The sequence below is a fragment of the Centroberyx gerrardi genome, chromosome 15, assembly GCF_048128805.1.
Source record: "Centroberyx gerrardi isolate f3 chromosome 15, fCenGer3.hap1.cur.20231027, whole genome shotgun sequence".
NCBI lineage: Eukaryota > Metazoa > Chordata > Actinopteri > Beryciformes > Berycidae > Centroberyx > Centroberyx gerrardi.
Genome location: NC_136011.1, coordinates 3,727,492 through 3,789,330, shown reverse-complemented (window position 1 = coordinate 3,789,330; position 61,839 = coordinate 3,727,492). Strand labels below are relative to the sequence as shown.

General features: G+C 40.8%; 3 protein-coding genes and 1 pseudogene across 4 annotated transcripts; all 4 read right to left on the bottom strand.

Moving 5' to 3' along the window:
• Window positions 1–2,515: 2,515 nt before the first annotated feature.
• Window positions 2,516–4,671, bottom strand: calhm2.1 (calcium homeostasis modulator family member 2, tandem duplicate 1). The gene is made up of 3 exons (XM_071926145.2): window positions 4,597–4,671; window positions 3,641–4,267; window positions 2,516–2,929 (listed from the first exon to the last, which is right to left on the bottom strand). Exons 2-3 carry the CDS (start codon window positions 4,190–4,192, stop codon window positions 2,516–2,518), a joined length of 966 nt encoding a protein of 321 aa, XP_071782246.1. The 5' UTR covers window positions 4,193–4,267; window positions 4,597–4,671.
• Window positions 4,672–9,026: 4,355 nt separating this feature from the next.
• Window positions 9,027–12,621, bottom strand: calhm3 (calcium homeostasis modulator 3). Its single transcript, XM_071926144.2, has 4 exons — window positions 12,127–12,621; window positions 11,083–11,210; window positions 10,761–10,888; window positions 9,027–9,621 (listed from the first exon to the last, which is right to left on the bottom strand). The coding sequence occupies exons 1-4, from the start codon at window positions 12,411–12,413 to the stop codon at window positions 9,169–9,171; spliced, it is 996 nt and encodes a 331-aa protein (XP_071782245.1). The 5' UTR covers window positions 12,414–12,621; the 3' UTR covers window positions 9,027–9,168.
• Window positions 12,622–15,457: 2,836 nt separating this feature from the next.
• hells (helicase, lymphoid specific) lies at window positions 15,458–30,557 on the bottom strand. The gene is made up of 23 exons (XM_071926137.2): window positions 30,261–30,557; window positions 29,504–29,601; window positions 29,012–29,130; window positions 28,760–28,882; window positions 28,470–28,511; window positions 28,318–28,345; window positions 28,049–28,110; window positions 27,918–27,959; window positions 27,258–27,485; window positions 26,990–27,172; window positions 26,731–26,874; window positions 25,760–25,956; window positions 24,565–24,661; window positions 23,977–24,138; window positions 22,679–22,821; window positions 22,086–22,230; window positions 21,403–21,486; window positions 20,879–20,998; window positions 19,804–19,920; window positions 18,628–18,787; window positions 17,931–18,027; window positions 17,690–17,766; window positions 15,458–16,600 (listed from the first exon to the last, which is right to left on the bottom strand). The coding sequence occupies exons 1-23, from the start codon at window positions 30,266–30,268 to the stop codon at window positions 16,512–16,514; spliced, it is 2,565 nt and encodes an 854-aa protein (XP_071782238.2). The 5' UTR covers window positions 30,269–30,557; the 3' UTR covers window positions 15,458–16,511.
• A 7,872-nt stretch (window positions 30,558–38,429) lies between these two features.
• Window positions 38,430–57,289, bottom strand: LOC139920331 (serine protease FAM111A-like; annotated as a pseudogene). The gene is made up of 4 exons (XR_013507203.1): window positions 57,197–57,289; window positions 41,859–41,916; window positions 40,750–40,803; window positions 38,430–40,655 (listed from the first exon to the last, which is right to left on the bottom strand). The product of XR_013507203.1 is annotated as a serine protease FAM111A-like (transcript).
• Window positions 57,290–61,839: the final 4,550 nt, after the last annotated feature.

Genomic DNA, 61,839 nt, shown 5'->3' with positions numbered 1-61,839 from the left:
GATGACTTTCCACAACGAAGTCGGAGCGCTTCCATGACCTCAAAATGTTCCTCCTTCCTGGTGTTGCTTAACGTTGTTTTTCTACAGGGGGGAACAGTCTGGTTTCCACTCCAGTTGAGCTGAAAACTATCTAATGCATCATCTCTCTCTGATGTTTTGAAGTTGCAGTGTTTGACAGTTTCTCTCTCTCTTTCTCTCTCTTTCTGATGTAAACACACAATTCTCACTGTTCTTGTTTCAATCCCCATTTAAACCAATGCTAACTCACAATTCATGTCTGTGTTGTTGGACTACTGTCATGTTTTTTGCACTTATTTTGCTTGTTCCTTATTTTATTTGTATTTATATATTTACCTTCTTTTATTTATTATGTGTTTGCGCTCATACACATATACTTTTTGTTATACTGCCATGATGTCGTGATGTGTCCTAATGGCATTAATTATTATCAATAGCCTATTATTGTCCTCTGTAGCTTCTAACCTCTCCTGCACAATAGCTATCTCTTTTTTTCAGTTTTATACCAAATTTTGTTTTATTATGTGCAAAAAAAGAAAAACAAGCTGGAAAATACATTCTGCTATATTCCTGTAAAGTGACTCATTTGTAAAAAAAAATCTTTGATATCCCCTGACTTCCCCAGAGAACCTCTAAAAATTCAATGATATTCCAGAAATTCCAGGATCAGTGGGAACTCTGAATATCAATCTGTTTTACATTATCTGGCAATTTATTAATAGGTTTTATATTACCTTTCTGATGCATTTAGAGGGACATTGTACTACGTTTTGATAAGGTATCACATTATCTGACAGTTATTACATTATCAACTGTTACAAAACTTTTGAGTAGACTGCTAGCTACAGCTTAACCAGCTAGCTTACAGCCAAAAGTACTCACTGGTTTCAATGAGAGATGCAAGGCATTTCTGATGAACTAATAAGTGGCAATGTAAAAACTTTTAGCCACTAGGCTGATGTGAGGACTAATATGAAAAATATTAAGGTTTCCCATTTATCTTGTGCAGGACTGTGCAGCCATTTGTCAACCAACTGAGTAATGAGGAAATTAAACTTCTGGGAGCAGTGGTGTGACCACAAATAATTGTCTTGGTGTAGTTTCTTTAGTGCTGACAGTCAAATATGCTTTCTGTTTTTATTCTAACAAATAGACTTTATTTCAATTATGCTTTTATAATTGACAAAAACTACGTGGCCTCAGCCAGGGTCCTTTCATTAGCAGCTGTCACAGTAGCACTAATTCTACAGAAAGATTGGTAAAGTACTAAGACAATCAATGCTGGAGTGTTAGAATAGACATTTAGAGCCTACATTTGCCAGCGTTTCTGATGCATTCATAACGCTTAGAGATGGAAAGATGGCTAACCACAAACAGGTGCAGTCTGTAAGAGACGAAAACAACAGAAATCTTCAAAAGTAGAACAACAGCACCAGGAAATGCATTCAAATACCTTATGAATGAGCAGATATGGTGTTGGAAGTGTGCTGGAAGGGGTTTTAACATTGGAGTCCATGTAGATTCATAATGCAACATCACTCTCTCCTCGAAGTTGGACCCTTGTTAACCGACATAGATTCAGCCTATAGAGGAACAGTAAGCATACAGTACTGTAAAATTATTATTTGAATCCATTAATGAAGGGAGTTGGCCGAAGGGAGTTTTCCCGTTTGGTGGCAACGTATCTTAAATTAAATTAAAATATCTGAGCACATGAGAGAATTGTTAAGAGGAATCTGACTTGGTATCAATAAAATCTATCTGAGAATCTACTATTATCATGGAGATAAATATAAAGAAGAATGATAAATGTGTGAGGACGATGACCAATTTCTTTAGTCCTCCTTAGATTCGGATAAGTGCTCTTAACTTTTATTTTTTTTAATTGTTTGAATTTGGGACCATCGGTGCTACAAAGTCCAAAAAGGTGATATACTGTAAAACTCTACTAAGAGTTGCTTAAACAACTATGTTGCGCTGCCTTCAAGTGGTGACAGAAATATTGTAATTATGAGTCAAGAGCACATGAATGACCCAAAGAAGTGGTAAAGTACGACCAAGAAATACTACTGGGAAAAAATGGGAATTTTCTGTGACACCAGAGCTTCTGAGATGTGACATTTAGGAGGCATGTCTTGAGGGAAAAATGGCGGAGAGCATGGAACCGTGTCAGCAATTGATGGTTAACTCTCTGCCTGATAAATGAATGAAAACATGATTCACATGCCTGATGTGCATCTTCTCCTCTTCATGCTGCTGCTGCAGCACAAAGTAGTTCTGTGCTGCCTGATTTCTAAAATGAAACAACAGATACCAAAAAGCTACTTTTGTTTAAGGGTCCACTTGGTACTTGAATGCATGACAAGTCGTATTTCTGACTTCCATACTCGGAAGTAAGATGTATCGAGGAACAGTTGAAGGCAGCATTGGCAGCAGACCGGAACACAAGCCTTCACCAACAGAAACAGAACTGCAGAACTCTTTGCTGTCCGGTGAGTCAGCTGAACACGTCCATCTCTTTCTCCATGGCGTCAATGTTATTCTCCAGGTTGTACTGGGCCCACTTGTTGAGCCTGCTGTACAGGGGCAGTCCATTCTTCTCTCGATAGAGGTAGACACCAGTTACCCGGTTCCAGTCGGTGCTGCAGATGGGACTGGAGCTCTTGTGCTCTGCGAGCTGCTCCTGCTCCTCCTTCTCCAACGCCACAAAGCCGAAGAAGTTCTTGACGTTCTCGGCGGCCAGGAGGCGGGCGTGGAGCGCGGCCGTGCGTTGAAAGAGGGCCTGTTCGTTGGAGCGGTACTGGGACCAGTAGTCCTCCTGCTGGTATCCGAGGGGAGAGCAGCAGCGCTTCACACACAGCATTAGGAACACCATCAGGGCCATTCCCGCCACCAGTAGCCAGCCGATCAGCTGAAAGGAATGGTACAGTCATCAAGCAATCAAGTTCTGCAGGTTCTATGGCTCTGCCATACCTTAGTCTAACTGAGTCCGAAATTAATCTTGTAGGTTTTTTTTTATCATTATATTGCACAACAAAGATCAAGCAAACATCACCAGAAATTTATTTGGAAGCCCTACATAAAAAAATCACATCAGGGAGCATTCAGGACCAATGATACCACTAAGCTGATAGTTAGGTGACCAATGTCTAATAATTTATCACATTGACCAATTACTAATATGTGACCAGTCAGTCACCAGTAATTTCTTCACTTATCCCCAGAAATATTATCTATTTATATAGGTGGGTTTTGAAGTTCTGGTGGCAAATAATATCAGATGTAAGGACTTTACCATAGCTTAGGGTTTAGTGAATTGGCACCCCCGGATACCAATCCCATAGTACAAAGCAGGATGACCACACCTGGTCCATTAGGGTGTTTTTGACTATAGTAGCACTGGACATGTTGGAAAAAAAGCATGAACGGTCAGTGTTCAGGCTTGGTGAAATATGACAAGAGCTATGTAGAACTAGTCTGAACCTCATAGGTTTTCCACTTGATATTTTACATGTATTACTTGTGTGCTGCTATAATAACTGCACTAACCCCGTGTCTATCAGACACTCAGGAGATAAAATCACAACAGCCCTGCAAACAAAAAAACATAACACTTTACTACCTGAGATTCATACTTCAGTCGTCGCTCAATTTCCGCCCAGAAGCCCTGCAGCTCCGTCGAAACGCTTCCTGGACAAGGGAACTTCGCCATGACCTCCGAACCCTGACCTGATGGGAAGCCCTCCAAGGTATTGGGGTCAATAAACTCACTGAGGGCACATGTGTAGGCCTCGCCTTGCAGCAGAGAGATGACCACCCACGTTACCGGTGCGACTGCGGCCCGACCGATGATGGTCCCCATCAGCGCAAAGGCCGCGACCCCCGACAGCTTCCGGCACTTTCTGAGGCGGCATTCGGACACCAGGTCCCAGGTGCTCTTGTTCATCATTATTCCTATGAGGAACAATGCCAACGCAGGAACGCCAATGGCGGCCAGGCCGTAGCGGTAGTTCCTCCCAGAGGAGCACGGGCAATCAAAGGCAAAAACATTGTACATGGTCTGGCTGGCCACAGTGCCCAGAGCGATCAGACCATTGAAGATCATCACATCTTTGCTCTTGAAGAAGAGGGAGACAAACTTAAAGTTCTCTGTGACGAGGGCATAAGCAGCCATCTTGGATCGTTACTGAGAATAACACTGAGGAGCTGTGAGGTTTTCTCGTAGAGTTTGTATAACAGCAAAGTCAGGCTACAGAGAGAGAGAGAGAGAGAGGGGGGGGGGGGAACATGAAGATTTAGATTGGATCAGTCAGGGTGTTTTAAGAAAGATACTGTTGGCTTTGTTTATTACAGTAGTCTGAATTGTGAATGCCTGCCTTATGAATGAATGGACTCAGTTTTCTTGCAGAAAATAAGTGTTACAGTTAAGGCATGCTTTCAGCAACAGCTAAAAAAGAAGAAAACATTTCGTAGAGAGAGTTGAAAACACATTCAACATTGAGTTTGACCCATAAAAACAAGGCATGCAACTGGAGAGAAAACAAGGAATCACTTGGTAATGAAGTCATGCAAACTTACGCTGCAGCATAGCTCTGAGGTGGGACATAATGTGGCTCAGCCTTTACAAAGAACCATTGAAGATCAAAATCTTTGAGTTTAGGAATACCATGAGCTTTCAGGAGAAATTTGAAAAAATAGACCGAATCCTAAAATGTAAACTCCACACTTTTAGGTTTGAAAAGAGATCCTTTGTTGCGTGTGTGTGTGTAGTCTGGGCACCGGTGATGAGTCACAGTCAGGAACTGCCCTCTAGTTTCCTCCCCAGTGGAAAAAACTTGGTCTTTAACTGGAAACATATGTTGGAGATCACAGAGCAATATGGCGACAAACCAGGGCAGCCCTGGAACTGGAGTAGCCTGTATCTGACTGAAAGACAATGAATGTGAATCATGCTCTTTTTATGTGCAAATGCTCATTTAAAGAAGACACAGAAATCACTTCATCATTGAGCTGATCTGTGTTCGAAGACATTGATTGATCCAGGACAGGACATTAACTGACAAAATTAACATTTTCAAGGAAAATTTTGTAGGATGTGTTGAGTCCTGCGGAATTCTGTGCATACTCGCTTTATCATGAAATGGATTCAGTTCTGCAGAAAATATGTTAGAGTTAAGGCTTACTTTCAGCAGTAAGTGAAGACCTTGAGAAACCTGGAATGAACCAATGTACATTCCATATCTTTTCAGTGGGATGTATGTGTATTCTTGACACAAAGATCCAAGATAAATCTCAAATCCCAAGCTTTTAGATTTGAAAAGAGAATTCCCTCTTTGCTTGTGTGAGAGCGCATGTGAATCATCATCTGGGATGAGTTTGTAGTGAGGAACTGCTCTCCAGTTTACTTTGGACCTCTTTTGCTAAAAATTTCACATGTACAGCAACTTATAAAGAGACTAAAAAGTGATGTGCTATACCATATAAAGCAACCATGTTTTTGATTGAATATTATTGTACAAAATTGTTAGTATGTTGCTGAATATATGAGAACAATTGTCAATGCTCAATCATTTTAGTGCAGCATGGTGCCCCCTGTTGAAATACTATCTCTCCACTATTGGCTTTGTTTACATTATGAATGGATGTACTGAAGACATTTTTTTCACTCTCAAATTGATTGACTAAGCTTTTAATACACAGACTGGCAGAATGTGACAGCTAAACATGAGTTACATACAGTATTTTGAGACAGTATAGTGAAAGTGTAGTTTTTAACCCGGTAATGTCTGTAAAAAATATTAGAACGTCTGTATTTTGAGTTCAAATGGGTTTTTCTATGTTCAAGTTAAACTCTTCAAGAAGATCTTGAAATTTACAGTAAATGGCCAAATACTGTATGTTGTGACTGAGAAAGAAGGAATGAGCAATAAGTGATGTTTTATGTTTTATCTCTGTTTGTACATCTCTGACAGATCTCTCTTCACCACTGAGCTTTACTATTACTGATGACATTGTCTAATCCAAGAAATATTTTTAAATCATACATTTAGAGAAAATAATTAAAGCCAAGACTTTTAGAGTGCTTCTTCAAAGTTTGCATGTCTTCATCAATCTGTGAGGGTGAGCTCCATGTAAAGTCAACAACCTGTATGCAAAACCAGCCAGCCAAAACAGCAAAACATATTCAAATTATCCTCACAACATGATTTGCCCTGACTACATACAATTATTTTGAACCGTCTGAAACAGAAGAAGAATCGAGTGAACCACCATTAGCACATAAACAGACTCAACGCTTAGATCCTTCACCTACACCGGATACTAATGTACATGTGCATACAGACATGAACATTGGACATTCACACACATACACACATACATACATGCACACATTTATGCATGTATGAACACACACACACATTTGTGCACATGAGGCGGTAAGAAATCTGTGGCGTGTTGTCAGAGAGGTCGCTCCATTTTGATTGCACTTTGGCATCCATTTATTTTCCCAAAGCTGACACAACTTGCTGATAACAGGAACTATATGAGGTCGTCATCTTGGGCCTTTCAGATTATATCCAGATGTATTTTTTTTCTCCTCCTGGCGAAAATGAATAGATGATGTATGTATATGATGTAGTAAATGATGTATATGAAGTATGTATATGACATAGTATAGGATGTATATAATGTGTATATGTTGTATGTATATATGACGTATAGTATGGTACATGACATGTATATGATGGTTATGTAAAAGCCCTTTGAGCCTTGACGATGATAAAGGACTATATGAATAAAGTAGACTAGACTAATAGGATTTTTGGATCCCGTTTGCCAATTGTTCTATTCTTAAAGTGGGAGAGATAATATAAGTAGAAACGACATATGAAGTTATTACATATTTTAATGCAAAACTGAATTTAAAAAATATATTTTGCTAACAACCACGGTGGGGATGTTGTGTTATCCTCGCTTCACAAAGCCACAAAATGCTGGAATGCTAAGCTAAGTATGGCTAGCATTTTTTTCTTTTCCATTGTAGCTTCAAAACCCATCACAATCCATCTCCACAAATAAAGAAATTGATAATAGAGGAACCCTAAAAAGAAAAAAAGAGTCAATATTAGCGTTGGACGTAGTTAAAGGCTAGCCTGGTAAGAGCATCCTGATCACGTGACCTCACATTCTGTTTCGCTCCACGGATCAGTCTGGACTTCCAGCCGCCCACATCGATTTCAGTGGGCGGGAGTACTTGCCTTGACAGACAAACTCCTTCAGCCAATCAGCGAATCCAAATTCAAATCCAGTCGGAAGAACGGCGAAAACGTCTTTTCTGCCGAGAAACTCCGCTAGTGCATACTCTTGTTCTTGTTTAATTGTTGTTATTGAGTCTATTTCTGCAATAACTGCACTTATGGCTGTGTTTACTCTACAAACGTTAACGCTCGTTGCTTCGGGAGACGCCATTACTGTTTTGCCAGCGGCGGCCTGTATTTCACGTCATCAACTACGACGCAGTCCCTGATTGGCCCGGTTACGTCATCAACTACGACGCAGTCCCTGATTGGCCTGGTTACGTCATCAACTACGACGCAGTCCCTGATTGGCCCGGTTACATTGTAATTTCAAGAAATCGATGTGGGCGGCTGGAAGTCCAGACTGATCTGTGGAGCGAAACAGAATGTGAGGTCACGTGATCAGGATGGTCTTACCAGGCTAGTTAAAGGCAATCATTTTACACCTCTATTCATTTTCATGTTAGGGAGCGGAATCCAGAATCCCTTATTTGGGCCGAAAAATTCACGTTTGAGAGAACACACTGGGACAGTGATGCTGCATTCCAGAGAAGTTGGAAATTCCAACTTCCTACTAGGAAAAATGCAATAGAACTGCCCTTCAAGTGGTAATTCCAAGTAGAAAACTCGGGCAAGATTTTTCAACCCTGAGGTTTCCGAGATGCTGTTTGCTGTCACATCAAGGTGGCAGCATACAGTGTAAATACAGCATTACTTTTAACATGTTTATCATCCTCAAAATACACTTAAGTTTGATTTTCAGCATTGCATGACTTTAAATTCATCACCATACCTGCGTGGTAAATGGTTAAACACATAAATTTGAAGTCTAAAGTTGCATGATTACGTTCTATTCTAACTAGCTAGCTAAATTTAGCAAATCTCATTGACATAATATAGGGAACATTATTTCACATTGAGCAAAGAAAATCTTGTGGGTGTCCATATTTCTCCCCTGGTTTTTCTGAGCTGGACCACACAGAGGTCGGAATTTTCTAACTTCCGACTTTGAATGGAATGCAGCGAAACACAGACTGAACAGATATTATAAAACTGAACAAACAGAAAGTCCAAAACCGTAACAAAACATGTACCAGGTTAGAACAGGAACTATGCGTGGACACTCACAGCCACACAAGACCAAGCACAATGTAAGATGGAAAAAGAGTAAATCAGTAAGCTAGCTGCTTGCAAGCTAACATGAAGTGGTGGCTAGCAAGGCTAAGGTTATCGAATGAAGATGCCAAGCAAGCTAAAATGCATTGTAACATTAAGACACTGCCACAGTCATCCCGTCTGTAACAAGGTAAATTATATATTAACTAATAGTGCAATGGTATAAAGTTATACATAAACAATATACAATGTTTTAGCAGTAGTCAGTGGTGAAACTTTTCTACCTACCACTGGAACAGTAACATAGACTGAGGAAAATTGTAGGGAATGACACCCCCCACACACACACTTCATGTTTGCAGAGAGCACACACACACACACACAGTTGTGTGGCTGTCATTTGGGTATCTTACCTGTGGAAGAGGATTAGGGCCACCTGAAAAAAAATGTCTGATTTAATTCTCAGAATTTTGTCTTTATTCTCACAATCTAGAATAAAGTCAGAATTCTGAGATTAAAGTCAGAATTTTGAGATATTATAATCTCACAACTCACACGTTGCCCTAGTCCTCTTCCGCATTTTACCCTAGTTTTTATCATTATAATGGAGAGCAAACATCAAGCAAAGATTGCCAGAAATGTATTTGGAAATTTAGTCAATAATTGGGTTGTAGAAGTTTTAGTGACAATTGATTAGTTTACACACATTCATCCTCCAGTCACACACCAGTGTGTTCTAGACATCAGAATAGAGGGTCTTCCCATCATGGTCCTCCCAGGTCACGCACGCCCTCGGTCTGTAGGCTATCCTGGTCACGTCTAGTTCAGGTTTACAGTAGTACCACTTGTTCAACAGCTGATCCACCTGCTCCTGCTTGGTTATCCCGTAAAGTCGCTCCTCTTCTTCCTCATCTTCCTCCTCCTCCCTGTGGCACCTGACGAAGGGCGGGTGGGGAAGGTGGAGTACGGCGTCCTCCCTTATGTCTTCGAAGAACTGCACCACGCATTTACGGGCGAAGTCGCGGGCGTGCAGGACGCAGGTCTCATCGAAGAGCTTCTGCTCCACGTCCAGGTAGTTGCTCCAGTAGCGCGTCTGCAGGAAGGTGGCGTGGTCGTCGAAGCAGGGCTTGATGAGGCGTCCCAGTGCTCCCAGGAGAATCAGGAAGAGTAGGATGGACCAGCCAACAGCCTAAGCCAAGGCGAGGACAGTTAGCTACACAAAGCCTACAAAAGGTAGCAGTCATTTGGCCCAATGACTATGAATAGGCTACAAAGGGTATCAGTCAACAGAGCCAATTGTCCCTGATACGCCCACATTTGGAGAATGGGTTTGGGTACACAAGCAACTAACAAAAGCCTGTCCAGCTGTATGACAACAATTTTTTACATTTGACTCCGGCACTAGAGTCTTAGTGTATCTTAAAATGCAAAATACACAACTTGTGACATTGTGAAAGCCAGAGTCTTTGGAGGGGTGTGTGTAAATGTGTGTATATTATTTTGGCCGGTCCTCACTTGTTCAAGGGGTTAGTTTAGGATTAGGACTTGGGTTTAGGGTTAAGATTAGGATTACGATCAGGTTAGAATTAGGATTAGGTTTAGTTTAGAGTAGGGTTAGGGGTTACTGTGCGTTCACACTGCAAGCAACTTGGTCGATGTGTCGCTCTATTCTGATAGATTGTGGGCGGGGCCAGAGGCTCGGATTGCATCTATGTAGCAGTCTGCAGCAACAAAGTTCTGAACAGGCAAATCATGTATTTTTTGCTTTGGTATTAGCTTTCATAACATGACATGGTTTTGATGAGTTAACATAGCTAGCTAGCAAGGGCTAATTAGGTAGCTAATCAAAACTAAAAAGAGAAAAAAACTCAATAAAATGACTTCAGATCTTACCAACGATGGATGCAACTGTTCTCTTTAAGCATTGTTTTTGAGACATTTATTCCTGAAGTCTTCCAAATAAAAGGTCTAGAGGACTGGGATGCTTTACATCCATCCATTTTGCATCTCATCCATTTTGCACTTGCAAGGCAGAACTATTGTTCACGAAACGATATCACATCAATAGGGAAACAAGGAAGTGCAAAATCTGGCTGTTGACAGCGGATGACCTTGGCCAATTTATCTCAGCTGAAAAGCTTGTTGACCATCCATATATTGGCTGAGCTTCCTTGGTCGCTCGGTTCTATACGAAATGAATGGACTTCCAGTGACTTGTTGCTCATAGTGTGGAAGCACGGCTAGGGAATGGAATATAGACGATGGAAGGTCCTCATAAGGTAAGAAGTACAAGGATGTGTGTGTGTATGTCGTGGGGTAATGGCTTACTTGCGAATAGCAGCGGACGTAACGAGAGACTGCTTTGCGGAAAGAGCTATTCCTGAAGATGACGTCTTCCTTACAGGGCACTTTAGCCATGAGTTTGATCACATCCAGCCCTGTATTGTTGGGCATACCTGAGGACAATTTGGGCCAATCCCATTAATTGAAAAGATAATTCATAAGCATGACATAAACAACAGATGTTGATTTAAATACCAAAAGCACCAAAAGTAATTACAGACATTGCACTAGAGACTACAACCTTGAATGTGGATTCCTGTCAAAGCCCATGACCGGGCAAAATGTTAATAAGTGTGGTTCCAGGTACCTGTGAAGGGTTTAGGGTCTACGCTCATACTGAAGGCACAGATGAAGATTTTTCCATCCAGCAAAGTGACCAGAATCCACACCATTGGTGCCAACAGGGCCCTCTGGAGCATGGCAGAGAACAGATACCTACAGGGAGAGAAACTACCAATTTTCATCCATCGAACCACCAACAGTGTGTCACTACTGCTAAGAAAATAACGTTGAAATATCTAGAATATATTTAACCGCATTTCGTCCAAAACAAATTGGAAACTGTCATTGGCAGTCTTCTGCTACAAAAAAGTACAGGGAAAGCACTGTAGTGTTAGAGTGCTAAATTTGGTGTTGACCAATCTACTTTGTATTATGCGTATCAGATTTATGAACATGAGGCAAAATAACAAACTGTCAGCTTTCCATCCGGGGTCCTTTTGGCTTCCATGTTAAACCAGTCAAAACAAGGACAACAGCTAAAAAGGCCAAATTCAGCTCACTGCAGCTAATACGGAACTCAAGATCAACATCGACTTTCAAGTTTAAGACATTTTTGTAAGTAAGAAGACACTGAGACTGATACTGAAATCAGATATAGGGCCGATAGGAGGCTCAAATAGGTTATGATTATCAAAGAAATTCTCCAACACCAAAGTCTCATACCAAGAGCCACATATTAAGGTTTAGTACTTGGAATTGGTAACAGAGGTATTAAAGGTACAGAGGTAACAGAGGTAAAAAATATTAGGGACATCTTCCTGATATTGAGTTTTGCACAATCCACATTTCAACTGTCGGAAAGCTTAAAAATCGTTCTCCAATTCATCTGCTTCTCCTTATCTACAGCTCGTTTGTGATTGGTATAGATTTAATAAGGGAAATCAATAAGGGATGATGGTAATATTAAGAACCTATTGGGTATAACTGTGATCCACAACATTTCAGGCGATGTAAAAAAGCAAAACAGTCAATGGTCAATTTAAGAAACACTGGACCTCTATTTGCCTCTGTAACATATTGATAAAAATCTTGAATAAATTACATCTGGGGAAGGAAGCTTTGGACTCACTTAACCACAGCAGGATTTTTAGACCTTTTCCCAATGGGTCTCATCCACTCGTCCATCATGACGCCTGTATGTCGATTCACCAGGACCCCCAGGAAGAACAGTATGATGGGCGGGACGATCATCACTCCCAGGGAATAGAGTTTGTTATATTGAGGAAGGCAGGGGCAGTTGAAGTCAAAACTGGTGTAGAGCTTGACACTGACCAAGGCCAGTATGATACAGATCCCGTTGGAGATGGACTCAGAGTTGGACTGAAAGTACTGCAGGACTAACTTTAGACGCTCCATCGTTTAATTCGAGGTAATGGTTAAGATGGAGGTCGCAATAGCTAGATGATCCAACTGGTGCTGGGTTCCAAAGCACTCTGAACTATCCCTGTTACAGCTTCTATAACAATACACTATGAAGAAGAAAAGTCTGTATTTGCAGGGAGAAAAAAAGTGGCTAGAAAACTGATCAGATACACAACTTTTAAATTGAAAAATAGGTACAATTCACCCTACCACAACATTAAATAATAATCCTTCTTGAAGAACGGCCTCAAGTCCACAATCTCAGTGAACAACGTGAGCTTTTCTGGGAAGAGTACAGGCATGAAGACGGTCGTGCAGTGATCTAGGGAGAGGCTGAGAATACATGTAGCCAGGCGACTCAGCTGTCTGACCACACCCCAATTCAGTGTTAAAGCAGCACTCAGCCATCTGACATCAAAGGCTTTTGGAGAGAAAGGAAGGTGTGGAAGTTCCTGGTATAGGGGGGTAACTTAAAAGTAGCTTAAACTAGTTACTACAAAAAGGTAAACCGAACATAGCAGTGACAAAAAACTCAGAACAACAATAGCTGCGGTGAAAGAGCGGCAAAGGCGGTTGAGGGAGTATGAGGATTTAGAAGTATGAAGGTGTTTGATTGGTCATAAAGGTGCAGAGATCTTCTAACAAGAAGAAGAGTTGACCATGAGATGCTAGCATGGACATGGAAGCAAAGGCAATGAACTGGAAAGGGAAATGGAGACACTTCACCACAAAGCAACACAGTCATGTGATATTTTAGACCAACAGTCACACAGTAGGCTGGTGTGGAAGAATTCGACTAGTTCAGCCAGCAAGTCTGTTCACACTGTGGAGTCCGAAGACAATACAGCCCCTAACTATGCAAATTTATTTATGGGTGAATTTTGTGTTCAACCACAGTAGAAATGTATATTTACCCAGATTGTTGAAATAGTATAGATTTATAGATTTACTGATGACATTTTTTGTGTTTTCCAAGGGACAACTAGCATTGACAAAGTTCATTTCTTGGATATGTGGGTGATGGTGAATAATGGAGGTCTGTCCACCACTCTGTATTGGAAGGAAACAGATAGAAACACTTTGTTATTGGCAACTAGCACACACCCCACTCCACTTAAAAGAGGTTTACCTAAAAGCCAGTTCTACAGATTGAGAAGACTCTGCCATACTACACAGGACTATATAGAGAAGGCCGCAGATATGAAATCTAAATTTGTCGCACAGGGTTACCCCACTGACTGGGTCGAAGATGCATACATTACAGCACTTAACAAACCCCGTCCCGACCTTTTAAAAAAGAGTCCGAGAAAAGAAAAGAGTTTTTCTGTTACATGTACCATGGCTTATTCTCCTCACTCACATTATATCAAATCTATTTTCATGAAACATTGGCATATTTTGCAATCAGACTCTGAACTATCCCACACTTTGAAAGACCCTCCATTGTTTGTCAATAACGTGGTAAGAATTTAAGAGACCAACTGGTTCATGTAAATTTCTCTCAGAAGAGTCATATACAGTCCACGCAGACGCTCCTCACCCCGCTCCCTAATGGAAATTATCGCTGTGGGAGTTGTGCTCAATGCCATAATACCTCCAAAACCGCTTTTTTTTTTCACCATCCTCATACGGGAAAGAAATTCGCTATAAAGAGTGTTATCACCTGTGCCTCTACTCATGTGATCTATGTCATACGTTGTCCTTGTGGGCTCACCGATGTTGGCAAGACCACCCGTAAACTAAAACAACGGATCAGTGAACATAAGAGTACGATTCGGCGAAATGACAGGGATTACCCGATAGCTGTCCATTTTAATGACATGAAACATGATATTTCTTCCCTACGCTTCTATGGTATCGAGAAAGTCTCTCTGCCACCTAGAGGTGGGGATCAAGATTTGTTGCTAAAAAGGAGAGAGGCCTTTTGGATCTTTACTCTACAGACTCTATCTCCAAAAGGCCTAAATGACAAATTATTACTGAATGTCATGCTTTAATTCCCCTTTTTTACTCTAGTTGGAGAATGGGGTTATATTTCTATATTAATTAGATTTCCAATATTAATGATATGTTTACTTATTGTTGACATTTTCTATTTATACTAGCCAATTTATGGTACCCCTTGTTTTTAATTAGGGTGGTCTTTCTCATACTTATTCTAATGTTTTGGCACCCCTCTTGCTATTATGTATGCTTTGTATTATTATGTGAGCATCTACCAATGTCTTCACATGGTCCACTTGACCAAAGATTAGCCTAGCCTACTATATGGCTTGGATCTGCCTATCTCCCATTGGGATTTTACTCCTATGTAACCACATCTTTAGGTATGATTCAGTTGTGATAGACTCTCCTCCTTTTTGTATAACCCACATTTCTGTGGTCTTTACTCCTTTTTGATATATAGTATGTTGTTTGGAGTCGTGATATTGGATGCTATAAAAAAACTTTTCTGATTGTTAATTTTTTGATTGCCATACCTTGCCACCTGGATGGACCCTTGTACCTCACTAGGCACTGATTTGTACCATGAGGTTACCTGATTACCTTGGCCCTATGATTGGACCATCTTATTTCCTGTTCCCCTATATAAACAGGCCACATTGTATTGTTTATTCAGATACCTGATGAAGGTCACTTGACCGAAACGTTGTCATTTATTAAATTCTTGTTAAGTGAAGACAGTGTGCGGGAGTCTACTGATTCATACTTTGTCCTGCTCCTCCGACACACCTGGTGCATACGGTAGTGCAAAGATCACCTTTTTGTTTAACTAGCTGAGCACTAAAAGTAACTATCTTGCTTTTATCAACTTTGCCAGGAGCTAAGCTAGCAGGAGTTCAACAGGAGGGAGGAAAGGATTTCTAGTACTCATGTACCGTACATAAGTACTTGAGTTTTCCAATTCAACTAAGTTCGTACTTCTACTCCTTTATATTTAAAGGCAAGTTTTTTTTTCTCCGCTTCACACAAGACCAATGAACGCATCTTAGCAAGTTAACAAACCACAGGTTATACAGTTGTCAGATTATAGTTTATTTATAGAAAAAAGAAACATGAAAGGTTAACGTGTTACGCCAAGACTGCGTTCTGTGCATGAAAGTGCTTTGATACAACATATACAGTTCCAATGAACATGTTTGATCTTGAATGGCTAACTGGACATTAAGAGGACTACCTTGACTAGATCAAGTCACTACTGTTTTCTGTGATAACGGACCCTTGTAGGCGCTGTGCATTACAACACTCAGAGGGCAATCTGAGTGACAGGAGTTCTTAAAATAATTTGTTCAAAGTCAACACCATCCCAGTTTGACACTGAAATCATCCATTGATAACAAGAAGGGTTTGACCGATATATAGGTTTGCCAGTATCTGAGGCCAATAACGGCTTTTTATTAAAAACTGGATATCAGCCAGAGTATCGTCTCCCTCTGATATGATGCCGTTTGACTACATATTGTAGAATTGATCAATACTACACTGGCTGTCTATGGGGAGCTCTTAACCTGAACTGATTCTAATGAGATATTTTGATCAGATTCTACACAAGTATGTGTGAATATTTTTGATAATTATTAGCACCATCATGGGCTTCAATGGAGTGTTTTAGTGTCCCACGATGGTCTAAATGCCGTTTCAGTGGCTTTCCACTCTGCTAGGACAAAAAACTTTTGGGGTAAACACTGAATCCTTGGAAGTTTTTTTTGAGTATTTTAGCATGAAATTGGTCAAATTAAAAAAAAACCTCACTGAATATCAACACAAAATACCAGCTATCGTAACCCAAAAATATCAGTCTTCAAAACCCCATAATCGGTCAAACCCTAATAAGTATAGTGGTTCGACTCCCAAACAGTACAACGATAAAGAAAAATCAAAGACAGTCAAGGTAGTTAAGAAAGTAAAATAAAGGCACAAAAAAAGTAGTTTTCAAGGTCTACAAACAGCAGGTTCAGGGTTACAGCAAGTCCTCGAGGTTTCAGTCTCTACTACAAGCGACAGCAGCGTTGCGGCCCAAACTGGATCCAACTCTAGCTTTTTGTTTCTGAGGGAATGTTGTCAGTTCTGGTCTGGATGCATTGAGTCTCCTCAGGTCAAGCTGATCTCGGACGACTCTTTGGCTTCGATCACTCTGAAGACGCCTACCTTCTCTTGCTTGCGGGTCATTTTTTCCTTGTCTGAAAAAGATTGAACCACTTTTTTCAGCTTGATGGTCAAACTGATAAACAATAGATTTGTTCATGCTATACTGAAAAACACCAATCTTGACTAAAATCCTGGCCATTCCAAAGTAGCGATAAAATAAGTCTTTCTAGATTGAAATATTGCAATTTATGGCAGCATTTGGCAAGTAGGTATGAAGCTAAATATAAAGTCTAGTGTCACAGGCAATAGAGCATTTGTTCCTGCACAGGAAAATCAGAGGTAATAGTGAAAACAATGCTTGTGTGACCGGGCTAACATCAGTAATTTAAGGGAAATCACAGAGATCCTTTAACCCGTATGTATGGTCTTCAGGGTTTTTCAAAACTTTTCTGATAGGATTTCAGTAATTGAACTGGATTAAATCCAAAAATTGGGTTTTTCAAAAATGGTAAACAAGACTATGATCATTCAGATTGCCAAAAATCAGGATAATCTTGATCCCACTGGAAGGGAGGATTCAGGGTGGATTTAAGACAAAGACCAAGAAACTGTGATATAACTGGCAAGTTTGATGGGGAAAATACAGCCTATACATCTTAAATATAGATTAAAAATAGTATTTAATGTACATAGTGTTAAATGAACAAAACCTTCAAAACAAAGTCTCCTAACAGCTGCTGGACCAGCTGCTCTCGTGAAAACAGTTTACAGAGAAATCAGAAGTTTTGTTTTGAATTATTTCTGCCATCAGTGAGACTCTGAATTTTATCTTTTAAGTTCTTATGCATTGTATACTTGTGCAGATAAGTGAATAAAAGTTACATGGAAACTGTCCAACACTTTGTCATCTAGTTCCCTTGTGTCTTTTTGGCCTAAAGGCATACTGTAGTATGCAGTATATTTAAAGACTGCAAATCTGAATTCTGTAATCTTGATCTTGTGGTATCTGAATAATCCTCTTTTTTGAAAAGCTGGCTCAAAATACAAACAAAATATATACTGATATGTGGCAGCACAGCACAGGTCAAAGTGAGATGGCAGTGGGTCCTGTATTGCCCAAAAGTGATTCATTCTGCATCCAATTTAAATTTAAATTCAGAGTTGCGGAGTGGGTCGCTCACCCAGCAAGTCGCTGCGATCCAGTAAGGTCTCCAGGTCCTTGTCGCTGATCACCTTCCCCTTCGAGCCTTTCACCTCCCTGAGTAAAAAAACACACTGTTACTGGAAAATCTCTATCCTCCACGTATGTGTAGATTTTTATTCCACATCTAATCTTAAGTGTAGGACAAATTCTCGGCGGGGAATACGTTTTAATCTCTTGAATATAAATATTCTAGATCTAAGTAGAGGATGACTGCTTACTTCTCAGTGCCTCTGGCTTTGAGCAGCTCCATCAGCTCGTTCAGATCAATGCAACTTTTAGCCTGGTTCAGTTCTGCCCTCCCTCCTTTGAACTTGTCTGAGGAACAAAAGATAAAAAAAGAAAAACAGATTATCAACACCCTCCAGGGGGGAAAAAAACAGGAAAAATTCAGATAGTCCTCTGTACAAAGATAAACATTGGTCTATTCACATTCGGTTATCAAAAGTGCCACACTGCAAAATATTGCTTGCCATGGCACATAAGGTGTAAGGTAAGATTAAACTTGTTTGGGTTATAGAAAATAATCCCTGTGGGGAAATTGGATATTGCAGCAGTGAATAGGAACAGGATACAGCAAAGAAATGGAATATAAATAAGACTAAAGAGGTATTTAAACATAACACAACTGACAATATAACACTACAACATGTTAAGTAGAACTAGAAGAGTCAAAGAGTGAAAAAGTATGGTATGGTATGGTATGGCTTTTGAGATTTAGTCTGCTACAAATGTTCCCCTGGAAATTCTTAAGTTGAGGGAAAAAGTTTCTACATTGGTGCGTCAAAACCCAGAAACTTTTTCCACAATGTGAACAGCTACTTGGTGACATGCACTCTAATTCAAACCTAAGCAAACAGACTTTAGGGTTTGTAAACACCCAAGAATTCAAAATGTCCAGGTTAGTAAGACGCTCACTCTTGTGGATGACCATCTGCTCCAGCTTCCTCTTGGCCGAGGCCCTCTCCAGGATCTTCTGGTCGATGGTGTTGGCCGTGACCAGGCGGTACACCACCACCGGTTTGGTTTGTCCGATTCGGTGACACCGGTCCTGAGCCTGCAGGTCTGCCTGGGGGTTCTGAGAGGGGAGAGGACGGAGAAGACGATAAGTGGACATTTTATGGAAACTGTCATTGGTGTGAGCACTTCCTGACACTACTACAAAGTAGTCCATGTGGTGAGGCTACAGTTGATGGAGGAATTGGTCTCTCTCCTCTTCTACGATGGATTTCTCCCTGTATGATTGTTGAACGTCTCTTGGTGCAAAATGGCGGCTCTAGAAAGAAGCCCTCGCTCTTTGATTCTGAGGGACTGACACCAAAACCTGACGTTTACCGTTGATGTTTTAGAAACAATTTTCTGTGATCAAACTCCACTGCAGCTGTGCTGGGAATATCTTGACATGACATGATATGTTTTGCCAGTTATCCACAGGAATAAGAAAAATACACCACCAAACAAGAAAATGGACCCAGAAATGCAAGGTACATCACCAATGGCCATTTTTTAACTGTGTTAAAGTGTGTTAGGGTTTTAATTTTTCCTTTGAGGTTAGACCAATACATTGGTCTGCCAACAAACGGATTGGCCTTTAAAAATCAGATATCAGCCAGTCAATGTCGTCCACCACCCATATAATGGAGGTTGAGTATTTTACTGAACCAGCTGAAGAGTCTGGAGCTGCTAACCCAACTAAACTCTGTGTTTCAGTGGAGAGTTTTAGTGTCCCATGATGGTCTAAATGCTGTTTCAGAGGCTTTTCCACCCTGACAAGAATAAAGTTCTGCGGGAAACACTGAATATTTTAATTCTTTGGAATTTTTTGGCGTGAAAATGGCCAAATTTAAGTATATTGGTTATCGGCAGAAAATATCGTTTTTCGGCAGCTTCAATCCAAAAATATTATATCGGCCCAATTCTAAAGGACACATACATTACATACATTCATTCCTGAACTTCTAACCCAAACACAACTGCATACCTAACCTTAACCCTAGCTGTAGTGTTGATGATGTTCCAACGGTCCTACATGATTTTCAATTCATTTTCAATTCAGTGAAGGGATAGAGTTCAGTCCTGTGAGTCTGCACCCACCCAGTCGCTGTCGAAGATGATAACGGTGTCAGCAGCTGTCAAGTTGATCCCGAGTCCTCCTGCTCTGGTGCTCAACAGGAACAGGAAAACTTCTGGATCTCTGGAAAACTTGGTCATCTGGGGAAGGAAAAAACATGGATGATGTAATTACGAGTGATGACAATTGCTGTGTTAATTTCCACGCTATCTTTAAGTTTAATCAGTTGTTTGATGAAAATATCCTTTAACTGTAGTCAGATTTTTGGTCATGTAACAGTGATTCGATTTAGTAAATTACTCATTGCATGTGACTACTCAATGGCATATGATTGTAGTCAACAAACAATACGGCTACAGCAACAGTTATTTAACAGCAGTTTAGAAAAATCGTCAAAAAACGTTTCAGACGCAGGGGACTGAGCCTTTTTCCAAGTATAGTTATGATTCTCCCCAGTATTTCTTGTTTTGTCATATTTTTGTCAATAATACAATGTAATAAATGTATTTCTAACATCATGGTACAGAATTTCTACTCATTATAGTCATTTCTGACTAAGTAAAAAAAACAAAAAAGCTTTGTCAAATATTTTCATCAAATGGAAATGGAGCAGTGATAACCGGTGATAACAGTAAGAAAAGCTCTCTGTTTTCCAGTTAATAATTGACATCTTATGACCTGGTTTCTTAACTACGAGTTGTAATTCCAATTCCATTTTTCATAAAGCATGACATCTGTGCTTCATGGTTACAATGACAGTTGCAAGTTGGAAACACTTTACTTTAAGGGGCGCTCATAAGGCATTATAAAGGCATCGCATGTGCATTATAAGCACATTGTGAGTGGATGATGATTATTATAATGATGCAAAATAATTTAAGGGGTTGAATATTTTGTGGGACAACTAAAATTAATGAAATGATATCAAATTGAGTGTCATTTTCTGATGTTTATTTGATGATTATATTCTAAGAAATTATGTCTGTGCTTCTAATGGGCTTAGACATTCTATAAGGGTTTAACCTGCAACCCCCTATTTAACCAATCAGATTGCTAGTTGACCACCAACTAACTGACGACCTGCTGCATAAAACTTACGTTTTCGTCTCTGTCAGCGTAGGACATGCTGCCATCCAGCCGGCTGTACTGGAACCCACGCAGATAGCAGTAATCCATCAAGATGTCCAAGATGGATGTCATCTGACTGAAGATCAGCACCTGGACAACAACCACACACACACACACACACACACACACACACACACACACACACACACACACACACACACACACACACACACACACACACACACACAGGTCATAAGGCATGGCCAAGTATTGAACTAGAATGTACAAAATAAGACACAATCAGCAGGACAACACACACTTGAGATGCCGCTACACAGCAGCGCCATCTTGACAAGGTGTGGAAAGTATGATTATGGTTATATCCTCATATATTAAAATCAGCAGAAAAATGTGTCATTGTGCTCCCAGTTGGTAAAATCCCTTTACTGCATTGCATGTTTTGGATGGCAAAAACTCATTAAACTTCTAGACCCACATTTGGCTGATGAAGACAATTTTACACAAGTCAATTTGGCCACTGGTGGCCCTTTTACCTTGTGTCCCCTTTTCTTCAGCGCAGGCAGCAGTCGGTCCAGTATGAGAAACTTCCCTGAGCTCTGCACCAACTGTTCATCGATCTGCAGAGAGGGAAAGATATAGTTTAACATACAGTATATCAAAAAGGTAGCATGTCAAAGGAACGGAAAAAAAGACGACATATGAAAGTGGCAGTGCACTTTCAAATACCTCTGCACGATTTTCACTTCACTTTTTCACGTCATTAATTGGCTAAATCAGACTACCTTCACGAGACAATGTTCCATTGGCAGCCAAACTGATGCTATTACAGCATTAAACTATTATAGGAGAAATGGTTAAGCTCCAAGATTATCAGTACTGGAGTACCAGAATACATAAACATTTTATCACAAAAGGAATCGAACTGGAGGCTGTCTAAAAGTTAAATTAATTTATCATTGCTTCATTATACATTGTAGCTTATGCAGGCCTCCCAGCCTTGTGGATTCACTGCACATTCATAATGAGGGAGAAACAGGTTTAACTTAGCTGTATGCACTACTGACAGAATGCATGCCATTTCTGCTTCAAAGCAACAGCCGAGCGCCAAAACCACTGGAAATACTCAAAAGTTGAACAACAACATGTGTAAATGCACTGGTTTACCTAATCCTCGAAGATTATGCATTTTAAATTTGGATTTTAAACAGGCAATGACCTTGAAGTCCTGTGTGGCGGGGTCCAGCGGGTACTCGACAAGGTAGGGGTGGTTGCAGCATCTCTTCAGCAGCATGAGGATGTTCTGCAGTTTCAGGTTGATCTGGGCGTTCAGCGGGCTCTGGACGTCTACGACTGGAGTAGAGCTGGGGAGGGAAGACAGCGTGCACAGAATAAGGTTTGACTGATGTATCCGTGAGCCAATAATATCGGCGCAAAGCATCGGCAACGTCAGTCCAAAATTACTGGTATCGGCCTTCAAAAACCAATATCGGTCTAACTCCAGTGCAGATTATACATGTGCATGAACATGCCAGTTCTACAAGCCACTATAGTTACTATAAGCTTTTTTTCTATTTCAAGAACTTATTTGGCTGCTAATTCATTGAATTAGAGTTTAAGGTTCTGGTTGGTATTCAATATGATGTCTACTGATAGTGGCTGGGCACTGCAACTTTCAACTAGGCCACATCTCTCTCGAGCTAAACATTTTACCCCATGACTAATACCACAATATATGTATACAGGACATCATATGAAATGACAGTGGGTCCGTAAGTGTGTAGGCAGTGGACACTGGGAGGAGCTGCTGACCTCTGCTCTTGCTCCTTCTGGAGCCTCTCCAGGTATTTCTCCAGGTCGTGGGGATTTTCTCCGTCAGTTTCACTGTAGTTCACTAGCTTACGACTGCGGCGCTTCGGCCTGCCGCTGGCGGTCAGCACCACTGGAGCCTCCGTCTAAATGAACCAAGAGAACAGAAACATTTAGCAACTTTGCCTTTAGAAATATTGTTGGCACCCTTTCTATTTATAATGAATAAATTGCTAAAATTAAGAAAGCCAAGTAGTCTACTGGCTTTAGAGCACGTCTGCACATGTAGACACTATTGGAAAGTGAAATGAAGTGAATGTATGTACTAATATCAGGTCATAAGATGTCAATTATTAACTGGGAAACAGAGAGAGCTTTTCTTACTATTATCACCGGTTATCACTGCTCCATTTCCATTAAAGGATAAGGCTGGTGTTTTTTAATGCATTTCTTACCATCAACAAATCCTATGATAATAACAAAATCAGCAATGAATTTGTTTTGCCAACAAGTCTCGTCCATGTAGCTGATGCCCAATAAAGCCATGTCCCAGCAGCCATAGAACTCCATTGTATTAAAAAAACTATTAAAACATGCCATGCTGCTGCTCTGGCAGCATATTTCATCATCACGATGCACCGGGCCGGCCGACTTTTTCCTCAAACAACTTAATAAGCCGACTGTAAACACGTTTTCCATCTCAGGAAAGTAGTTCCGTAGCACCGAAAATAGTCCCCGGCGTAATGAAGAATTTGTTCCCATTTGAATTTGATTTGGTAATAACTACAATAGCCTGACATGGTAACAGTTAGTGATTTTTAAAATTGAAACTATGTCTTTGTGAGCTGTATTTAAAGATTTTTAGCTTACAATTGGAGCCAATGACTTCCGGGTTGAAGGATAAAAAGGGAACGTGGGAAGTCAGAAAGTAACGGGAGTAGAGCAAACGCATTGTTGATTTTGTTATTTTCATAGGATTTGTTGACTATAAGAAATGCATTCAAAAACACCAGCCGTATCCTTTAAATGCAATTCGGTACCTTACTTACATTTACATTACTGTATGTATGTGAGTGCATCATTTGTATAATAAGGAAATAAATGAAAAAGCCTGAGTGGGGAAAACTGTTTCTCAAAATGGTGACAATCCAATATGGCAGACATTGGTGATTGATCAGGGCAAATTTGTAGAGGTTTGTGGCACCAAATAGCACGTCATTCCAACTTGCAGTTCGTTGCAAACGAACAGAGACCGATCCATAGTCCGGCCCCTGAGTGAAAACTACTGTATATGGCGTTACCTTCTCCTGGCCCAGCATCTTGTTGATGGTCTTGTTGACCACAGCGGTGTAAAAGGCCTCCTGCTTGGCCGTCAGAGGAGCGTAGACGATGATCTCCTTCTTAGGAGGAACCTCCAGTGTCACGTCCGACTTCAGCCGTCTCAGCAGGAACGGAGTCAGAATCTGCAACAAGAGAAAACCTTTACAAGAAAATGCATAAAAAAAGGTTTTCCAAATGTATAAACGGTTAGGTGGCCAATCCAAGGAAAATCTGATCCCCAAAAATATCACTGAAATCATTTCCAGTCTAATAGTCTTTATGTTTGCATCCCAGAAATATTTGTGCACTTTTAGAGAGCCTTCTATACAAAAACATGGTGATATTCTTTAAAGATCTTTAAATTTGACTAATTTCATGCCCAAACTTCATTAACGATATAGCAGTCTTAAAAAATCAAGTCAAAAAAAACAAAAAAAACAAAAAAAAAAAGAACACAAGAGCTAAACTCTAGAGAAAGCCTTATGATGAAACATACTTCACAGTAAGAAAACACCTACATGCACATAAAGCAAGTGTTATATTCACTGCTGATCATTTGCAGGACTGACCTGGTGCAGCATGCTCAGGATGTTCTGCTCCCGCTCGGTGGCCACCACGTTCTCAGCCTCGGCACGGATGGTGTCGATGTCGAACCACGACTCAAAGCTGCAGAAGAAACACGTCAACAAGAGAAGCTTTACAGATTGCGTTCACTGTTGCTTTACCATCATTACTGGTTAAAACTGGCCAGCTACATTTCTCAATCTCAAAAAATTAGCAATGCGCAATTGAGATGAAGAATGAAGAACCATGTGGACGTTTTCAATTGTCAGATCCCATTATGTAAAGCCTATGAATTCAGGTATAACAGAGGTTGCGTACTTTCAGCCCATTTCTAAAAATCAACACTTTAAATGATTTAATTTAGATTGTGAAAGCATGTGCAAACACATTAGCTTTACAAAAACGTTTCAAGATGGTCCTATACGGTTCTTTGTCTGAAAAATTCACTTTCTGACATGCTGATCCAGCTAATAAGCAATTATACTCTGACCTGCAAATGAAGCTGTGCCGATAGATACTTGCTTACTTAACATCTCCTGACGTGAAAATGCTAAAATGCTTATATTTGTGAAGTTCACAGGCCGAGCTGCTATTGTTTAGAAGAGGAGCCTCGACTATGCAGGGTAAATGTTATTCTGTTTTATTAGGCCTAACCTAGCTGTTAACTCCTTTGCACATTCTGAGATTTTCATGCCCATCCAATCATAATAACCTTTTAAATTGTAGATATAATACATTTATTTCATAGACAAGAAAAAAAAGTAAGGATGCAACTGAAGTTCAAGCTGATTATTTATAGTTTTCTATTTAAGCCTTCTGCTATTGGTGTTTAAACTGACACTTGTGTTTATCTGGCCACAACAGATTTTTACTTTCTCCTCAAAATGGTTTTGCTTGATTTCTTACCTTCATCTCATCTAAATTTAACCCTGCGTTAGACCACAATAAAAGAAAAAGAAGCTATACCTTTTAGCCTGTTATATAACCTATTTTCTATTTTATGGTTAGCATTTATCATTATTTATTTGATTGAGGATTGCTATACAGTAGTCAGTACATAATTTGATCAAATGAATAAAAAACACAACTGATGCACTTGTTCCTGTAACTAGGCGGCATGAACTTGGCACTGTTAATAGGTGCACCTCTATTTACAGTAAACATGCATGTGAACAACCAAACAAATACACGGTCCCGCACCTCTTGAGGTCATCAAAGACCTCTGGCAGCAGGAAGTTGAGGAGGGACCAGAGCTCGGCCAGGTTGTTCTGCAGCGGCGTGCCGGTCAGCAGCAGCTTGTTGTCGGTGGGCAGCATCTTCAGCTCCCGCACCAGCCGGCAGTTCAGGTTTTTAATCCTGTGGCCTTCGTCCACGATCAGGTACTTCCACTGGAACCGCTGCACAGGCAGAAACACGAGGACACGGTTCTTACATGGTGCTTACACAGGAACATTTGCGGTAATGACATATAGACCAAATTAATTTATTTTAGTTTGTTTGAATGTGATCTCAGCTCTCTGGTTCCCTGGTTTGCATTTGAGAAGATTATGCTAATTTCGTGAAAAATCAGAGGTAAAATTTTTACAAGATTTACAGTTGACGTAATTATACAATAATAGCTCTATTTCGTAGACACTGCTCAATGAAGACAGAATTAATTTTGCTACCACTGTCAACTAACAATATATGAAGCTTGTAATCGATAAAATATCATACATTTGCAATATTATTTTGCACATTTTCGTTTGACTCTCACTATATAATAGATATACACATTTCTTTGCATCATGTGCAAGCTAGGCTGGTTCCAGACTCCTGAATCACATCTCGCCCCCACTTGTTCTCGCTCGGAGAAACAGTCGAGCCAATCAGCGCCTTTGTGGGCGGGACTAAAGCTGGAACTGTTCCTGCAGCTGTTTTTCGTTGCAGTTTTGGCAGCATAAGATTTGTTGCAATCACCTCCTTAACTAACATATTGTCTTTACAAAGACGATATTTTTGTCAAAAACAACCGACATTCTTGGTGAAGTTATAAATACGGCCAGCATCAGTCATGGCCATTCAGTCTGAATATTAGGCTGTGTGCAAGCTTGTATAGAAAATAATGTGTCCTTGCTGAATATGTAAGTTTTCATTCATTTATTTAGGACAAGGTCATGAACGAGTCCTACCTGCAGGACCTTTCTGTCGATCATGGCGATCTCGAAGGAGGTGACGACGACAGGACTCATGTTGAGCGGCCCTTGAGGCCTCCGGATCTGCTTCAGCAGCTTGGCCCTTTCCGGCTGGGGCCCGTGGTACAGCAGCACCGACACCTAGGACCAACGCGATGAGGTGCAGTGGTAAAAAACTGAATCTCTAATGTAAGGACACTCCCAACACCATTACATTCAGATTTGCCGTTTCTCCCGACAACACGCGCCCGCATACCTCTGGCGTGAAGCGCTTGAATTCGCTGATCCAGTTGGGCAGAGTGGAGAGGGGGGCCACCACCAGGAAGGGGCCCATCACCTTCTTGTCGATCATCATGGCGGTGTGGGCGATGCACTGGATGGTCTTGCCCAGGCCCATCTCGTCCGCCAGGATCCCGTTGATGCCGTTCTCCCACAGCATCTGAGGCGTAAAGGAGGTCGTCGGTTTGAATCCCCACACCGGCGAGAATACAACTCTGGGGGAAAACACCGAATGCCCTACTCACCCGCAGCCACTCGATGCCCTCGATCTGGTACCACCTCATGATGCCGCCGGTGAACAGCCGGGGCTGCTGGGCGGGCACCGGCTGGCCGTCCACCTTCCGGTCGGGGTCCAGGAGGTGCTTGGCGTTGTCGCGCACCGTCTCCGACAGGCGGCTCTTGATGTCTTGGTTGGAGTCGCTCATCTTCTCGATGTCCTCGGCCTCCAGCTTCCTCTGGGCCACCGGCACGTCCTGGGCAGAGAAAGAGATTAAAAAGTCAGAAGTCACAAAACATAACGCACATACCATCTCCTTCATATGCCGATATATGCCATATATATATATATATGCCTGTTTTACATACTGAATGAATACATGTGTTTATCTCATGCTGCATACATTTCATCTTTTTTCATATTTTTTTCCTTTGTGTGCTCGACGGTTATTTTGTACATCCTCATAATGCTGTAGCTCTTTTCCTCATACTTTCAAATATACACTTCTACTTCTACTACATGTTCTAGTGTGAAAATTGTCGGTTGTGTTATGTTTAATACGTCCCATTTGCTATATTCTTGTTTGTATTCCATTGAAAACATATCTTACAGCGTCCCAGCATCCCAATTTCCCCATGGGGATCAGTTAAATTCCATCTTATTAACCAGAGAATAACTGAACCATTACCTCTTCCTCCACTTTCGCTTTCTTGGCCTTCGACATGATTTCCTGGAGGACAAATTACAAAACGGCAGCCATGTGAGCAAATCAATACACTACAAATCTACAAAATGTACAAAAATCAGAGAAGACCTTACTTCTTTAGACATGACATCAGCAATCTTGTAGTCCTCATCCCTCCTCCGCTTCTTTTTGTCAACTTCAAACAGGAAGAGAGAGGAGAGAGTCAAGATATTCTCAGGGTTTATAAGATTATCGGTTAGGGATGGGTATAATCTTACAAATAGGTTGTTTGACTCAAGCTTCAATCTAATTAATAGGTTAGTTGTAAATAATTTCACATTTTAGCATTAACTTTCATGCAATTTTTAATATAAGATGTAATATAAAGGGAAGACCTGCTCACCTTTCTCAGTTGCTGTACTGTTTGTGTTCTGTGTCCAACAAGGAAATAATAGTTGAGTGAGTGAGGTTATGTAATGAGAGCATTTAAATGTAAAAATTTTTTTTACATTTAAAAGTATAAAAATATATGTATTCACTGGAAAACTCCCTTACCTTCTTTGACTTCTTTTCAACTTTCTCCTTCCTGAGTTTCTCCTGAAATTGTTAATAGGGAAACATAATGTGATGCTGCTATGTCAAGTCTCACATTAGAGTAATAATACGCAACATTTTCATATAAATAAATGTCTGTTTTGCTACTCTATGACCAATTGATATAACTCAATAGTGATTCAACCTATACCCAGTTCATGAAAGCTTTCACATTTGCTGTTTTAAACACCCGGTGTCTGGTAGGTCTCTCCTGGGAAGCATCCTCTGGTGCATTCAGTAAGCCGACCTACCTCTTGCTGTTGTTGCTCCATCTTAGTCAGCAGGAATTTAGAGTAGATGTTGCTCTTCTCAAGCAAATGCTGCAGTCTCTTGAAGCGCATCTCGTGAGAATCCCTCTCCCACGACTCCCGCGCCTTGAGGTGAGGGTTGCAAATATTACACATCATTGTAAGATGGTGTTTGATGTGATCCAGAAAAACGGGGTAAAAAAAAGAAGAAAAAGAATGCAACCTGGTGAGTTAAAAAAAAAAAAGGGGACAAACCTTTTCGATCATCTCCTTTTCTTTCTTCTCCCCTTGCTCCATCAACTGCTTTTCCTCTTCCTCCATTGCTTTAGTGATGAGGACGTCAGACATCACAGTCTCAGATTTCACACCCGCTTCTGCGAAGAAACAACAGTGAGGAGGAATCGTCAGTAACAGTAGGGGGAGTAAAACCTCTGATGAGACATTCCTACATCATTCTCTCACTATCCTAACTTCAGATGAAATGACAGTGACATTTAACTATTCCTGATTTTTCTTGATTCCGTTTGTCGCATCTATATAAACACTTGTAACTTCCACATAGGCTACCAATAGTATGTTGCTGGGGAAACTGATTGCACCCTTCACTGTCCAGGCACTGACACACACACACACAGATACAACAAGGCAAAGGGATTTCATGCAAAACTGTACATCTTTAGCAATATTGTTCTTTACTTTCATAACCAAACAGCACATTGAAGTGTTACTGTTTCTGGTGTTACTGACCATTTGCTGCTGCAGTCTCCATGGCTGTACCCAGAGGCTCCTCAGATTCGTCCGGTTTGGGGCAATGAGGCGAAGTACTTCGAGTTTCTTCCTTTACACTTTAATGAAGGACAAAAACAACAGTTCTAGTCCAGATGGAAACACTTTCCTACCAGATTTAAGCTACTTAACAGCATCGTTAGTCAAGTCTTGGTAGCTAAACCGTGGATGTGAACCAGATACGTTCCGTTCTCTCGTACGGAGAGAACGCCACGCCTATTTTCATTCAAAAATCGTTAAGGTTAATGTTGCCTTGCTTATCGGCAAAGGCACACACCTTGTAGAACATGACGTCAGACCTTCGACGAATATTTAGGGTGTTCTGGTAAATTCGGCATACATATGATTCACAAGTAGCATTTTGTTTCAATGAAACTTCAAACTTTAGAATCTGTTCACACGCCTTGTTACTCCTCTCCACGGTGTACGTTAAGTTATTTTGGTGGACGAAGAAAGTGGGAGTAACATACGAACCGTTTCTATAATTTTACATTTTAATGAGATGGTGCTGCTCGGTGTATTTTTTTATGCATACCGAATTGAAGAGCGACTCTCAACAAATCGTCATGTTCTAACAGATATGTACCTTTGCCCATAATCGAGTCAACATTAAACTGACAGATTTTTAATGGAGTTTGGCGTTTTTGTGTCCATTCAAGAAATCGGCACGTATCGGGGCATGGATAGCATACTTTTTAAACATAACGATTGAACTTACCAGCTCATAGTTGCCAGTCGTCACCGTTCGAAGAACTGGGTTAACGTAATCCTTTAAACCTGAATTTTCTCTTTTCCTCAGTAAAACAGCAACTGTCTGGTCTCAAGTAACACAGGCAGGTTATTCAAGCAGTCATTTTGCAGTCAGAGAACTCACTAAAGTGGCTAGCTAGGCGGTTATCCAGCTAGGTTTTCAAAGGTGTGCAGGAGCCTAGATATTATAGTAATATCCAAAAATAATATATTTTCTAAAAGTGCGATACTACGAATGACGAGCAGGATTTGCAGTCCACCTTAGGATACTCTCTGCAGTGCATGCAGCGTGTTTCCCGAGTCAAGCAACCAGAATAAAGAATTATACTTCCGGTCATAACTTTCAAAATAAAATGCCTTTTGACGGACGTTCATTCGTTCAACGCTGTTTCGAGCGATCGTGAAGTTTTATATTTTGACGGTAACAACAGCTTGCTTCCGGTATTTTCCTGGATAAATATGGCTAGCTTGACGTAGCTCAGCGTGGTGTTGTGGGCGGGGCTGTCCAGTTTCGCGCCACTTAGGACAAAACCACTACATATGAAATAGGGTAGTATTTGACTTAAAAGTGTAGATATTACATTCTTTTAGAAATAACTACGGATATCAGAATAAAAACAAATAAATAATAAAATCGTATGCATAGAAATAAAAAAAATATATGCAAAAAGTCAAGTATTTCAGGGACTAGGGGACACAATTCAACCGCAAAGTACCCCTATGGATGGAAATATGTGTAAAACCCATCTCGATATTTCCCGCGAATGTGGCCCAGTTACAAAAAAAAAATGTTTTCCATCCTGCAGGGGTCACCGAGGCCACCATTGTGCCCTGCTGCAACAGAGGTTTTGAAGTGTTTGAAGTCTCCAAAGATCCAAAACCTCAAAAGAATATCTGTGACGACTTGCCTGCTTTTGAACTGAATGATCAAATTAACTTTACCCTCTGTCCTTGTCTCCTCAGTGTGAGTAGTACTCTCTAACACGGCACACTGGCTGCATCTAATCTTATATAAAAAAAAAAGAGTAATCTAATATTAAAGTGTGTACCAAGTACAAAATGTAAATGGTAAAGCAGCAGAAAAACAAATTTTGAGATGGAAAATCAATAGGGAAAACACATTAGTGAATGGAATAACTAAAACTGAAATGTCTTTTAAGAATAGTTTAGAAAAACTTAATATAACCTCTTTCTCTCGCTCTCTGCGTCTTTCTCTCTCTCTCTCGCTCTCTCTCTCTCTCTCTCTCTCTCTCTCTCACACACACACACACACACACACACACACACACACACAATAATGAATACAGGTGTATCTGATGATGAATGCCACTTGTTCCTTAATTGGATGCGCGTGCCTGTTGATGCTGATTAGCATAGGTAGACGCCCTGGCAACTCCATAAAAGGTCTGCTGTCTGAAGGGTTGTGCGCAAATGGAAAGATTATTGGAGTGGTGGAGAATGGCAAACAGACCCAAGAAGAAAAATTCAAACTCTGAAATACAAGTGTTGTATTCGGGAGTGAGAGAAAAAATATATATATACTTTTTAAAAGTGTAAGCGGTGGCGTGACAGCAACTGAGAAAGAAAACATGGCAAGAAATTACTGATGCTGTCAATGCTGCAACATCAGAAACACACACCTTGAATTAAATTAAAAAGAAACCGTCTGACTTACAGTTAGAATCTAAAAAGCGAGGGCGATAGTCTAATTCCAAATAGATGTAGTTTATTAGCTCCAGGCGGACGGCAGGGCGCTGCCAAAATGTTTGGGGAAATAATATGGAGACTGCGCTGTCAGGTGTCCAGTCATCAGCGGAGTTGGACACTGGTTTAATTCAAGCAGCGTCTCCATCTGATGGTAAGCTCAGACTTTAGGCTTTATAATAATATTGCTGGTTTTGACTGTAGCTCTTGACAGGAGCTTTCTTCCTGCGGTGTCCAAACTCATCACAGCCTTCCAGCTCAGTATGCTGCGCTCGCTCTGTGGCGGAGCGAGTGCACGTATGATAATTATATGGTCTCTGCTGAGGGGTCTGAAGGTTTATCAGGTGTGTCATTAGCAATGTGGTCAAGGCTGAACCTCTATCACCTGGAGACAAACTAGTTAGTCTTGAGACTCTGGTTAATTTAACTTCCATTCAGTCCAATATGCGCCGTGCGTCTCCAGCAGCACCTGCTCAAGACGCACGACCACCCTGCTGTTCTGCAGCACCAACGAGTCGCAGCTGGAAACCACATGTAGGAGGTTTAGGTTGGCGTCACAAATTAATTGAATGTTTATGGTGTGTTATTGTTTGCGATTTAAATAGGGAAAGCGTTTGGAGACGGTGCTTTGATGTGCACAGTCTATTGCTCCTGTGGTAAGATAAGATAGAACTTTATTGATCAATACATAATATAATAATATAATATGATAATATATATACGATACTAATTAATCACTTTAATCACTCATGTTTCCAATTGAATAGAATTGCCTATGAATTTGTTCATATCGGCCTAGCTTTGTTAATATGGTTATTATCACCAGGCTTACAAATGGCCTGAAACACATTTGGTGTTGATATGAGGTCTGGGACTGCTTTAATAGATTTCCCTTAAAGAATAAGGCATTTTAAGCAGAAACCACTTCATGCGTAATGCCCCACGCATGTTTCCAAACACACGTAGATTTTGATCGTACCAAAGAACAAATTCAGGTAAGAAAAAAAATTATGAATGCCGAAATGTTCGTGGAAACGTTCGTAAGTACACTTTAAGATCAAATCTGATCGTACGCACGTTTCGTGAATGAGGCCCAATGTATTTGAGGAGCTTTCCATTTATGTGGGCAGCTTAATATTTGCAGACAACATGGGAAAGATGTGAAGTAAGATTTGTGAGAGCAGCAATAGCACCCTAAACACTCTAAACTAATTCCAACCTATGAACATTGCACTCAAAACAGAAGCCGTCTCTTCCTCATGGAAAGCAGCACTTCCACACTCAACAAGGGGGGCACAATGAGTAGGAAGACCATTTCTCAACCAGAAGGGGTTCAAGCCCCTGACCGTTGACCTGTGTTGAGCCGAGCAAGTAAAAAGGCAAAATTCTCCTTTGGAAATCAATAGTGTTTTGCAAAAAAATAAAATAAAAAAAAGGTTACAAAGTTTTCTTAACTTAAAACCCACAGGGCAAATGAAGCCGAAGATGGAACAGGACGTAAGAGTATGTTCTCTAAGGAACATAAAGGACTAAATACAGCCGCACGCGGCAGTGAACGGGGTCCAAACCTTACTATTCATGTGAGCCTGCAGAGAATAGTGCCCTCATGTGACCAAGTATCTCAAGACTTGACAAGTCTCCTGTCCTTGGACACAGTGACGTTCATTTTATGGGAATATAAGCACCTTTTCACACTCATTAGCACTAACACAGTCACAGTTCACAAAACCAATGTCCATGTCATTGAAGAACCTAAGGTAGAATGGAAGTGATTTTGTTGGAACCCTTGCCTCCAAAAGTTGACACACTCACTGACCTAGTGAGGGAGTAACATCATGCTGCGTTTCTCACATTATCACTTTATGAGTTGACCATACTATTAATGGTATTATTGCAAGCTTGCAGAGAATAGTGGCATCATGTGACTAAGTGTTTCGAGACTTGGCAGTAAGGCTAACGTGGACACAGAGACATTCATTTTATGGGAATATAGGCACTTTTTCATGCTCATTAGCATTACAATGACATAGAACTCATTTGGATGTAAAATCACAAACATTGAAAGTTCACAAAGTGACATTTTGCCCATTGGTCATTTGAGCACCTCAGATACAATGGAAGTGAATAATATCAGTAATGCTGCTTACTGCTTACTGCTTTACTGCTTAATGCTGCTTAATGCTGCTTACCTCCGAAAGCAATTGACATGCACACCTAGCCACTGGGGGAGTGACACCATTAACACCAAAACTGATGAATTTTAGAGAACTTTGATTCAAACGCTACACTCCAATCCCCAACATGCACTGCAGCGTGTTGCGCTACAGTTACACGCCCCCTCCTACTGACACGGTGTTTTTAGCAAATGAGCATGGCAACTCCCGACATCCCAAAAAATAACAAACAAACTACAACTCCTTCCCATGTGCGCACTTTGCCGACAAACTGAGCACATTTCGCACAGAGTTTACATGACGATTTGCAGACTTCGAGGTTCAGAAATTCAATTTCGAACTGTTCAGTAATCCATTTGCAGCTGATGTGGACAGTGCACCAACGAACATGCAAATGAGGTTGATCGAACTCCAGTGTAACAGCACACTCAGGGCCAAGTACAATTCTGTCGGGGTAAGCGAGTTCCCCCGTTTTATCCCAGAAACGATGCCCGAACTCCGCCTGCATGCTGCCCGTATGCTGTGTGCTGTGTATGTACCTGTGTGAGCAGCTATTTTCTGCCTTGAAGATAAATAAAACATCACACAGAACACGTCTCACTGACAGACCAACCCATTCTCATTCCCAACTCGTCCTATGTTGACTCTTTGTCAAATCCCTTGGCGTCGCTATAACGACGCTAAAGGTACTCTGCGTCTGTATAGGATGCACCGGGTGTTCCATAGACTCCATGGTAAAGCCTCTCGCGGCAGTATTGGACGCCTGCCTGCAACTTTCTCTCCTGGACCACGAAAACACAGTCTGGCATGCATTTTCTGCCCAAATAAGCCATTCCGCTTTAATGCATTTCTTTGCTTGAGCTCTTTGGTGCTAATATAAATGAAAAAAAAAAAAAGGTTAGTATGGTTGTAGATCAATTTCGAGGCCAAATGAAAATTTCATCTACTAACAACTTTATTCAGATAAAAAACAAAAAAAAAAAAAAAGGTCACCTCATATTCATTTTTTTTTTGTATTTTTTATTTTTTTATATTAAGAGTTTTATTGTTCATTTTCATCTTTATACAAAACACACAATAGACAAGGTAACTCAAAAGACAACACTGCATAACTAAACAACAGAACAGAAATAAAGATAACATGGGTGGGGGGTGGGGGGACAGGCTTTTCTTTCTTCTTTATACAAGCCTTCTCAAGCGGAGGCAGGTACCAAAGTGGTCACAGAATAAGCAAGGGTTTTACTACAGGCCACACAAAGCAAGAGAAGAAAACAAATGAGAGGAGAAGGGAAAGAAGGGTTGTGTTATTTAACAAGTCTTAATTGCTAGGGCGAATGTAATCAGTTACTATTTACTATATGGTCAAACAAGGAACTTGTGGACAGTGTCCCAGTGGTCCTCCAGGCCCTTATCAAAGTGTTTTAACAGGCAGGCTGCCCGTTCCATATTCAGCAAGTCCAGGTATTCCTCCAGCCATGAATCCCTAGAGAAGCAGGCTGGCTTACGTTCCTTCCAGTTTAAAATAATTAGTCTTTTAGTAGACAAGCAACCCAATGTCCAGAGCCGGTCAACAGTAACTCCAACACTATTGTCTGGTTTTAGGCCCAGCAGGCATGCTATGGGACATACAGGGAAATTAACATTAAAAAACTCTGACATTAGGGATGTTACTTCTAACCAGAGTGTTTTAACAGCTGGACAGTCCCAAAGCAGGTGGAGTAATGAACCTCGATTGCCACAATTGTGCCAGCATAAATCTTGGTGTTTGTCATCCATCTTGGATAATCTAACAGGGGTAATATATGCTCTGCTCAGGATCTTGTATTGTATAATACTGAATCTCACACATTTAGAAGAGCTCAAAGCCGACCTCCAAATTGTATTCCACTGAGAAGCAGTCAAGGATATATTAAGGTCATGCTCTCAAGCCAGCTGGACAGAAGAATATGCATTAGGGGCAGCCCTAAACATTAAGCTATAAATATTTGAGACCACACCTCTTGACGAGGTTGCCTTCTTAAAAAGCTGATCACAGCTCCCTCTTTACATTTCCTATTTATAAGAGACGATAGTTGTGCATATGTTAAAAAGAAAGAATCTAAAAGGCCAAACTGATTTTTAAGTTGTTGAAATGGTAAGATTTTATTGCTAAAGATCTGTCAGACTGTTGTAATGCCAAGTCTCTGCCAAGTTTTGTTACTTAAAGTACATCCTCCAGCTGAAAGGATGGGGTTACACCAGATGGGACAGGATGGAAGAGAAAGCCCCTCGATGCTAAATCTCCTGTGTAGCTGCTTCACAATAGAGCATGAAAACCTAATAATAGTGTTGTCCAATAGAGGTGGTGGTCTTGGACAGTACCACAATGATGTCGAGGATATTTTATTATTTCCAGATATGATGCGCTTCTCCAGCCATTCCCAGCTGCCTACCAGAGAGTCGGGCTTGTAGGCCCAAGTCAATGGATACTTTGCATTGTATGAAAGATAATACTGAAATACATCTGGGACTCCTAGACCACCCCTGGATCTGGGTATAATTAATTTCTTGTAAGCGATTCTGGGCTTTTTGTTATTCCAAAGGAATCGAATAAAAAGGGATTTGATGTCTCTGAACCAGTTTTGAGGAAATTTAAGAGGAACAGATGCAATGATATGAGTAAGTCTTGGTAGAACATTCATTTTCAATATTTCTGCTCTACCCCATAGAGACAGTGGTAAGGCTATCCATCTGTTGATGTCATCCTTGATGGACTGGAGGATGCCAGGGCCATTAAGGCTGAAGATTTTAGTAATAGGAGATATGATGTTGATTCCCAAATACTTCATTCCATTTGTTTTCCAAATAAAAGGGGTGCCCATTAAATCAGATTTAAATGAGTTAGAGTTAAGTGGCATTGCCTCACTCTTGTTCCAATTGATCTTGTATCCAGAAAAACTGCCAAATAAATTAACCAAGTTAAGAACTGTGGGTATAGAGGATGCTGGCTTGCTTAAGGTGAGCAAAATATCATCAGCATACATATTCAATTTAAAATTGTGACCATGCTAATGGTTCGAGGGCGACGATGAAGAGTAGGGGGCTGACCGGACAACCCTGCCTAACGCCTCGTTGTATAGAGAAGGGTTTTGAGATTAATCCATTCGTTCCAACAGAGGAAAATGGGGCACTATAAAGAGCTTTTACCCAGCTAATGAACTTGGGACCAAAACCAAATTTTTTAAACGTATAAAATAAATAGGGCCATTCTATCTGGTCAAAGGCTTTTTCAGCATCTAATGATGCTGCAATGACTGGAGACTTACTGGAACTAGCCTCTAGCATAATCTGGAAAACCCTCCGCATATTATTCGAGGACAGACGACCTGGGATGAAACCTACTTGGTCTAGATGCACTATAGATGGGACTACCTTCTCCAAACGGAGTGCCAGGATCTTATAATCACAATTTAACAAACTTAAAGGATGGTGGTTACCCATCAGAACTGGATCTTTACCTGGTATTGGCATCAAAGAGATAATGGCCCTACACATAGAGGGAGGCATGGATTCAGATTCCAATATTTCATTAAATAACAACAGCAAATATGGAGAAAGCTGCTCTTTAAAACACTTGTAGAATTCAATTCCCAGGCCGTCGTCCCCTGGAGTTTTTCCCGAAGCCATCTTCATGATTGCAATCTCAATCTCAGCCCGTGTAACAGGGGTATCAAGCACATCCCTGTCAACCGAACTGACTCTAGGAAGGCTAAAGCCTTCAAAGAAACTGTCCAATTCAGCTTCATTTGCATTATTTACTGTACCATAGAGTTTGGAGTAATAATTTTTAAAAGATTGATTAATTATAGCTGCATCACATTGTAACATACCATTCTCGTCTCTAATTGCTGGAATTGTCTGTCTATTTTCTTTTTTTCTTTATTTGCTTTAATCTATGAGCTAGCATCCTCCCTGCCTTGTCTCCAGTTTCAAAATACAATCTGCGCAAACGGAAAAGAGCAAATGCTGTCTCCTCATGTATGAGCCTCTGCAAGTCTGCCCTAGTGGTGAGGAGTGCGTTCCTCAGATCTTGAGTTTAATGTTTAATTCAGATTTTACCTCACCACGCTTTCTTTTCTCCGCTGAGGAGAAGCTGATAAACCAGCCCCTGCAAGTAGCCTTAAAGGCCTCCCAGACTGTAGCCACACATAATACAGAATTTAAATTTAACACAAAAAATTCCAAAATTTGATTTCTTATGAGGGAGATAACACCTATGTTTTTCATTGGTTATAACAGATGTAACCCTTCACCAGCACTAAACTATTGGATTTGCAAAAGAAATCACCGACTCAATGGCAGATCTGAAAATGACAGGAGCATTCTCTGTTGTCAAGTCGGTCACTTCTCTTACCCATATAGAACGAGACATTTTTAATAAATCACAAGATTGACATATTTACATTTACATAATCCTTTCTTTTTAAAATGACTGTGACCATTGTGTCACTGGGAGTATACAATGATTTGATCAACTGGAAAACACTAGCTGCTGTGCTAACAACCTGTGACCAGGTAACAAGAAGTGGTGTTTGACATCCCAGTATGAAGGAGCTGTAACCAGCTACCTAACTAGTCTCCATTTGCTCCACAGGGTCTGTTGGCTTAACATCACTGACAGACTCAAGGGCCTCTTTAAGAGGTTCCTTTAGGTAGAGGTTGTTCTTTACCTCCTCCTTAACTTTCTCCAAAAGCTTGTCATTTTTGCTTTTCTTCAGCTGAATCAAAAATGTCTTAAATATGGCGATCAGATGATGGGCGTACTCTATCACACTACTGTCAATCTCTTTACAGAAGAAGCCAGTAGAGTGCAAACCACACACTCGGCCATGAGCATCAAACACTGGGGAGCCAGAAGAGCCGTGATACATGAAGGTGTTGTAGGTCACTACTTGGTCCACTTTACCTCCACCCTGCAGTATGTTGTGAATGCCTTCATTTTTGATCACTTCACCGACTGAGTAGAGAGTAAACACTTTGTCTTTGTAGGTCTCTAAAGATTTGTCTACAGCCGTCTCTCTCTTCTCTTTCTCAATGATACATATGGGATCCAGTTTTTTCACACCTCCTGCTGGGTGACCGACAATGCAGGCTTCACCATTCACAGGTACTGGACCACATTTCTTCAGGAGTCCTGGTGGTAGCTCAGGCTTCTGTTTTGTCTGAGAGGCTACTGACTCTGTCTGAGGAGCTGCTGTCTGTGTGTCAGGGTCAAGCTCAAGTATGGCATAATCCAGTTCATGTCCTCTCGCATGATAATTGCAGGCAATGATTGTTTCCTTAACTTTGACCCAATAGGAATCTCTACCAGATGGGTTTTCATAGTTAAATACAGCGTATACATCTGTAGTTACCTGCCACTTATCTCCATCTTGTACAACACAGTCTTTGAATAAGTGTGCATTAGTCAGGATGAAGTTATCAAACAGGATAAAGCCTGTGCCCTGACAAACCTCCTCAACAACAACTTTGCACACTGACTGGCCCAGCTCTAGCAGCTTCCTGACTCTGTGAACTTCACTAAATGACTGCTGGATCTTTCCAAAGTCTTCCTTCCTCAGATCCAATGCTTTCTGATAGGAATCACCTGGGAATCGACTCTCCATCCATTGTTTCAGATCTGGAAACTGCTGACGTAGGAGACTAGAAATCTCTGCATGGTCAATGTTGACGCTGCTGTTGATGCTGCTGTTGACGCTGCTGTTGACGCTGCTGTTGACGCTGCTGTTGACGCTGCTGTTGACACTGCGGCCTCTCTGTTGCACTACATCTGAGATTGGTTTTGCCTCTGACTTATCATCATTGTGTTGTGAATCATGTGATACAGCTTGGTTTGCCTGCTGATTTTCATTCTTTACTTCAGAAACTATGGATTTGTCACATTTTCTTCATGGAAGACATATCTTGAACTTTTTTCCATCTAGGCTGTCAACCAGTTGAGTATGTTTAGTGTGACATTTTGGATCTGCATTATCAGAGAGGGTGAAGTTGCCGAGGTTATTAATGAAGCGATCATCTCTTTTCAGAGCTTCTTCCACAGTGATCCCCCTCTCTGCATAGACGCAGAGATACTTAAACTGTTTCATAGTGTTACTTATAAACAGTGGCTTTGTTTTGGCATTTTTTCCTCCCTGTGTATCAATGTAGAATGTATTGTAACTGCTCAGTGAAGCTATTTCTTGATGTTTAGCTTCAACCTTTTCTGATTCAGAGAATATGACCAGCAACTCATCATCCCCAATCAAATGACAAGGAAAATGTGTTGCAACAGCAATTTCCTTCTCTGCTTTGCCCAACTGAATTACAATATTTTCATCTAGATATCTTTTGGGATATTTTTCACTGGTTTTTAGTGCCTCCAGGACTGTACGAGGAGGATCACAGGTAATGCTGTAATTACAGTGATGTTTGCTCAATTGAAATCTGAAATTATGGCGATGTCCCCCCTGCAGGAAATGAGAGTAGGAAGATAAAAGTGAGATTCATGTGGTAAACATGCAACCTGTTTTGTGCATGCAGAATACATTACAGTGTACTGACCCTGGAATCACCATCATCCTCCTCCACTCTCATTTGACTGGGTGCAGGATTGATCTGTGAGAAGAGAAGTGATACTATGGACACCGTTTTGAAAAAGATTTCTAAAATTTTGATATGGCATTTTTGTTTTCCAACTAGAGGAAATATTCACACAAAAAAACAACAATCTCATTGGTATGTCCACTGTAACTTCTGTTCCAGACAATGTGGCATAACATGCAAGCTTTGGTTTCCATTAAAGTCTCTGCTGTTGAGTGAGTTCATAACAAGCTGTGTATTTAAGTGAAAAATTGAAAATGTCTAGGTATGTCCTCTTGTGATCCAACTACAAGCTGATACATATTTCAAAGTCCCAATAATTTGTAGTGTGTTACGTGTATTTGGCAACATCTTTTTACATTTCTGATCACTAGAAGGGAAATTATTTTAATGCTAGTCAGGTTGCACGGTCAGCCACATGAGCAGTGTCCCTCCTGGAGCTGGTTGGGTTCAGTGTCTTGTTAAATGACTACAATTACAGCTCTAGCTCCTCATGTGACAGTAGCATATTACCTATCTGCTGTGGTGATCAGGGGTTTGGGTATCTCAAAGCTACCTTGACACAAAGGTAATAGATTTCACACACACTGGTTTGACCATCTGTTGAGGTCAAGTTCACTAGTTCGAGATTCATAATGTTCTGAGGTTAATTTTATGCACAAATGATTGCGAGGGGTCGGCGGTATGCGTAATTGTGAATGATAGGCAATGACTGTGCAAAGTCTTTGGTCATAACGCAGTGAGATGAGTTGGCCCTTGGTTGAGAACTGAGGGTGTGCAGAACACTCTCACTGGACCCAACTCACTGTGTTGTACCTAAAAAATTAGTAAGTGAAGGAAGAGGGACGCGAGAAATGGGTGAACTGAGGAGAACAGTAAAGTACCTCAGATATACTAAAGGTGGCAAGTTCTGATTGGTTGAGTGATTGATTGGTAGAATGGCGCTCTACCCCCTAGGGTGCGCCCTAAGGTGCTGCAGGTATTTAAAGACAGTGTGGTGGTCATAAACTCCATAAAAAGCTGCCCCAATATCAATACATTAATTCTGTGAGGACTGTATAGCAATTTACCGTCAGTTTGCGGAGTCCCTCTTCCATGTTTTGAGGATTCAGGGAAGTCGGCTCTGTCCTGGACAAAGAATTGACATGTTAAGCACCCACAAGATATTTGATCATTATTAGTAGTAGTAGTATTAGTAATAGTAGTAGTACTAGTAGTGTAAAGGAATGTGTATTAAGAGGTTAAATGAAATACAGTGTTTGTTGACTCTGTGTAAGGCTGCCACACAGTAATGTGTATAAAGAGGAAATTAGTTTGGTATACCCTGATTGTGAGGTTGACAATTATGAAGACACAAGCAGCACCGCAGCAGTAGATCACTCTGCACGGTTAAAAACAAGCGCCGGATAACTATGGGACAAAAAACAGGCAAACACAGAGTCATAGTATTAGTAATAGCATAGTAGTACTAGTAGTACATTACTTGGTAACTAGTGTACAACAAACCCACACCTGTGTTTGTTGATTAGCGATATACCCATAGAAATAAAACAGTAGAGGGGACATTACAACAGTAACTGTGGGATAACCGTCCGCCATCTTACCTGGGTCCAGTTTACCTGTAACTACAACAGCTGCCTATTGGCAGCAACCATGGCTGTTCTGTTGTACCTAACTGCTGCAGTAAAAGGACCAAAGACACCAGAGAGGCTGGCATCACCTTCAACATGTCAGTATAGAGTAGAAGATAGAGACTGTTTTATATACTAGCTTTAACTAAGACAACTTAAAGCACAACATTTCTGGCTAGTAGCCAACAGACTGGAGTTCTATTTGAAATAGTTTGTAACCTAACGGTAACGTTAGCTAGTTAACTGTTAACGGTTTTTAATGTTAACATTAAAAAGCAGTTTATTTGGATCTCCAGTAGTTGTTACCAAGGCAACAACTACTCTTCTTGGGGTCCATGTTAAAAATATATATGTATACACATACATGCATACATAACTACATAATACAATTACAGCAATAACCCCCCCACTAGCACCACCACCACAATTAAAACAGTGTGAAATTACAAAAAACAAATACAGTTAAAACAGAGCCCACCCACTAAAAACAATAATATATACATATAAAAGAAAAAAGAAAGAAACATTATTGTAGTACTTCAACCATGTACTATTGTAACCCATTGTAACAATAGTATTTCTAACATGTCTATGACCCTGTTTACCAAATGCTATGAGCTATCAATTTAACAAATTTAACAAAACCAAAGAGGGAGAAAGTTACTGATGAGTTATTTTGCAGGCCTGTACCCAAGTGCAGTTGATTCCATAACCTATAACATTATGGTAAACAAGATATAGCTCTCTACATTATCATATTAATGAGACGTTTTCTATCAGTCAGTATCAAATCCTGTTAGGCAACAATCAAGACGAATCAAGAAAGCAACAATCTCCACTATTTATAGTTTAGGCAAAGCAAGTGCACAATGTTCAAAACCATGTAGTGTACGGTAACGTCACACAATTTACAGATTACAGGTTAGGCTACATTGTTACTGCCCATTTAAATGTATTTATTTACTTATTTTATTTCATTTCCATATCTGTACAGGTCACTGTTGACTTCTAAGTTGATTCAGGTATAGAAGTTCACTTGTACAAAAGGGTGATTAGGTCACAGACTTTCTAATGACCTTTCCTAATGTTTGTTCTCTAATTAGTTGTAATGTTAATTGTCATTTAATCAACAATGACTCAATCATTCCAGTGATTCCTCTAATGTGTGTCCTTATGACGATTTTCAAAATAATTGTGTCATTAACAGAATATAACAGATGTAAAACAGGGTTGTTTTCCTAGTGATCGACAGGTCGCCGATTACGAGCCAATAGGCGACGCTGCAGCTCTGTGGACGACCCTCGCCTCACTTTGGCTGCTCTGGCTCCAAAACATGTCAATATGGCGACGATTGTAAACCCAATCTCCAGGGTTCAAAACGGCCCTAGTGACTGTGGGTGACGTCACGCTCAGTCGTCCATCTTTTTTTTAATTTATTTTTTTACAGTCTATGGTATGTAGCCGAATTCAGCCAGCTCTTCACAAGATTTCACTTCTTATAGTTAGTAGCCTAGTACAAGTTCAGGGTATTCCTTAGTTGCTTTCTCCTTTGAGTGTGAGTCCTTGAAATCTAAGTAAGTAGACTGTATTTTTCCCGGGGGATTTGTTTTGTTTTTTTGCCCTTTTAAAATGTTCTACCCGTATAATTCAAGCTAAAGTTATTGCCGGGATAATTATTTCTATCCTAGTGAAGTAGTAAAGTCATAGTTTTGCACTACCATTTCATGACTACCAATGCTACCAACTAATGGTAAGTGTGGTTCACTTGCTGTCTGTGCCACATGTGCTCCGGAGGTAGATGCGCGCGTGGTGCGGGGGGGGGTCGCACCTGCTCTGGGTGCGTGGTGTTGAATTTGCGCCCGTCTCCATCCCACTGGGCCACATTATTAATTTGCCTGTTTAGTTTCTTTGTTTATTCGTGAGTGTTTGCCATGTATAAGAATTATGGGTCTTGTGTGGCCACTGGACAGTATGTATTTGTATGAAGGCACATGCTTCATTGTGCCGTCGCCATTTGCTTCCTTCGCCTATCTCTCCACATGAGGGCGCCATGACATAAGTTTGAGTTTAGATATGGTGGTGTCTCATGCAGTGGTTCATTTTGCCTAGCCTAGTATTCCTATATTGTACCTCAAATAGCCAATAGCCTATTCAAATATTGTATGGTTTATTCCTTTATGTGCAAACATGTCTGTTACAACTCTTGTTATTTTCTATAAAGCTAAATGGGCAGTAATTTAGTATACTTAGGAAACTGAGTATTATTATTACTATCATTATTGTTATTATGGGAGTTGTTAATATTATATGAAGATATAGTATTGCAGAATTGATAAGTTACTGTACTTATTATATTGTAATGTAACTCCTGATTCCTGAACTGGTTAATCTTCAACCTTCCTAAGGTGCTGCAGGTATTTAAAGAGAGTGTGGTGGTATAGGCAGTGTGCATAGAACATATAGAATCTCTCCTCCCAAACCTTCATCATAAACTCCATAAAAAGCTGCCCCAATATCAGTACATGAATTCTGTGATGACTGTATAGCAATTTACCGTCAGTTTGTCGAGCCCCTCTTCCATGTTTTGAGGATTCAGGGAAGTCGGCTCTGTCCTGGACAAAGAATTGACATGTTCAGTACCCACAAGATATTTGATCATTATTATTAGTAGTAGTATTAGTAATAGTACTAGTAGTATAAAGGAATGTGCATTAAGAGGTTAAATGAAATACAATGTTTGTTGACTCTGTGTAAGGCTGCCAGTGGTTTAGTGCTTTGTAAATATAATACACACAGGAATGTGTATAAAGAGGATTAGTTTGGTATACCCTGATAGTGAGGTTGACATTTATGAAGACACAAGCAGCACCGCAGCAGTAGATCACTCTGCACGGTTAAAAACAAGTGCCGGATAACTATGGGACAAAAAACAGGCAAACACTGAGTCATTTTTATCACATCACTTGGTAACTAGTGCACAACAAAATAACTGGGTTATAAAAAGGTAAATTGGTTTCACTCAGTTTAAACTTGATACATTTAAATAAACTAAGATAAAGTGTTTATCTTAGTTCTCCAGATCTCAAGTTGATGTATGGGTCACAACAAAGCACATCAATTGTCAAATGCAATGAAAATGCATTTAACTATTCAAAATTCCTTTCTGCATCAAACAGTTGTCTAATTAATCAGGATGTAAGTCACGCCTGTGTGTGCTGATTAGTGATGAACCCATAGAGATAAAACAGTAGAGGGGACATTACATCATTAACTGTGGGAGAACCGTCCGCCATCTTACCTGGGTCCACGTTGCCTGTTAACTACAACAGCTGCCTATTGGCAGCAACCATGGCTGTTCTGATTTATACCTAACTGCTGCACATCAGTATAGAGTAGAAGATAGAGACTGTTTTATATACTAGCTTTAACTAAGACAACTTAAAGCACAACATTTCTGGCTAGTAGCCAACAGACTGGAGTTCTATTTGAAATAGTTTGTAACCTAACGGTAACGTTAGCTAGTTAACTGTTAGATGCTATCGTTACATTTCAGTGTGTATGTTAGTTGGCTAGATCTCTGCTATTGCCATACAGACACTGATGTTTCTGAGAACAATCAGCACACAGCATCGATCATTATGTTCACACAGCTGTTTCTATAGCAAAAGGGACATAGCATTAAAACATATATGTATACACATACTTTCAAAAACATGTACACGTAAATACATGATACAATTACAGCAATACCCCCCCACCGCAATTAAGTGTGAAATTATAAAATCAAATAATTGAAACAGAGCCCCCCATTAAAAACAATATTAAAAGAAAAAAGAAAGAAACATTATTGTAGTACTTTGCTGTCCTGCATGCTGTCCAACCATGCTGTCCTATTGTAACCTATTGTAACAATAGTATTTCTTACATATCTATGACCCGGTTTACCAAATGCTATGAGCTATCAATTTAACAACTTTAACAAAACCAAAGAGAGAGAAAGTTAGTTATTTTGAGGCCTGCTTCTGCCTCTCCAACGCACCAGATGTGCTCTGCTTTCCCCTGCTCATCTATTTTTGGCAATATTTACTCCTGCTGCACAGCTCGGAACTATGCGTGGGGGTTCCTGTGAATGAGTAGTTCTATGCGATTAAAGTGATCGGAGGTTGTGATAACTTATTTTCAAACTTTTTTGCCACATCATAGGCCTACTTGCCTATTAGCAACACTAGCCGCAAGATATGTAAAGAAAACCAAGACTGCCTCTAACGGAAGGAGAACTGTTGAGAAGTATTTTTAAAACTTCTAATCTCAGTTTCTTGCTCTTTTCTCTTGTGGCTGTGGGAAAAAATGCCAGTGCTTACCTCGCTGTTGCCTCCTCATGTCTGTTGTGATTTCTTCCAGTGAGAGTGAGAGAGATGATCTCAGGTCAACATCGTCATTTCCTTTATACAAACAGAGTGATACATCATATCCTTTCCTCCTCTGTCCTGAGGTGGAAAATCCCAGGCACAAACCTGGAGCTAGGCCCAAAACAATTGCGTGTTCCACACATGCAATTGCTAAGCCAGGTCTGTCCAGACAGGGCATTAGAAGAAGCATGTACAGCAGGGACATGCAGAGAGTTCTTCAGGGGCAGGTACTCAAATGAAAAAAGGGGCATCTACAGTGTCAAACAGTCTGTGGAAGAATCTCTGTGTTTTAGGAGTGCAGCAATGCAGTGTTGTTATATCCCTTTACTTTACTCATCTGTTATATTTGCTTCAATCTCTTGTCTTTCTGTCTCACTGTCCTCTTCTTTCTCCCCCTCATCTCTCTGCATTTCTGTCTGTCTGTGCTAAATATTAAATACAATAAAAAAAAAAAAAATATATATATATATATATATATATATATATATATATATATATATCTTAGTGATGAATACTCAATTATCTTATTATATTTCTATCATAATAGTACAAGCTGAAGACTCTAAACAAAATGTAACAATCTTTATTGGACAGATTTTAAGATAAAGTCACTAAATCTGTTTTTTTCCTTGCATGATGAAGGTAAGTCAGCTGCCCTGACACCGTCTGACTCCCAGTCTGCCTCTCACCTGTTGTCTTGAGTCCCATAGCTGCCTTCTGCTTTACTTTCTCTTTTACTTGGACCCTTCTTGCTTTCGAGGACGTCTTGCAGCCACTCACTATATAGCCTAATATGTAAAATGAAAAAATAATGTTTGCAAACAAGAGAATCTGGGCTACTGGGCTGAGAAAGTCAATATTAGCAGCAGCATCAAACTAGCTAGCAATAGTCAATTTGGTCCAAGTTTCAGTTAGCTACACTGATTCATTGACAGCCTACATGCTACGAAATAATTGCAGGATATGTGATTTTTTGCCAGGTTTAACTAATGGCTGCAACTATATTTATTAAACTAATTGATACCTATCACAGTAGGTCTCCCTGGCTCGTGGGGGGCGGGGGGGGACGTCCACATGCGAGAAGGACAGAGAAAGGGGCAATGCACTGTGCACTATGCAAACAATTCATTTGTGTTTTGCAGTTGCTCAAATACTTTCGCTCGTATCGCTGCAATTTATTAACTATTCGGAAAATGCCTAAAATAAAATAATAAATTGAGATCGGAAGGGGCATTTTGTTCAATTAAGGGAAAAGGGGCAGGTGCCCAAGCACCCATAGCCCCCCCTCTGCACGTGCATGATGTACAGTATATGCTATCATCGGCATGTGCCATTCAGCATCAATTTTATTGACAATTTCTGTGGTGTTTCTACTGTTTAGTTGCACTAAAAATACAAACTGAGTGCATTCACACTGAGGTTGTAAGCACAACAGTTGTGGAACAAGTTGGATTTTAAATATTTTTTTAACAGCAAAAAGACAACATTGTAAACTACCTCTACCCTAGATCCCCTTTAACAGAGTCCCAGCACTCTTAAACTATCATTAACTTAAGTAGATGATGTATTCAGCTAACCGTAACCCTAAAATGAGTTTCATTGTGGCTGTATGCCTCATGTTTCTGTTTCCCAGCAAACATTAGACTGACATTGAATAGCTGATGACAGTTGTCATCACTGCAACATTAGAACTGATACAGAGAAATAGGCACACAACTCACACACTCAAACATATACACAAATATGCTCATATGCAAGCTTACATGGACACACAAACATAGACACAGAGACACAAACACACACACACACACACACACACACACACACACACAATGACAGAGTGAGACAGGAATTCTACACAGCCCTGACTAGATGAGATTCTGCCTTCTGACAAGTTGATAAATTAGAGCTAATCACACATACTCAGGCAGTCTATGCATGCACATGCAAACACACACTGCCAACACTTCCTCAACAATTGCTGTTGGGCCACTAATAAGTGTTCAGATATTCTTCTACCAATAGATGCTGCTCTGGTTGGGCATTACTGTGGTTGCTACTCGTTTTACAGTAATTGGCTCAAGTATGGACTTTGTGTGTATTGTGCTTGATAATGTGACCGCAGCCTTGAACTTAGACTGTCATGGTCTGCCCCTGTCTGCCATGATCTGCCCCTTTCAGCTCTGGCCCTTGTGTCTGCCCTCTTAGCCCTGGCCCTTGTGTCTGCCATGGTCTGCCCCTGTGTCCTGGTCACCACTCCTTTCACTCCCCAGTCCTGCCATCCTCCTGCCAGCCACTAGATGCCCTTGGACTTTCCTCCCTTCTGTGCTCCTTCCCTCCACACCTGCCTGTAATCTGCTCATCTCCAGTCTGCTCACCTGCTTTCCATCAGCTCATCAGCCCACAGTATATTATCCCCAGTTTGCCATCCACTCTCTGCCGGATCATACACTCTGTTCTTGCAAAGACTCAGCTACCATTCAGCCTGCCAGCCAGACTCCAGCCTCTGTCTCCAGTCCTACTGCCTCGCCTGCTTCCCTCGTCGGATCAGTTCACCTCCCCGCTGTTTGGAACCCGCTCTGCCTGGCTCTCCTCAGCACTTACCCTGCCCTGCCTTGGCCCAGCTTCGCACTTCACCTCAGCTCCAGGTTTCCAGTTGCCAGCCCTGGCCCTCACCCCAGCTTCCAGCTACCAGCTCAGTAAATAAACTGTCGTTGAACTTTACTCTCTGCCTCCTGTCTCTGTGTCTTGCACTTGGGTTCACTTGCCTAGCCGTAACATAGACACTATGAACAAATACATTATTACTGACTCTGTGTCAGATCCAACCCATCGTTTAACAGACATAAAGAAGTCCCAAGACAAAAGAATGATTACATGTTTATTGTCATAAAACTGACTGATCACATCCATGTATTATTATGCATCATGTATTCCACAATTACATTTTCATCTACTGACAACTTTATTCAGTAAGGTTAAAAAAAATAACAACACTTCATGTGAAATCTGAATTAATTTGCAATGGACTGTTTTTCATTTGTTATGACAGATGTAACCCTTCACCAACACCAAACTACTGGATTTGCAAGAGAAATCACCGACTCAATGGTGGATCTGAAAATGACCGGTGCATTCTCTGTTGTCAGGTCAGTCATCTCTCTCACCCATTTAGAATGAGACGTTTTTAATAATCAAATGTTTGGCATATTTACATAATCCTTTTTTATAATTACTGTAACCATTCTGGCACTGGGGGTATACAATGATTTGATCAACTGGAAAACACTAGCTGCTGTGCTAACAACCTGTGACCAGGTAACAAGAAGTGGTGTTTGACATCCCAGTATGAAGGAGCTATAACCAGCTACCTAACTAGTCTCCATTTGCTCCACAGGGTCTGTTGGCTTAACATCACTGACAGACTCAAGGGCCTCTTTAAGAGGTTTCTTCAGGTAGAGGTTGTTCTTTACCTCCTCCTTAACTTTCTCCAAAAGCTTGTCATTTTTGCTTTCCTTCAGCTGAATCACAAATGTCTTAAATATGGCGATCAGAGGATGGGCGTACTCTATCACACTACTGTCAAGCTTTTTACAGAAGAAGCCAGCAGTGTGCAAACCACACACTCGGCCATGAGCATCAAACACTGGGGAGCCAGAAAAGCCGTGATACATGAAGGTGTTGTAGGTCACTACTTGGTCCACTTTAGCTCCACCCTGCAGTGTGTTTTCAATGCCTTGATCAGTGAGAACTTGAATAAGAGTAAACACATGGACTTTGTAGGTGTCTAAATATTTGTTTACAGCCTCCCCTCTATTCTCTGTCTCAATGATACATATGGAATGAATTTTTTTCACATCTCCTGCTGGGTGAAAGATAATACAGGCTTCACCATTCACAGGTACTGGACCACATATCTTCAGGAGTCCTGGTGGTAGTTTGGGCTTCTGTGTGTCATGATCAAGCTCAAGTCAGTGCCTGAAATGGGCCGATACTCACCGGTACTGAGTACCGGCACTTCTGATTTTTGTCCACATGAGTACCCTTACTTCTTATTGCGTACCGGCACTTCTCATTTTTGTCCACATGAGTACCCTTACTTCTTATTCCGTACCGCCACCTCCTGGTACGCCTTAGCTCGGCTATTCCCAAAGTGGGGTACGCGTACCCCCAGGGGTACTCTCAGTTATGTCGGGGGTACGCCAAAAAAAATCTGTAGTACCGTCTCTGTGTCAAAAATAAACCCACACCTTAAAAAAAAACACTTCAGTCACAGTAATTAACAGTCGACAGTCGCATGATCTTTAGCTTTAGTGTTTTTTTTTTTTCCCACCCGCATTCTGCGAAGACCCGCCCCTACTCTGCCTCTGATTGGCTCTGACCCTGATCCATCTCACTCCTCATGCCTAAACCTAACCAACGAAGGCAATGAGTACTAGCCAATATACAAATACTAAGCCAAAAAACAGAAGGCCCTTTAGTACCCGATATGTAGCCTAGCTTGCCACTCCTCTAAAATGGATAAATGTGAGCTGGCTGCGCAATTACGCAGGTACTTCCCCAAAACGGACGACACAAACAACTGGATTCGTAATCCCTTCTCTGGATCCTCTTCATGCCACTTGCCAACGTCTGAGTAGGAGAGCCTCATTGAAATAGCAACGAACGGGGCCGTAAAAATGGAGTTTAACCAGAAGCCGCTACCAGACTTTTGGATTGCATTGCGCACAGAGTATCCTGCCCTGGCAAATCGTGCTGTTAAGACTTTAATGCCCTTTGCAACAACATATCTATGTGAGAGTGGGTTCTCGGCCCTCACTAGCATGAAAACTAAGTACAGGCACAGACTGTGTGTGGAAAATGATTTGAGACTGAAACTCTCTCCCATTCAACCCAACATTGTGGAGTTATGTGCTTCAAGTCAAGCACACCCTTCACATTAGTCTGTGATGAGAAGTCATTCATATTGTGCTTGAGCTTATGTGCATGTCACTTGTTTGAAATATGAGAGGGCTTTTTATGAGGCTGAATAAAGAGCAAAATTGTTAACAGTCATGTCTTCATATAGGCCTACTTTATGTTTGTTATACTTCCTTTTTGTAGCAGGCTTACAAACATGGCAAAATGTGACATCATATGAGAGTTGGCCGTCTGTGGAGGTAGAGGGGGTACACAGCAGGAGGTTGAATGTTTGAGGGGGTACAGGACTTTAAAAAGTTTGGGAACCACTGCCTTAGTTGAATGAAGAGAGTATCTCCGTATGAAAAAAGTGCACCATAGACTTGATAGGGCTTCATTTAAGCAGACAGCATCCTACAGACTGAAGGCAGCGCTCCGCTCACACACGGTGAGTCAAACTGCAGCCGAAAACAAAGCTGCACAGATCAAGTGAAGAGGTGTCACTCTGGCCCTAAATTAAATAGCCTCTTGTAATTATGTGTTCTGCAATATTAAAACCATTCTACTGACGTTTTGCCCTGCAAAGGCAGATTGTAAAGAATATAATGGCTTACATTCTGATGCAGGACTCTGTGGGCAAAACGACAATGGAATTATATTAATTGTGTAGGAAAAATAAATACATTTATATTGTGAGCAGAGTGATGCCTCTTCACTTGATCTGATGGAGCAGAGCAGTCAGTGGAGCACAGGGCCGTTAAAGTGTCAAACATGAAGAAATTCATGGTAATCAAACGCCAATATGTCCGATCAACACTACTGGTCAGGTGCCAATAGAGAGAGAAAAGAAAATAGAGGATGTGCAAGCACAAATGAAAGCTATGTTATTGCACCAAGGAGGAATAAATGTACGTAAAAAGTTACATAATGCTAGTTTTCTTATATCATGACTGTCAACAACAAAAGGTCAATATTGCTTTGTTGCCACTACCTCCAAAAAGCACAGACAGCTCTGTCCGTCAGTTATATAAAGACAATATTGGCCTCTGTCTATTTGCATCAGTCTTCTGTATGCTTGTAAGTATGTAATCTTTCTCTGATGTAATCTTTCTCTGATATTATTACAGCACTAACCCAGCACATTTTTCTGTGTTTTTTTTTTAAATGGCAAGGTAGGTTAGGACTAGTTGTTTTGCAGCTAAACTGACTGCAGTCTTGTTTCATTTTCAGTTGGTTTTATTGTAGCATATATGCAATATTATATTTGTATGTAATGAAATGCATACAAAAATACATTTGAAGTGGGATATATTCCCAAGATATGCGTATAAATATAAATATGTCCAAAACACATGCGATGCTCATGTCATGCAACTGCTGAATTAGGGTACTGGCACCTTTTTTGGTCCAATTCAGGCACTGGCTCAAGTATGACATAATCCAGCTCACATGCACTTATAGGATCTGTAGTTACCTGCCACTTGTCTCCATCTTGTACAACACAGCCTTTGAATAAATTAGTCAGGATGACGTTATCAAACAGGACTGTGGAAGGACGATCACAGTCAATGCTGTAATTATTAAAAGAAGGTAAAAGTGAGATTCCTGTGGTAAACATGTAACTTGTTTTGTGCATGTAGAATGCATTGCACAGTCTTCTGACCCAGGAATCACCATCATCCTCCTCCTTCACTCTCTCTTGACTGGGTGCAGGACTGATCTGTGAGAAGAGAAAAGGATTTAGATTCTATCACATGCTTTCCCAGAGTGATACTGTAGACAGACTGTTTTGAAAGATAATTTCTAAAATTTTGATAGTATGGCAGGTATGGTATTTTAACTGATTTTTTTTTTCAACCAGATGAAATATTCACAAAAAAACAATCTCCCTGGCATGTCCACTGTAACTTCCAGACAATGTGACATAACATGTAAGCTTTGGTTTCCATTTTTTAAAGTCTGTGCTGTTGAGTGAGTTCATAACTAGTTGTTGTTAAGACAATTGTGTATTTTTAAAGGAATAGTTCACCCAAAATTAAAAATTTGGTCATTATCTACTCCTCTTCATGCCAGTACAAACACAGATGAGTGTTATGGGATGCGGTCTTTTAGGCTTCAAAAGGCGCAAAAGAGTCTTCTGACACCATGTCATGGCTCTGTGAGTGGAAAAAAACTTTAAAATTTTTTTTATCAATTATTTAATGCAAATTGAGTCTTCCTCCATTGTATTCAGCTTCCACGTTCCAAACCTCACGAGGCCACCGTGGCCGGGTTAGGTTTGTGTGTGTGCAGCAGTGCATGACTTCTGTGGCCGCATGATCTCGCGAGGTTTGGAACTATTTTTAGTAGTAGTATAAGTAATAGTTGTAGCATTAGTAGTATAAAGGCATGTTTGTTGACTCTGTGTAAGCTGCCAGTGGTTTATTGCTTTGTAAATAGAAATGTACATCGTATAACAGTGAACTGAACAAGACAATGTGGACAAATCTTTTGTGTTGCCCTCTTATTCATTTATTTTTTATTTTGACAATCACAGAGACCAGGGGCCTCATGTATAAAAGTCTGCGTAGATTTCACACTGAAAGATGGCGTATGCACAAAACTTAAAAAGTGCATACGCACATTAATTTTCAAATGTATAAAACCGTGTGTACGGCAGGTCCTGCACCTTTCCTTTATACATCCCAATCATGGTGAAATGTGAAATTGAGCGCACATGTACAAGCCTCTCACCCCGCCTAATAACTTTATTTATATAGCACCTTTAAAAACAGAGTTGATAAATTTGTGTCAAAATAAAAGCAGAATACGCAAAACGAATTTAAAAAGCAATGGAAAGGTGGTAAACAGGAATTAGATTAAGATAGGAGGACAGAGGTGGAAAAGAACAACATTCAAGTAAATACTAGGATTTAAAATGGAAACCAAAATAAAGGATAAAATAAGATAAAAGTAAGATAAAATTAAGATAAAAAGACAACATCAATAAAAGCAAGTCTACAAAAATGGGTTTTAAGAAGTGATTTAAAAGAAGTGACTGATTCTGCTAGCCTTATCTCCTCAGGCAGGTCGTTCCAAAGCCGAGGGGCCCTGATGGAAAAGGCGCGGTCACCTTTAGTTTTAAGTCTAGACTTTGGAACAGCTAGAAGGGCCCGCCTGAGGATCTAAGGCTGGGCACTGACTCATACGGGGTCAACATGTCTGTTATGTAGCTTGCAGCCAGACCCAAACGTGCTTTAAAAGTGATCAGTAAAATCTTTAAATCAATTCTAAACCGAACAGGGAGCCAGTGGAGAGAAGCCAGGATTGGGGTGATGTGATGTCGTCTGTTAGAACCAGTAAGAAGCCGAGCTGCTGCGTTCTGAACTAGTTGGAGGCGAGAGTGACTTTTGGTTTATGCCAGAAAGGAGGGAGTTATAAATACGCCCCATTTGTCACTTTATTGTCAAAAAACAATGATGAATGTGCGTCGTATTCAGTGCTCCCCGCTCCAAATATTTCCAATGTGCTTTTACACATGCAGCGTCTTTGTAAAAAAGGTTCAATTGCACACATGAACTGATTTAAAGATAAATGCACCGTGTTCAGTGTTCCCTGGGCCGCTCCACCACTTTTTTGTTACTTTTACATATGGGTTGCCTTTCTTCTCTTATTATTCAGTCCCGCAGTCAGCGCACAGCTTCTGTGGTTTGTGTGAACAGGTACTACACAAATCGTTTGGACATCACAGTTGTCCCAGGACTTGTTCTGAGTGCACTTGCCCACCTGACACTGTGTTTTCTTCCCAGGAGAGATGGATCTCTGTGCGCCTCGACAACTGTGGACTACAGTCCCTGATGTGCGTTAACATGTCGCATAAACAAAGAAAACTGTCCAGTTTACTGGCGATCTTGGTTTCGGCAGAGTGAGTAGGGCCGGCTGTCATTATCTACAGGAAATTAGTTTTGCTAGGTTTTCCATTGTGCTGTCTGTCTCAATGGGTCAGTCATTCATTCCAACATGGTGGTATAGAGGGTTTTAATACAAATTGCAAAAAGTGCATGTATCTATTTCCTAAGTGGCTTTTTCAGAATAAAAAACTGTTATTTAAAGCCTCATATTTAGGAAAAGTTATGGATGCAGGAGGAAAATGCATTTTTAGTGTTGGAGGAACTTAAAATTGAAAATAACCACGCCAGATTTGCTTTGGCCTTTCTAGTGTTAAACATTATCCACATAAATAACCAAACTATTATGGTGTATCAGCAGAGATAATTCTGGTTTTTCATAGACCACTTGACCACCAAAGTTTGTGTACGCATGATCTAAAGTTTGCGGGACGGCACGCACAGTCTCACGTCAAGTTTATTTTTATACATCCAGACGTGTGTGAGAAAACGTGCCTACACAACCTTCTTGTACCTACGCAACGTTTACATGAGGCCCCTGAATATCTGTTGAAGATAAGCCCTGTGCTTCACACACACACACATATAACATTCCATCTGAAGATTTGGTAACTACACACTGATTATTTCAATATACTCCAACAGGTAGCCTTCACCCAGTGTATAAAGAGGAAATAAGTGTATACCTTGATAGTGAGGTTGACATTTATGAAGACACAAGCAGCACCGCAGCAGTAGATCACTCTGCACGGTTAAAAACAAGTGCTGGATAACTATGGGACAAAAAACAGGCAAACACAGAGTCATTAGCTATTCTAAATTCCTTTCTGCATCAAATAGTTCTCTAATCAGGATGTAAGTCACATATGTGTGTTAATTAGTGATAAACCCATATAAAACAGTAGAGGAGACATTACATCATTAACTGTGGGATAACTGTCGACATCTTAGCTGGGTTTAGCTATTGCTAACCAATAGTTATAGTTAGTTATCTAAATACTACATAAATGCCTCATGTTTGGATGTTGTTTTGATAAAACAAATATTAGCATTATAATGGCAACGTAAGCCACTTTCAGCATTGCTTCTAATTACGGCAAGCTGACACGTGGACCGAGGTAAAATGGCTGCCATGCGGTCCCATTCCAGAACAGGCATGCTCTGGCATGTCCCCTCTACTGTTTAATCTCTATGGATAAACCCCATGATAAACACACAGTCAACGTCAATTCTTACTAAATGTTTTAGTGCATACAAAGACTTTTTAAAGGCTTGAACGACTTACAACACAAAATTGTCATTCCTTCTTTCTTTATCTCAGACATACAGAATACCTTCGTTAACAATTTATTATCTCGTCAAACTTTTGAACACCCTGAACAAAGATCAACAATCTGCGTAAATCAAAAGAAATCCTTCTATTTAGGCAGGGATTGGATGTGGGAGGTGGGGTGACGTGTGCTGTATTATCTGTTTGGTTTTTTTGGTCATGATCTCTGTAGTTGAAACTAAAATGGCAATAAATATATTTGTAAAAAAAAAAGAAAGAAATCCTTCTCTCTTAACTGCAGTCAGACTTTACCTGGTAGTGGTGCAGATACTTGTCTCTCAGATCACAGAGGTGCAAGACAGAGGGTTTGAGAGAAGTTTCTGTGTGTGGTTGGGAGAGTATATATGTAGTTAGTCCAATAGGAATGACAGTATTACAGGAACACATTATGTAGTGACGATGCGTGGCAAGAGGTACCTCCCCCTGGCATTCCACCCACAAGCCGGCTCTGCCAGTCCTTACATGCCAGTGATCTTTTGAAGCCTGAATTTAGTGAGAAAGATGGTGTCTGTATCAAAGACATGTTTATGAAATACAAAGAGGAAGTGTCTGGTCACTTTCTGCCTCCTGTGCTTGTGCAGTGGGAAGGGTCGGCAGTTAAGTGTATTTGTTTGGAGGGTTTACGTAGTTTATTTAAATTTAAGTTGACGAGTGTGGGGAAATTCCCGTTAGTATGGCTTTTATAGTCATTTTTGGGTAAGCTGCACTATTTGTTTGGGGGCACTTGTAGTGTTTTGGAATGCTTAGATTTTCTTTAAGTAGGTTATTTAGCTGTTTGAATGCATGGGGATGGGAGTCTAGGTTTGTCTCTGGTTAGGCCTGTAATGCCTGGGGATATTGGTACTCTTGTTGGCAAATTGAACCAAAGAAGGTAGGTGTTTGCAACCTGTGTGCAATTTGTTTGTTTTGGAGGTAACATGTCTTCTTCCCCTGTCAGGCATAGCAGCGTGTCTCGTTTGGGGCACGTTGGGGTCCCACTGTAGTGCTGTAGTGAAAGTGATTAGTAGCAGTTGTCTCGGGGCGCATCCGTGGTGTGTGGAGGGTTGCTGGTTTGTCAATTGCTCCTTCACCCCCATCAGGTTTGGTACATATGTTCCTGTCACTGGTAGCCACATGAAGACTAGGATTGAGTTAGATAGTGTGACCGGGCTCAACTAGATCTTAGTTATAGGCCAAATAGGTTGACTACGCCACCTTGGGACTTTCACCCAAAGAACTAGCTGGTTGAATACACTTGTAACCAACAAAGAGGGTTTCCACATACAGATTGATTCTGCAGAATGGAGGACAGACATGTGAGTTTCACAAAAAAAAAAAAAAAAAGAATTTATTTCCAATCTTGATCAACCACAGTTAAAAGGTAGCAATACACAAGTTAATATTCTAGTTCTCTTAACAGTTATGATCATGAAAATAACGTTGGCAGTTACCAAATAATTCAATTTGGACAATGAAGGGCTGCAGGCCGACTGCAGTGGGCCACTCTGGCTAAAGGCCCTGACACACCAAACCGACATCAAAGAACCAGCGGCGACGAAGGCCGACTGTTGCGTCGCCTCATGTCGCCTGTGTCTGGTCCAAAAAGTTGCACTTGAACACACCGCAAAGACTACAGCCAACGGCCAACTAGCACGTACGTTCTGCGCCTGCATGAGGGGAAATAACTCTCCATACCATATGTCTGATAAGAAGTTGCAAATGGCACTGGCGTTGTCAGCCCTTGGTCTTTTGGTTGTGGAAGAAGAAAGGAAGAGGCGGAGGCGAAAAATAAGGAGAAACCGCACTAAATGGTTGGCTAATGGCTAAATGGGTGAAATCGTGAATACTCCAGCGACAGGCTCAAGGGGCTTTCCCGAACCTGTGTCGAGAGCTGGAGATAAATGAAACCTCCGATTTTAAAAATTTCGCTCGGCTCTTTCCTGTTCAGTTCCACATGTTGAAGGAATTTATCAGTCCAATCATCAAGAGGCAAAACACGAACTACCAATCAGAGTGATCTCTCTCACTGACGGGCTCCGACGCCGATTCAACATGCTCAATCGGCCGAAAAGCCGCCGACAGGGTCCGACTAGTGCCGACGGTGTGGGACACACCGCAAAAACTAGGGACACAGGCGCTTACCGGCGCCCCGACATTGGCCGACGGCCGACCGTCGGCCTGGTGTGTCAGGGCCTTAACACTGGCTAACACCACTCGTGTCGGAAACACCACACACACTGTAAAGGAAATAGAAGTGATACATTTACAACACTAGCACTCCAGGAAAGCATGCAATAGGAAGGAGCCGCTATACTGAGCACCACCCCAGAGTGAGTACGGCCACAACCACTTACTATAGGAGCAAACAAACAATTACAACTGTTAGAGGTAGTAAATCAGAGCTGTGGGATCACCCGGAATCTTTGTGATCACCGCGCTTTACAGACATGAATGTTTATTAAGACAATTGATAAAAAAACAACAAACAAATCCAAATAGAACAAGGCAAACAAAGCAAAGCAGCAGTGGCAGACGTCCTCAGTGCAGACAAACACGTCTCCCACAGTTGCTGTGTCTCCTACCAACCAGTGCTTAATTTGTAAATGATGAGGTCCCGGTACAGCAAGTGGTCGGTGTTCCCGCGAGTCGGTCTGGAGGGAAAAGGTTCCGGAACATATCAAGACAGCAAGCGCATTGGAGGCACGGTGGTGCTCAGTACAGCCATACAGCTTACTGTAGACCTAACAGCCTAAACATTACTAAATGACCGACTATATGACCTTAGAGCTCCGACTACTGGGGACCTATAACAATATTTGATTATTGCATAGGCTACATAATGCTAATTTTGTCCAAAACGATGGGTTTTTACAAACCTGCCCTTAAAGAAGTAGACTAAATTGAATTATCTATCTATCTATCTATCTATCTATCTATCTATCTATCTATCTATCTATCTATCTATCCATCTATCTATCTATCTATATGTACGTATGTATACACTGCCAGTCAAAAGGTTTTGAACACTTGGAGTTTCTTATGTTTTACTACATTTTAAGCACTATTAGTGCCACAGACAAAACAAAAAGGTTCAGAATGACAATTAAATATGGAAAAAATACTAAACAAGTGACAAACACCACCTGTAATGTAATCAAAAGGCTAAATCTTAGACTCATCAAAATAGCCACCTCTTGCATTTATTACAGCTGAAGAAACTTTGAGCATTTTATTAAGTAAACACTCTAGGTATTTTTCAGAAGGTTCACTCCAACACTGCTTGAGAAGTGCCCACAAATGATCTGCACTACTTGGCTGTCTAGCCATTTCATCCCAAATCAACTCAATGGGGTTAAGGTCAGGTGATTGTGCAGCCATGTCTTCACTTTCAACCTTCCTCCCTTCTTCCTTCTTCAAATAGTTCTGGCAGAGCTTGGATGTATGCTTGGCATCATTATCCTGCTGCATCACAAAGGGCTGCCCAGTAACGGCTTAAAGGATAAGGCTGTTTTTTTATAATGCATTGCTTACCGTCAACAAATCCTATGAAAATAACAAAATCAACAATGCGTTTGCTCTACTCCCGTTACTTTCTGACTTCCCACGTACCGTTTTTAACCGTCAAGCCGGAAGTCATTGGCTCCAATTGTAAGCTAAAAACCTTTAAATACAGCTCACAAAGACATAGTTTCAATTTTAAAAATCACTAACTGTTACCACGAAAAGTCAGGCTGTTGTAGTTATTACCAAATCAAATTCAAATGGGAACAAATTCTTCATTACGCTGGGGACTATTTTCTGTGCTACGGAACTACTTTCCTGAGATGGAAAACGTGTTTACGGTCGGCTTATTAAGTTGTTTGAGGAAAAAGTCGGCTGGCCCGATGCATCGCGATGATGAAATATGCTGCCAGAGCAGCAGCATGGCTCTGTGACGTGTTTTTAACAGTTTTTTTTAATACAATGGAGTTCTATGGCTGCTGGGACATGGCTGCATTGGGCACCGGCTACATGGACGAGACTTGTTAGCAAAACAAAATCATTGCTGATTTTGTTATTTTCATAGGATTTGTTGACGGTAAGCAATGCATTAAAAAACACCAGCCTTATCCTTTAACTACACCGCCTGCCTTTCTGCTCCGTCCGTTTGTGTTGGAAAGGTCCGATCAGATACAACATTTACTTCACTGCAACCTGCTGCTCTGGCCGTGCATGCAGCATGTTGACGGATCAGCTGCAACTCTTGAGATACTCATAGCTTTGATTTTGCTTGCTGTAGTCATTTCTCACCATGTCAGTTAACAAAATAGAGGATACATGAACCAATGTCGCTTAAATAAATGTTGGAGATGAGGTTATCTGTGGAGCCACTGAGAAGCCTTGTATATGACGACAGTACGCCTACACTCTCAAAAAAAGTGACGTAAGTACTCCTGTATGGTACATTAATGTTCCTCACAATGTTGGGCAGACCGCGGACGGAACAACAGAGCTGGTGTAGCAGCTTAACATGCCTTGCTGTTGTTCGGACACGCAAACGATACGCATGCTGTGGAGATCAGGCATAAGTCTTAAACCAGAGGGTATGGCATGCTGCTGAAGAATACTGTGGTAGCTCATCAATGATGTTGCTTATAGTGGCCTCTGGGATTCCAGGTACCTTCAATTTATCACTCAGGATCTTAAGTGAATGTGACAGGCCAGATTCATGGGCATTTTGAAAGTCCTCAATAAAGGCTTCCGAGCTGCCACACGACCCACCAGCCCTGCTTCCCAGAGTCTTCTCTTGAAGTGGACACTTTCTTATGTTGACTCTCATTTAGCTGTGCCTTGATGCCTGGTGCAGCCAGCTTTCTGTTAAGCAAGCTAAAGACCCTTATGAAGTTATTGTCTGATTTTGTTGTCGATCTAGGTCT

Coding starts and splice junctions, on each gene's coding strand:
- calhm3 (XM_071926144.2), bottom strand. CDS start 12,413: ATGGAGCGTCTAAAGTTAGTCCTGCAGTACTTTCAGTCCAACTCTGAG. Junction 10,889..11,082: donor AGACCCTAAACCCTTCACAG/GTACCTGGAACC, acceptor AATTGTCCTCAG/GTATGCCCAACAATACAGGG. Junction 9,622..10,760: donor ACGTCCGCTGCTATTCGCAA/GTAAGCCATTAC, acceptor GCCTTGGCTTAG/GCTGTTGGCTGGTCCATCCT.
- hells (XM_071926137.2), bottom strand. Junction 24,662..25,759: donor GTCTTTGATGACCTCAAGAG/GTGCGGGACCGT, acceptor TTTCTTCTGCAG/CTTTGAGTCGTGGTTCGACA. Junction 22,822..23,976: donor AGATGCTGGGCCAGGAGAAG/GTAACGCCATAT, acceptor TGGTTCATTTAG/ACGGAGGCTCCAGTGGTGCT.
- calhm2.1 (XM_071926145.2), bottom strand. CDS start 4,192: ATGGCTGCTTATGCCCTCGTCACAGAGAACTTTAAGTTTGTCTCCCTC. Junction 2,930..3,640: donor GACTGAAGTATGAATCTCAG/GTAGTAAAGTGT, acceptor CATTCCTTTCAG/CTGATCGGCTGGCTACTGGT.